General features: G+C 45.7%; 1 protein-coding gene across 4 annotated transcripts; it reads left to right on the top strand.

The window, feature by feature from the left end:
• The first annotated feature begins 692 nt into the window (after window positions 1-692).
• On the top strand, window positions 693-36,921 carry uimc1 (ubiquitin interaction motif containing 1). Of its 4 annotated transcripts, none has more exons than XM_055642548.1 (9): window positions 693-1,114; window positions 3,894-3,946; window positions 10,073-10,164; window positions 13,968-14,027; window positions 20,081-20,157; window positions 20,959-21,133; window positions 29,054-29,124; window positions 29,231-29,318; window positions 36,752-36,921. In XM_055642548.1, exons 1-9 carry the CDS (start codon window positions 737-739, stop codon window positions 36,892-36,894), a joined length of 1,137 nt encoding a protein of 378 aa, XP_055498523.1. In that variant the 5' UTR covers window positions 693-736; the 3' UTR covers window positions 36,895-36,921. The 4 variants fall into 4 exon arrangements, with proteins under 4 accessions (XP_055498523.1, XP_055498524.1, XP_055498525.1 ...); XM_055642549.1 differs by having other exon boundaries at window positions 695-1,114; window positions 29,049-29,124; XM_055642550.1 differs by lacking the exon at window positions 29,231-29,318 and having other exon boundaries at window positions 695-1,114.
• The last annotated feature ends 24,027 nt before the right edge of the window (window positions 36,922-60,948 follow it).

The raw sequence follows: 60,948 nt of genomic DNA, 5'->3' as shown, positions 1-60,948 counted from the left end.
TGGCAGTTCTGGCTCGAAGGGGCCGAATGGCCTACTCTTTCACCTTTTGTTTATTGACCCCAACATCGGGAGAAACACTGTTCAATCGCCGTGCCAATAAGCGAGTTCGGTATTCCGACTGCGCATGCCCATTATGTATAAACTACCCTGGAAAGCAGTGGAGCAGTGAACCTTCATTTATTCCGTTGTTTCCAGCTTTGATTCTTCTAGGTAAGAAAATACTGCTTTCAAACTATGACATAGTTGTATTTATTGTTCCTTTGTTAAAAGCTAAGATTATTTTGTAGTTTTTATTGCTTTATGCTTTGGTGAGTGAGCGAGATCGTGCTCGTCCGTGGTCGGTGTCGGGCCCGGGTCTGTTGAGTTGCTGCTGGGCCGTCCCCGTCCCCGTCCCCTCTCGGGTGTTGTGTCCCAGGCCGGGGATGGCCGGAGGTGTCGGGCTGGGCTTGCAGCCGGCACTGGGAGGAGTCTCTGGCGGTGCGCGCGCGTGGCCGTGACGCTGCCCCGGCGGTGCGCGCGCGTGGCCGTGACGTTGCCCTGGCGGTGCGTGCGCGCGACCGTGACGCTGCCCTGCCGGTGCTCGTGGCCGTGACGTTGCCCGGGCGGTGCGTGCTCGTGACCGTGACGTTGCCCTGGCGGTGCGTGCTCGTGGCCGTGACGCTGCCCTGCCGGTGCTCGTGACCGTGACGGTGACGCTGCCCCAGCGGTGTGTGCGCGCGGCCGCGGCTCCCCGGCGATGGGTTCACCGTCCACTCGCTGGGCCGCTGCCACCGGGAGCCCGGGCCGAGCGGTGCCGCCGCCGCCAGCCGGCGAGAGCCGCGACCAGCCGGTGAACTATTTCTGGGGCATTCCCTTCTGCCCCGCTGGGCTGGATCCCGACCAGTACACCCGCGTCCTGCTGTGCCAGCTACAGGCGTATGAACGCTGCCTGAAGCGGGCGCAGAGCCGCTCCCTGACCAAGGCCCACTTCGGGCCGCCGTTGCTGCCCGGGCCCGGGCCCGGCTCGGCCCTGTCTCGCCACGGCCACGGAGCGCAGCTGGACAAGGCCGACTTGGCCGCGGGGGACAAGGAAGTGATGAAAACTCGCCCGGACGCCGGCGGTGGTCGGACACAGGTGCATTGGAATAAAGCGAGAGACGCGGTGTGGGCGGCCTCGGCTTGTGGTTGTTTATAAGGTCAAAAGTGGCAGGAGCAGAATCAGGCTATTCGGCTCATCAAGTCTACTCCACCATTCAATCATGGCTGATCTATCTCTCCCTCCTAACCCCATTCTCCTGCCTTCTCCCCATAATGCCTGACACCTGTACTAATGAAGAATCTATCTATCTCTTGCCTTAAAAATATCCACTGACTTGGCCTCCATAGTCTTCTGTGGCAAAGAATTCCACAGGTTCACCACCTTCTGATCAAATAAATTCCTTCTCATCTCCTTCCTAAATGAACGTCCTTTTATTCTGAGGTTATGATCTCCGGTCCCTGGTGGAAACATCTCGCTCACTGGTGGAAACATCTCGCTCACTGGTGGAAACATCCTCTCCACATCCACTCCATCCAGGCCCTTCACCAGGAGGAGAGAAAAGAAATCAGATCATAAGGAAGGGGCTTGGGGAAGAAAAGGAGGCACTGGGTGCACAGGTGCTGAGGAAGGAAGGTGAGGGAAGGAGGGTTGACAGCACTCGGCCTGTACTTGCTGGAGTTTAGAAGGATGAGGGGGCCCTTATTGAATCTTACCGAATATTAAAAGGCCTGGATGTGGAAAGGATGTTTCCACTAGCGAGAGAGTCCAGGAGTAGAGGCCATAACCTCAAAATAAAAGGATGTTCCTTCAGGAAGGAGATGTGGAGGAATTTCTTTAGTCTGAGGGTGGTGAATCAGTGCAATCCGTTGTCACAGAAGGTGTTGCAACTAAGCAAAGGGGACTACAGAGGCATGAGGGAGTAGCTGGCCAAAGTTGACTGGAAAGGGGCCCTAGTAGGGAGGATGGTGGAACAATATAGAAACATAGAAAATAGTTGCAGGAGGAGGCCATTCAGCCCTTCGAGCCAGCACCACCATTTATTGTGATCATGGCTGATCGTCCCCAATCATTAACCCGTGCCTGCCTTTTCCCCATATCCCTTGATTCCACTAGCCCCTAGAGCTCTATCTAACTCCCTCTTAAATCCATCCAGTGATTTGGCCCTGGAAGGGAAGAATTGACAAGGGAGTTACGGAGGGTGCGGTCTTTGCGGAAGGCAGACATGGGGGAGATGGGAAGATGTGGCGAGTGGTGTGGTCACGTTGGAGGTGGTGAAACTGACGGAGGATTACTTGTTGTATGTGACGGCTGGTGGGGTGAAAGGTGAGGACTAGGGGGACTGTGTCCTTGTTGCGAGTGGGGGGATGGGGAGAGAGAGCAGTGTTGCGGGGTATGGAAGAGACCCTGGTGCAAGCCTCATCTATGGTGGAGGAGGGGAACCCGCGCTCCCTGAAGAATGAGGACATTTCAGATGCCCTGGTGTGGAATGTCTCATCCTGGGAGAAGATGCGGCGTAGATGGAGGAATTGGGAGTAGGGGATGGAGCCCTTACAGGAAGCAGGGTGGGAAGAAGTGTAATCCAGATAGCCATGGGAGTCAGTAGGTTTATAGTGGATGTCGGTCAGAAGTCTATCACCCACAATGGAGATAGTGAGGTCAAGGAATGGTAGGGAAGTGTCGGAAATGGTCCAGGTGTATTTGAGTGCCGGATGGAAGTTGGTGATGAAGTGGATAAAGTCAGTCAGTTGTGTGTGGGTGCAGGAGGTGGCACCAAAGCAGCCGTCGATGTAGCAGAGGTCGGGGATGGGGCCCTGATACGTATTGAACAAGGATTGTTCGACGTACCCGACAAAGAGGCAGGCGTAGCTGGGGCCCCATGCGTGTGCCCATAGCTACGCCTTGTATTTGGAGGAAATGGGAGGAGTCAAACGAGAAGTTATTGAGGGCAAGGACCAGCTCTGCTAGGCGGAGGAGAGTGTCAGTGGCTGGGTATAGGTTGCTTCTCTGGTCGAGGAAGAACCGGAGGGCTTTGAGACCATCCTGGTGGGGGATGGAGGTGTAGAGTGACTGGACGTCCATGGTGAAGATGAGGGGGTGCGGGCCTAGAGAATGGAATGCGCGGCGACGACGGAGAGTGTCCGCAATAACCAACCTGATCTCCCGGTGGCTCAGCAACTCCCCCTCCTACTCCGTATCCGACCTCTCTGTCCTGGGTCTCCTCCATGGCCAGAGCGAGCAACACCGGAAATTAGAGGACTAGCACCTCATTTTCCGCTTGGGGAGTCTGCATCCTGGGGGCATGAACATTGAATTCTCCCAATTTTGATAGCCCTTGCTGTCTTCTCCCCTTCCTATCTCTCCCGCAGCCCTCGGGCTGTCTCTTCCTATCCCTCAGCCTTCGGGCTCCTCCTCCCCCCCCCCCCTTCCTTCTCCCCACCCCCCCATCAGTCTGAAGAAGGGATTCGGCCCGAAACGTTGCCTATTTCCTTCGCTCCATAGATGCTGCTGCACCCGCTGAGTTTCTCCAGCATTATTGCGTACCTTCGATTTTCCAGCATCTGCAGTTCCTACTTAAAATGTATGGTTGGGATCACTATCTCCAAACTTTTCTTTCACCGTAATACCAGTCACCTGGTCAGGCTAGTTTCCCAAAACAAGGTCGAGCATGGTCTCTCCTTTAGTTGGACTATCCATATACTCTTTTAAGGAAACCTGCTTGGATATACTTAACACATTTTGCTTCATCTAATTGATGGCGATGAGGTCAATTGTGGGAGCACAAGGTATTTAGAGAGAGTCCCCTTGTCGGTCATTCTGTCGGAAGGTTTACCACTATGCACATCTTTCTTCATTGCTCTTCTTCTTTTGTTTTCAGTCATTAAATGTTTGTGCTGAAGAAATCCTGAAGGATGGTGGAGAAGAGAACAGGTACAAGGAGAAAACTACTTGTTGATTGTGGGGATTGGCTCCAGGAATCATTATTGCCCTGATATAATTGCTACTGCTAATATTCCATGTGAACCTATTCAGAGCACTGTGATTGCAAGGACTGCGGCCTATCGATGCACATTCTGGTGTGCTTTTTACAGAATACCAGTTGTAACTGATGGGACTGTGAAGGAAAGTGTTGATTATCCGCGTGCCACAATTAGATGGGTTGCCTGGTGTGTGGAGCAGAGAGATGTTACTGAGTTAGTTGCAATTCTTGGTGGGTTAGGATGATGTGACCTAAATCTGCAGAGGAAGAAGAGTGTTGTGTGGAGTGTATGTGTAAAGATGCTGCTGGGTAGTATGAATGCAGGGAGTCGTTAGATTTCCATGGTGGGTGGTTGGAGTGTTGGGTTTGCATGTGCAAGCTGAGTAATTGGTGGTCATAGATGTATGTGCTCCATAGGAAAGAGTTTGTGCAAGTGTGTATGCTTGCTGAGGGAAGTGGACAGAGTTAGGAAAGGAGATTTCCCAGAATGAAGATTTAATCGTGGGGTATTAACTACAGGAACGGTTGGACAGAAAAAAACACAAAGTGCTGGAGTAACCTAGTGGATCAAGCAGCATTTTTGGTGAAGACGGATAGGTAACGTTTCGGGTCAGTACACTTCTTCGGACTGATCGTCGGGGGAAGAAGAAAGCTGGAAGAGACGAGAAGCAAGACAAAACCTGGAGAGTGATGGGATGGAGTTGGAGTGGGGTTGGTCACCACTAACATTGGAGAATTCAATGTTCATACCATTGGGTTATAGGCTACCCAAGCGGTATACGAACTGCTGTTCCTCCAGTTTGCATGTGGCCTCGCTCTACATTGGAGGAGGCAGGGAAATGAAAGGTCAGTATGGGAATGGGAAGGGTAGTGGCTAGTCACCAGGAGATCCAGTAGGCCTTAGGCAGACTGAGGACAAGTGTATAGCGAAACTCTCCCTTCTCTTCTCGCTCGCCCCCCTCCACTTCCTTCCCCCCTGTGGCCCCTCCCCCCCTGGATTCGCTATCATTTCTACCCACCCCTCCCACATGCATTCCTTTCCTCTGGCTTCACAATTCACACTTTTCTATCTTTATCTCACCTTTTGTCTGTTCAACACTGGTCTTTGTTCAACCATCTGCCCATCCAAAAAAAAAAACCCTTCCATGTATCCACCTGTCACTTACCCCTTCTCTCTTCCAACTTTCTTTCTCCCTACTACCGCAACAGTCTGAAGAAGAGTCACGACCCGAAACGTCACCAAGCGGCCATATATGTATAGAGCTGAAGGAGATAGGTAAGGCCCTTAATTAGTATTTCTCCTCTGTGGTTACTATGGAGAAAAATGTGAAGATTGGTGAACTGCCAAGTGTCTTCAGGACAGTCAGCATTACAATCAAGGAGGTGTTGAATGTTTCAGGGGATATGATGGTGGATAAATCTCCCAGGCCAGATCAGATATATCTGAGGACACTGGGAAACTAGAGAAGAAATGACAGGCGTCCTGGCTGAGGCATGCAAATCATTGTTAGATACAGGTGAGGTGGATGGCTAATAATGTGCCTTAATTTAAAAAGAGTTGATGGAAAAGCATGGGAACTATAGACCAGTGATCCTAACACGTGATAGGCAAGTTACTGGAGAGTGTTCTTAGGGATACGCTATATATGCATTTGGATAGACAAGGGGTGATTAGGATCGTGCCTCAGAATCTTTTTGAGGAAGTAACTAAAAAGGTTGATGAGAGCAAAGCCGTAGGCGATATCTAAATGTAATTCTGCAAGGCATTTGATAAGGTTCTGCATCTTAGATTAGATCGCATGGGATCCAGGGAGAGCTAGCGGACTGGTAGCGAATTGGCTTCATGGAAGGAAGCAGGAGGTGATGGTGGAAGGTTGTTTTTCAGACAGGAGTCCTGTAAATAATGGTGTGCCTCAGGGCCCTTTGCTTATTGTGGTTTATATCAACGATTTAGATGAGACTCTACAAATTACCTAGTTTGCAGATTACATGAATGTAGATGGCATTATAGATGGCAAAGATGATTATCAAAAATGGTTATTAAAAATTGCAGAAGGATCTTGATCGGTTTGGTAGCTTGGCTGCGGGATCATTAATGGAGTTTAATACAGTTAAGTGTGACTGTTGAATTTGGGAAGTCAAACCAGGGCAGGACCTAACCTGTGAGTGGTAGAGCTCTGGGGAGTGTTGTGGGGCAGAGGGATTTAGGAATGCAGGTGCATAGTTCCTTGAAAGTGGTGTCACAGGTAGATAGGGTGGTCAAGAAGGCTTTTGACATTATTGCATTCATCAGTTAGAGTATTGAGTTTAGAAGTTGTGATGTTTAAGAGGAACTGCAGATGCTGGAAAATTGAAGGTAGACAAAAATGCTGGAGAAACTCAGCGGGTGAGGCAGCATCTACGGAGCGAAGGAAATGGGCAACGTTTCGGGTCGAGACCTTTCTTCAGACTGATGTGGGGGTGGGGGGCGGGAAGAACAAAGGAAGAGGCGGAGACAGTGGGCTGAGGGAGAGCTGAGAAGGGGAGGAGAAAGCAGGGACTACCTGAGATTAGAGAAGTCAATATTCATACCGCTGGGGTGCAAACTGCCCAAGCGAAATATGAGGTGCTGCTCCTCCAATTTACGGTGGTCCTCACTCTGGCCATGGAGGAGGCCCAGGACAGAAAGGTCGGATTAGGAATGGGAGGGGGAGTTGAAGTGCTGAGCCACTGGGGGATCAGGTAGGTTATTGTGAACCTAGCATAGGTGTTGGGCAAAGCGATCGCCAAGCCTACGCTTGGTCTCACCGATGTAGAGCGGCTGACATCTAGAGCAGCGCATGCAATAGATGAGGTTGGAGGAGGTGCAGGTGAACCTCTGCCGCACTTGGAAAGACTGCTTGGGTCCTTGAATGGAGACACGTGTAGCATTTCCTGCGGTTGCAAGGGAAAGTGCCAGGAGAGGGGGTGGTTTGGGTGGGAAGGGACAAATTGACCAGGGAGTTACGGTGGGAGCGGTCTCTGTGGAAAGCAGACAGGGTAGGAGATGGGAAGATGTGGCCAATGGTGGGATCCAGCTGGAGGTGGCGAAAATGTCGGAGGATTAATTGTTGTATGCGACGGCTGGTAGGGTGGAAGGTGAGGACAAGGGGGGGCTGCCTTTGTTACGAGTGGGGGGGTGGGGAGTGAGAGCAGAGTTACGGGGTATAGAAGAGACCCTGGTGAGAGCCTCATCTATAGTCGAAGAGGGGAACCCCCGTTCCCTGAAGAATGAGGACATCTCTGATGCCCTGGTGTGGAACACCTCATCCTGGGAGCAGATGCGGCGTAGACGGAGGAATTGGGAGTAGGGAATGGAGTCCCTGCAGGAAGCAGGGTGGGAAAGAAGTGTAGTCCAGATACTCCTGGGAGTCAGTGGGTTTGTCATTGAAAGCTACTGGATAATGGAAGGCCTAGATAGAGTGGATGTGGAAAGGATGTTTCCAGTAATGGGAGAGTCTAACACCAGAGTGCACGGCCTCAGAATAAAAGGACATACCTTCAAAATGGAGATCAGGAGGAATTTATTTAGCCAGAAGGTGGTGAATCTGTAGAATTGATTGCCACGGATGCCTGTGGAGGCTAAGACATTGGGTATTTTTATGGCAGAGATTGATAGGTTCTTGATTAGGAAGGGTGTCACAGGTTGCAGGAGAAGCCAGGAGAATGGGGTTATGAGGGGAAAATATGGCCTATTTCTGCTCCTAGGATTTATGGTCTTATGAACACTGGAAAGCTAAAGAATAAATTTCAGATGCCCTGGCCGAGATATATAAATCATTAGACTCCCATAACTATCTTGACTACAAACCTACTGACTCCCATAGCTATCTTGACTGCACTTCTTCCCTGCTTCCCATAAAGACTATCCCCTACTCCTAATTCCTCCATCTATGCAGCATCTGTGCCCAGGATGAGGTGTTCCATACCAGGAACTCATTCGTTTGGGAACAGAGGTTCCCCTCTTCCATTGTAGATGAGGCTTTCACTAGGGTCTACTCGATATCCCGCAGCTCCACTCTTACTCCCCCTCCCCCCATTTATAACAAGGCCAGAGTCCCCCTAGAACTTGCCTTCCACCTCATCATCCGTCGCATCCAGCATATAATCCTCCATCATTTTCACCACCTCCAATGGGATCCCGCTACTGGACACATCTTCTCATCTCCTCCCCTTTCTGCTTTCCGCAGAGACCTTTCCCTCCGAAACTCCCTGGTCAATTCGTCCCTTCCCACCCAACCCACCCCCTCCCCGGTACTTCCCCCTGCAACCGCAGGAGATGCAACACCTGTCCCTTTACCTCCACCCGACTCCATCCATGAACCCAAACCGGGTATGTTTCGCTGAACACCTCCGCTCAGTCCGTCGTAACCTTCCCGATCTCCCGGTGGCTCTGCACTTCAACTCCCCCTCCCATTTCCAATCTGACCTTTCTGTCCTGGGCCTCCTCCATTGTCAGAGTGAGGCCCGGCGCAAAATTGGAGGAACATCACCTTGTGTAGTTTACACCCCAGCGGTATGACCATTGACTTTTCTAACTTCAATTAGCCCTTGATTTCTCTCTCCATCCCCTTCCCAGTTCTCCCACCAGTCTTACTGCCTCCGCCTGCATTCTATCTTTGTCCCGTCCTCTCCCCGACATCAGTCTGAAGAATGGTCTCCACCCGAAATGTCGCCCATTCCTTATCTCCAGAGATGCTGCCTCACCTGCTGAGTTACTCCAGCATTTTGGGTCTACCTTCGATTTAAACCAGCATCTGCAATTCTTTCTTACACATATAAATCATAAAATACAGGTGAGGAGTCAGGAATTCAGTTCAGTTTAGTTTATTGTCACATGTACCGAGGTACAGTGAAAAGCTTTTGTTGCATGCTAACCAGTCAGCAGAAATAGAAAACATGATTACAGTCGAGCCCTTTACAGTGTACAGATACATGATAAGGGAATACTGTTTAGTGCAAGGTAAAGCCAGCAGATTCCGATCAAGGATAGTCCGAGGGCCACCAATGAGGTAGATAGTAGTTCAGCACTGCTCTCTGGTTGTGGTAGGATGATTCAATAGACAATAGGTGCAGGAGTAGGCCATTCGGCCCTTCGAGCAAGCACCGCCATTCAATGTGATCATGGCTGATCATCTCTTTCAGTACCCCATTCTCTAAGAGCCCTATCTAGCTCTCTCTTGAAAGCATCCAGAGAACCGGCCTCCACCGCCCTCTGAGGCAGAGAATTTCACAGACTCACAACTCTCTGTGAGAAAAAGTGTTTCCTCGTCTCCGTTCTAAATGGCTTACTCCTTATTCTTAAACTGTGGCCCCTGGTTCTGGACTCCCCCAACATCGGAACATGTTTCCTGCCTCTAACGTGTCCAAGCCCTTAATAATCTTATATGTTTCAATGTTGCAAGAAAATACCTGGGAACTATAGACCAATGAGCCTAGCATCTGTTGTATACAAGTTACAGGAGAGTATTCTGACGTATAAGATATATAGGCATTTGGATAAATGGGTGGATTAGGAATAGTCAGCACACTTTTTTGTACATGGGAAATCGGGTTCTCATGATTGAATTTTTTTTTTAAGTAACCAAAAAGGTTGATGGCAGCAAAGCCGTAGAAGTTGTCTATATGGATCTCTGTAAGACATTTGATAAGATTCCACATGGTAGGCTGCTCTGAAAGGTTAGCTCTAACGGATTGCAGGGGAAACCATCCGACTGGATAGGCTGCAAGACAGAGGACATAGGTTTAAGGTGAGGGGTAACATTTACAAACTTTATGGATAGCGTTTTCACACAGAAGGTGGTGGGTATACGGAACAAACTGCCAGAAGATGTATTTGATGCAAGGACTATAACAACATTTAAAAGACACTTGGACAGGTTCATGGATAGGAAAGGTTTAGAGGGATATGGGCCAAATGCGGGCTATTGGGACCAGTGTAGATGGGCCATCTTGGTCGGCAAGGGTAGGTTGGGCCAAATAGCCTGTTTCCACGCTTATGGAAATGTATGACTACGTATTTTCCATAATTTGCGAATGCTTCCTTCCATTTGCCACAGTGAACAAGGAGAGTGTGATGACACCAGACGGTTTGGTTCCTCTGCCAACCATGATCATCACCTGGAAGATGATGTGCTGTTTATTGATACAGGTGAGCAAAGCTTGGTTAGTGGGCTCTGTCCTGATATTTATGTAGGCTGATTAGTTGTTTTAATACTACCTCCTATGTGACAAGGCTGCTCTCAGTTACCTGGGTAGAAACCAAAGATCCTATAGCGGAGCAAGATAGTCCACTCGACGAAAACGCCGTAGTAGGGTCATGGGTAATCTTCAGCACCATTTCTGTAACCGGCTTCCGTCTCTGCACGAAAGATCCTATAGCAGAGCAAAGATACTAGTGCAGAGACGGAAGCCGGTTATGGAAACATCCTCGTAAAAATCTTCTCCTCAAGAGCATTTTCTTTCTGCCTCTGCCTCAATAAAAAGCAAAAAGATGCCTATGTTCCTTCCACAGCGTGTGGGGAGTCTGGCTCGGATCAGCACTGCTTGGATGCCAGGGGTAAAGTTGCGGGGAGGTTTGCAATTGTCCCTTGTCTGGGCCTTGAGTCCGAAATAAAGTTTATCATTATATATATAAAAATCTGGAGAAATATGATTATATACATCTATATCACATTCGTATATGTGTATCTAATCAGTTGTATGGTTGCTAAATAAAATCATCCTTAAGTTATACATACATCTTGCTCAAAACAAATGTTACTTTGTTCAATACTTAATTTAGATAACCCCACTATTACAGACCAGACCAATGTTATTGTTGAAAAACAATTTCATAGACACAAAAAAACATTAAGTAACATTCCAAGAGTAGAGCAACTGGAATCTTCATATTGCTATTATTTTACCAAATACCGCAGTTGTGAACAGTGTGATTAGATGTATTACAGAGAGCAAGTGTGATACAAAAATCAACTCAAACACAGCACATGAGCCACTTAAAAAGAAAATTTAAAAAAACATTAAAAAAGAAAATTAACAAAATTATAATTTATTAACATATTAATCATTAACAAAAAATAACAGAATTATGAATTAACAGAATTATGAATCTAACCCTATATCACACACACAAACTGTTCCCCCACAACGCTGATTACACTGCGAGAGGGATAACCAAAGTCGGGTCGAGGTTACTGAAATGGCCGACGTTCCACTCCGTTGCGTACTACACGTCAGCCCATTGGATTTTGCAGGAATGGACTATCTTGCTCCACTATAGGATCTTTGGGAGAAGCATCTTGAAATAAAGCATCAACTTTTAGCAGACCCCATCCACCGTGCAGCATGGGTTCGTAGCCAATGCAGATCATGACACTATCAGCACCAAGTCAACTGATCATTATGCTCCCAACGTAGACCCACCTATTTATAAGCTACCATTGTGTAAATTGTAAAAACCGTGTCAACTGTATGATTGAAAATGTGGAAAATTGATCGGGTGCATGCTGTCTACACAGAGCAGCACAAATCATTTTTGTCAATTGTTCCAGACCATTAGAATCATACAGCACGGAAGAAGGCCCATGGTCCAACTTGCCTATACCGACCAAGTTGCCATTCCAGCCCATTAGCCTGCTTCTGGCCCATACCCTTTGAAACCTTTCCGATCCATCTGCTCTCATTCATCAGTACTGTAATGGAAGGTTTAATGAGCAGAGTAGCAATTCACCCAGGCACATGCTGCCAGGGTAGGCAAGGTAGGCACTGCCCACCCTGAATAATATAATAAAATGGTAATTATTAAATATAAAAATAGTAAAGGCATGGGAGAATAATGCCTACCTCAGAGATCGATCTCTCAGGTAGGCATAATTCTCTGTGTCTTTCATCCGCCATACATGTAACACGCGAAGGTCTGTGCAGCTGACGTGCCGTCGACGCTGCTTCTAGCCGTCAAATTCCAGGGTACTGGGGGCAGCTGAAATTCTGCCTTTGCAGTACTGCGCATGCGCAGCGCTAGTTTCTTGGCGGATTTTTCAAACATGGATTGCCATCATCTTAAGAGTATCTTATGAAACAAAGAGAGAAGAATGGAGTTTGTGTACAAATGATGTGGCAAGTACATTTCTTGGTGCTATATGTTTTTAAATACCGTATTTCCTGGCAATAAAGACGCTATTTTTTACCCAAAAATAAGGTACAAAAATTTACATGTGTCTTGGAAGCCGAAGTAGATTGTTAGCCAAGAAAGATAGACTTGGCTATCCCTCAGTACAGCAACATCAAGAATGATAGCCAAGTCTATCCCTCATTGCTGAAAACTGATGGGAAGCGGCTGTAAAAGGACAGCGCCGCTGAGGAGGGGAGAGTTCCTTTAACAGCGTGTGGGCAGTCTGGCCCAGGGTAAAGTTGCAGGGAGGGCAGGAGTGTTGAGAAGGAGGGGGTCGGGGATCATGCCAGCAGCTCACTCGCCGCGACGCTCCTGATGCGGAGCAACAGCATTGTGCCTGGGGGGAGAAGTAGCTCAGGTGGCTGCGAGCGGCCACTGGGACCGGACAGTGGAACCGGCCGCCACCTCAGCTCCTTCTGCCGGCCCCCGCTCACCTCTGGCAGTGCTCTCCGTCTGAAAACCTCTCTCCTGCTGCTCGCCGGCCTCACTCATGTCAGCCGCTTCTCGCAAATCATGTTCAGTTCGTCCTCGCTCATCCAGTTCAGCTGTCCAGTCCCGAGGTCGCTCGCAGCCACCCGAGCTGCTTGCCTCCCACGGGCCACAATGCGGGGGCTCCACGCCCGCGAGGGCTCCACGCCCGGAACGCGGGGGCAGTGGTGAGTGAGTGAGTTACTGGCAAGATCCCCGATCCCCTCCTTCTCAATGCTCCTGCCTTCCCCACAACTTTACCCCTGGCCAGACTGACCACCACAGGGTGAAAGGAACTCTCCCCCTAATTGGTCCCTTGAACAAGTATTGTCATTCAATATCACAACTGATTCAACTTGTCCCGGTGTGCTCCTGTTTTTCCCACCATCTCTCCACTGCCGTCACCCTCCACTCCCCACCCATTCAGTAATTCAGAATGAAGGAGATTTGGAAGCCTTGGGCAAATTGCTTTCTTTCTTTATTTTTTTTTGAGCGTGAGAAATTCTATGTCCCACCAGCATTCTTTCAAAATTTAGCAACTCAAAATGGGGGTGCGTTTTCATTGCCGGGAAATACGGTACTTTATTAAGAGATTTGGCTTTTGAAGACTTTATAAAAGTTGACTGACAGCTTACGGAGGGAACAATCTGCGCATGCACGGTTTAAGAATTTTTAAAAGCCAACTGACTGCCTACCCTGAGTAATTACTCACGGCATGTGCCTGAATTCACCATACAGGTTGAGTGCTGGCTTCATAACGAGAGGTTTCGAGTGTAGGAGCAGCGATGTTCATCTACAATTGAACGGGGCTTGGTGAGACTGCAGAGTGTTGCTTGCAGCTTTGGTCTCTAATCTTTCACTCAAGGAGTGTATGGAACAAGATGCTAGAGGAGGTAGTTGAGGCAGGGACTATCCCAATATTTAAGAAACAGACAGGTACATGGATAGGACATGTTTGGAGGGATGTGGACCAAACACGGGCAGGTGGGACTAGTGTAGTGGGGACATGATGGCCGGTGTGGGCAAGTTGTGCCGAAGGGCCTGTTTCCTTGCTGCCTTACTCTACAACAACTTACTCGGTCATAACGGACAATCGGCAATAACAAACACCGTCCCCTTGCCCCATGGACCCTTATAACGGGGGGTTAATGTACATCCATGGTGTTTGGGTCACAAAATGCCCATTGCACTCAGAACATATGTTGCTTGTAACATAGTACAGCAAAGGAACAGGCGCTTTGCTCCATGATATTCGTGCTGAATATGACACCTACTTTAACTATTCCCTTCTCTCCTGACCGTCACCATCGTAGCTGCATCTGCCACCACCCGAAGAGGTCAAAGAGATCCTGAAGCTCCTGACATGCATGAAGGTAAATATCTCCCGAGCCGGATCAGATATATTCGCGGACATTGTGGGAAACTAAAGAGGAAATTGTGGAAGGTGGACACAAAATGCTGGAGTCAAGCAGCATCTCTGGAGGGAAGGAATGGGTGATGTTTCGGGTCGCGACCCTTCCTCAGACTGATGTGAGGGGGCGGGTCAGAGATAGAATGTAGGCAGAGGCAGTGAGACTGGTGGGAGAACTGGGAAGCGGGAGGGGATGGAGAGAGAAAGCAAAGGCTATCTGACGTTAGAGAAGTCAGCGTTCATACCGCTGGGATGTAAACTACCCAGGCGAAATATGGAGGCTAACTTCAGATAGTAGCAATGTTACAAAATTTTGAGATTTAAAAAAATCAAGTCTGCAATTTATCCCATCAGATAAAGCATAACAATAAGTTTAATTTGACACCAAATTCACTTTCATATCTCAAGTATTAAAAAAGTTATGACCATTTTCATACTCGGAAATTAGCATCTTGTTCCCTATTGATTTTCAATGGACATTACAAAAAAGCTGTGATCTTGGATAATCAAAAGCCCATTTCTTAAGGAAAGATTAACATTTTTAAATAGCCTAAGTGTCCAAAGATTATTCACAAATAATTCACAATATAACATGATTTTTATATCTAATTTACATTAATTTATAGGCCAAATGGAAGGAATTTAGTGTTCAATTGCTGTAAATAAATGCCCATTTAAATCGGCTTTCTAGTGGGTTCATGTGGAACGCGCTGGTTTAGAACGTTGACATAGCGCTGGATTAGTGCCCTCAAATGCCGAGAAAAATACTGCGGGATATAAAAAGCCCAAAATGAACTATTCGTTATAGATAACTTGATATATAGGGTTATATATATGCCCCATTTAATGTAAAAATAAGGTACATACCTTTAATTGTTTGCTTTATAAAACCCTGGGGCTGCGAGAGGTTGCGGAATGAAACAGTAATTTAAAAACTATTAGAACTATATTATCGAGGCCTATAAAACTAATAATACCTTTTGCGACCGGGTCTTGCAGCGATTTTTCGTTAATGATTTACTAGGCTGAACATGTGCGATTAGTACAGCCTAGTAAAAATCGCGTTTTAAACCCGCCCCCTCCAAACAGCGCCAAAATCGCGGCCATGGCTGAGGGCAGATTCCCAATGACGATTCAGGTAGGTTTTGTAACATACCTACAGATAGCCCTTGCTTTCCCTCTCTCTCCGACCCCTCCCCCTTCCCAGTTCTCCCACCAGGTCTACTGTCTCCACCTACATTCTATCTCTGTCCCGCCCCCTCCCCTCACATCAATCTGAAAAAGGGTCTTGACCCGAAATGTCACCCATTCTTTCTCTCCAGAGACGCTTGACCCGCTGAGTTACTCCAGCATTTTGTGTCTACCTTTGATTTTACCAGCATCTGCAGTTCTTTCTTGCTAGGAAATTGTGGAAGTCTGTCTTGAGATTTATGAGTCGACATTAGGTACAGGAGAGGTGCCGGAGGATTGGAGGGTGGCGAATGTTGTGTCTCCTTTCAAGAAGGTCTGCAGGGAAAAGACTGGGAACCATAAGCCAGTGACCTCAACATCTGTAGTTGGAAAGATTCTAGAGCAAGTATCCTGAAGGATAGGAAAGATGTGCATTTGGATGGACAAAGGCTGATTAGAGGTAGTCAGCATGTTTTTTGTACGTGGGACAACGCTGTAGTGCACAATGTCTCACGAATCTGATGGAGTTTTTAGAAGATGTGACCAAAAAGGTTGAATGTTGCATGTATAGACTTCAGGAAAGCATTTGACAACGTTCCACATGGTAGGCTGCTCTGGAAGGTTCGATCGCATGGGATCTAAAGAGAGATAGCTGAAGGGATAGAAAATTGGCTTAGTGGAAGGAAGCAGAGGGTGATGGTGGAAGGTTGCTTGTTGGACTGGAGGCCTGTGACGAGTGGTGTGTCTCAGGGTTTGATGCTGGGCCCATTACCATTTGTCATCTATATCAATGATTTAGATGAGAACATACATAGCAAGATTGGCAAGTTTGCAGATGATACAAAAGTGGGTGGTATTGCAAATAGTGCAGATGGTTGTCAAAAATTACAGCAGGATCTTGATCGATTTGCCAGGTGGGCTGAGGAACAGTTAATTTTAATTTAATACAGAGAAATGATAGGTATTGCATTTTGGAAAGTCGAACAAACCTGCAGGACCTACAGTGAATGATAGAGCAGAGGGATCTAGGAGTGCGGGTACATAGTTCCTTGAAGGTGGCATCACAGATAGATTCGGTGGTCAAAAAGGCTATTGGCACATCAGTCAGAGTATTGTATAGAAGTTGGGAGGTGCAATTGCATAAGACATTGGTGAGGCCGCATTTAAAGTATTGTGTTCAGTTCAGGGAATATTGCAACGTTTAAGAAGCAATTAGACAGATACATGGATAGGACCGTTTAGAGGGATATGGGCCAAACGCAGGCAGAACTAATGCAGATGGGACATGTTGGTCGGTGTGGGCAAGTCGGGCCGAAGATCCTGTTTCCATGCTGTATGACCCTACGACTCTGACCTATGTCACCTTTGCCGGCCGTATCCAGGCATTTAATACTCTCTATGTAAAAGATCTGTAAAAGATTATGAAAGAAAACTGGCAGGGAACATAAAAACTGACTGCAAAAGTTTTTATAGATATGTGAAAAGAAAGAGATTAGTTAAAACAAATGTAGGTCCCTTGCAGTCAGAAACAGGTGAGTTGATCATGGGGAACCAGGATATGGCGGACCAATTGAATAACTACTTTGGTTCCGTCTTCACTAAGGAAGACATAAATGATCTGCCGGAAATAGCAGGGGCCTGCGGGTCAAAGGAGGTGGAGGAATTGAGTGAAATCCAGGTTAGTCGGGAAGTGGTGTTGGGTAAATTGAATGGATTAAAGGCCGATAAATCCCCAGGGCCAGATAGGCTGCATCCCAGAGTACTTAAGGAAGTGGCTCCAGAAATAGTGGATGCATTAGTAATAATCTTTCAAAACTCTTTAGATTCTGGAGTAGTTCCAGAGGATTGGCGGGTAGCAAACGTAACCCCACTTTTTAAGAAGGGAGGGAGAGTGAAAACGGGGAATTACAGACCAGTTAGTCTAACATTGGTAGTGGGGAAACTGCTAGAGTTAGTTATTAAAGATGGTATAGCAGCACATTTGGAAAGTGGTGAAATCATTGGACAAAGTCAGCATGGATTTACGAAAGGTAAATCATGTCTGACGAATCTTATAGAATTTTTCGAGGATGTAACTAGTAGCGTGGATAGGGGAGAACCAGTGGATGTGGTGTATCTGGACTTCCGGAAGGCTTTCGACAAGGTCCCACATAAGAGATTAGTATACAAACTTAAAGCACATGGCATTGGGGGTTCAGTATTAATGTGGATAGAGAACTGGCTGGCAAACAGGAAGCAAAGAGTAGGAGTAAACGGGTCCTTTTCACAATGGCAGGCAGTGACTAGTGGGGTACCGCAAGGCTCAGTACTGGGACCCCAGCTATTTACAATATATATTAATGATCTGGATGAGGGAATTGAAGGCAATATCTCCAAGTTTGCGGATGACACTAAGCTGGGGGGCAGTGTTAGGTGTGAGGAGGATGCTAGGAGACTGCAAGGTGACTTGGATAGGCTGGGTGAGTGGGCAAATGTTTGGCAGATGCAGTATAATGTGGATAAATGTGAGGTTATCCATTTTGGTGGCAAAAACGGGAAAGCAGATTATTATCTAAATGGTGGCCGTTTGGGAAAGGGGGAGATGCAGCGAGACCTGGGTGTCATGGTACACCAGTCATTGAAGGTAGGCATGCAGGTGCAGCAGGCAGTAAAGAAAGCGAATGGTATGTTGGCTTTCATAGCAAGAGGATTTGAGTATAGGAGCAGGGAGGTTCTACTGCAGTTGTACAGGGTCTTGGTGAGACCACACCTGGAGTATTGCGTGCAGTTTTGGTCTCCAAATCTGAGGAAGGACATTATTGCCATAGAGGGAGTGCAGAGAAGGTTCACCAGACTGATTCCTGGGATGTCAGGACTGTCTTATGAAGAACGACTGGATAGACTTGGTTTATACGCTCTAGAATTTAGGAGATTGAGAGGGGATCTTATAGAAACTTACAAAATTCTTAAGGGGTTGGACAGGCTAGATGCAGGAAGATTGTTCCCGATGTTGGGGAAGTCCAGGACAAGGGGTCACAGCTTAAGGATAAGGGGGAAATCCTTTAAAACCGAGATGAGGAGAACTTTTTTCACACAGAGAGTGGTGAATCTCTGGAACTCTCTGCCACAGAGGGTAGTTGAGGCCAGTTCATTGGCTATATTTAAGAGGGAGTTAGATGTGGCCCTTGTGGCTAAAGGGATCAGAGGGTATGGAGAGAAGGCAGGTACGGGATACTGAGTTGGATAATCAGCCATGATCATATTGAATGGCGGTGCAGGCTCGAAGGGCCGAATGGCCTACTCCTGCACCTAATTTCTATGTTTCTATCTCTTTAAACATTATTCCTCTGCCTCTAATCTTTAATTTTTAAATCTTGGAGAAAGAGGTTCGGACTGCCTATATTATCTGAGCTTCGCACAATTTATCAACTTTAACCAGGTTAGACCAACCTGCCTTTCGGGCTAATTCCAGGCAGCACTCTGGTAACCCTCTTCCGCATCCTCTCCAAAGCCTCCACATCCTTTCTGTATTGGGCCGATCAGAACTGCACCCAATATGGAAATGCAGCTTAACCAAAATCCTATGAAGCTGCAACATCATTTCCTAACTCTTGTACTGGATGTCCCAACCAATGAAGGCAAGCGTACCTTATGCTTTCTCTACTTTGAAGAAGCAGCAGTAGAGTTGCCAGGTTTCATCCTGACTGCGGGTCCTGTCTGTACAAAGTTTGTACCTTCTCCCCCTGACCGTGTGGGTTTCCTCCGAGATCTTCAGTTTCCTCCCACACTCCAAAGACGTACATGTTTGTAGGTTAATTGGCTTGGTGTAAATGTAAAATTGACCCAGGGTAGTGTTAATGTTGGGTTGGTGCGGATGGTGGGCCGAAGGGCCAGTTTCCGCGCTGCACTAAACTAAACTTGAATCCCCAAATACCTCTATATCAATGCTGTTGAGGATCCTGCCATTAACTGTGCACTTTCACATTACATTTGACCTCCCAACACCTGATACTCAATAGATTAAACTCTACCTGCCATTTTTCCATCCATGCCTGTATTTGATCTATATCTTGCTGTATCCTTTGGCAGCCTTCTTTACTGTCTGTTGTGTTGTCTGTAAATTATTAACCAACCTATCTACAGTTTAAGCCTGAAGAAGCGCCTCGACCCAAAACGTCACCCATTCCTTCTCTCCAGAGATGCTGCCTGACCCGCTGACTCCAGCATTTTGTGTCTATCTACAGTTTCATACAGTCATTTATATATATGCATTCTTAGTTGTATATATATACAACTAAGAATGCAGAACTGATCTCTGCGGACCTGCACTAGTTCAGCAAGAATAACACCCTTCCACCACTACTTTGTTTTCCATGGTCAAACCAGTCCAGTGACAACTACTAAATCACATTGCATTCCATTCATCTTAATTTTCTGGAGCTTGTCCAATGCCTTACTAAAGTCCATGGAGGTAACATCTGCTGCCAACCCTCATCAAGTATTCTCATCACCTCCTGAAAGAACTCAATCAAATGTGTAAGACATGATCTGCTTGCACAAAACCATGCTGACTATCCCCAAATGGCCCATTCTTTTCCAAATAAGATTAAATCCTGTCCCTAAGAATTCTCTTCAATAGTTTCCCTACCAATGGTGAGATGGTCTATAATTTCCCGGATTGTTTATTGTCTCCCTTCTTAAATGAATACATGAACAACACTGGCTTTGCAGTCCTCGGGACCTCACCTGTGGCGAAAGCCACCCCTTTATCCTTGCATTGTTTCTGTTGGAACAGTATGACTCGGTGTCTTGTCTGGAGATAAATAGTGAACATTGTGATGCGTAACAAAAATGTTTGTTCTGCAGAGACGCAACAAAGCTTATCTGAAGAGATACATCCGGAGGGTGAACGTCCTCAAGGATCTGACAATGACTCGACTCCGGTGAGACGGGCAAGAGGGCTTGGGGTTGTGAATGGCAATTTGCTGTATCTTCACATAACCACTAACAAATCAAATAAAACAATGTATTTGCACAGAAAGGTGAGAATTAGGAATCTGAGCAAATACCCAACTGCTGAATGAACTCAACAGGTTCGACAACTTCAATGGAGGGAAATGTACAGATTGCATTATGAATCACAACTCTTCTTTAGACTGATCATTGTCCACATTCCTCCTCCTCCCCCACAGATGCTGCCTGACCTGCTGAGTTCTTCCAACCGTTTGTTTCTCGCTCCATTTCCAGCACCTGCGATCTCTTTTGTGCCTGAAGATAGACACAAAAAAACAGGAGTAACTCAGCAGGTCAAACAGCATCTCTGGAGAAAAGGAGTGGTTGAGACCCGAAACATCACCAATTCCTTCTCTCCAGAGATGCTGTCTGAACCGCTGAGTTACTCCAGCTTTTTGTGTGTTTGTGCGGTTTAAACCAGCATCTGTAGTTCCTTCCCACACATTTCTTGTGCCCCTTGGGTATTCAAGTATGTGCGGAAGTCTTAAAAAAGAAATGGAAATAGAAGGACAAGATGGAAGTTGTTAGGGTGGGTAAACTATGAATATCAGTGTTGGTCTGTTCGAGGCAAACCGTCATTCTAGGATGTTCTCGATAGGTGCGGCCACACACTGGTATATGTCAATGTGAAAATATCCCATGGTTCATGAATGCATTTGGTAGGCTCAGTGCACTCTTCCCTCTCTCATCATCTCTTCTCCATGTTCTCCTCTTTCCCTGCTGCACCATAGGAGCCTGAGGACCTACTGTTGATAGAAGATGAAGCTGAGGAATTTGCCACCATCTCGCCATCCAAGAAACCTGCTGTTGAGTGTCCGATTTGTGGTCAGCCGTTCCCGTTAGAGAAGATAGAGGTGCATGCGGCTGATTGTAACGGTGCCTGTGATGGAGGAAGTGAGCTGCAAGGTACCGTTTTCACAATCTTGTGGAAGTCAAGTAATGCATCGGCAGAAACAAAGAAAACAGCAACAACTGATGACAATATACACAATAGAAACAATAAATCTGTTAATTTCAAATATGTTACATTAGCTGGGGAGTCAAAGTCGGCACATAAAAAAATCATTCTCCCATGTCTATGTGGGACATGGTGTCTGGGTGCTGTTGGCCCCAATGTCATTGCTAGCACCAAGTATAATCCAAGGAAATACAAGTAAATCACGGCTTCTGCTGGAGGGGATGGATGGTGGGATAGGATAGAGGGCAGGTAGAGAGTGGCCCAACTCGTCCATGCTGATCAAGTTGCCTAACCAAGCTAGTCCCACTTTATGGCACCTGGCACATATCTCCAAACCTTTTCTATCCATGTCCTTGTCCAAATGTCTTTTCGCCAAGGAAAGGGAAGTGTAGGAGAATGAGATAAATAGGTAGAACATTAATATGCAAGGGTAGTTTGAGATTTAAAAGGTGTTGGAGCTCTGGAGGACCATTCAGGTAGATAAATCCGCAGGACACAGACTATTTAGTGAGAAAAAAAGGGGAGACTGTGGGAGTCTGGCCAAGATCCTTGTCTTCACTAACCAGAGGCGAGGTCCCCGGAGGGCAGAGAGTAATTGCTGCTGCTCCTTTATTTAAGAAGGAAAATAGAGACAATCCAGGGAATTATAGATCGGTGAGCATCATATTAGTGGTAGGGAAGTCGTTGGGAGAGGATACTTTGGGATAATTTTACTCCCATTTGGAGGAAATTTTGTTAATTAGGAACTGTCAGGATGGCAGGTCGAGTCTTACCAACTTGATTTGAGTTTTTTAAGTTACAAGTGTTTTATAGTTAAATGTCATGAAACGGAACAATGCTGTGAGGAGGTCACAAAGGTGATGGATGAGGGTAGGACGGTGGACGTTGTCAACATGGATAAAGCATTTGTTAAAATCTCCACGGTATCCAAACAATTCAGATGCACGGGATTAGCAGTCACTTGGTCGTATGGGTTTGGAACAGGCTTACTGATGGAAGACAGAGGGTTGTGGTGGAAGGACAATATTTTGTATGTAAACGTAAACGGTTTGGTCAGTAAATGTGCAGCTTACAGCAAGATTGCTGACTGAGGAAGGCTGTCGAGGTATACAGTGCGATATAGATCAGATACAGAAATGGGCAGAAAACTGGCAGATGGAGTTTAATCGAAGCAAGAGCAAGATGTTGCCCTTTGTTAGGTCAAATAAAAGGGGGAAATATACAATTAATGGCATGATTCTCAACAGCATTGATGCACAGAAGAATCTGTATAGAGGGAGTCAAGTCTACAGCTCCCTGAAATTGACAACACAAGTAGACAGCATGGTAAAGAAAGCACAGGGTATGTTTGCCTTCATATGTCGGGGCATTAACTATAATGTCAGGATGTCATGATGCAGCTTTATAGGATTTTGGTTATGCTACATTTGTAATATGGTATGCAGCTCTGTTTGCCCTACGGCTGGAAGGATCTGGAGACTTTGGAAAGCGTGCAGAAGAGGATTACCGGAATGTTGCCTGGCTTAGGGGGTATTAGCTCCAGGGAGAGGTTGAACAGACTTGAATGGATGCTCTAGGGAGACCTGATAGAAGACCTGAAAACATTAAGAGAGGCATAAAGACAGTCAGACCCTTCTTCCCAAGATGGAAAATTCAAATCCGAGAGGGAAAAGCTTTAAGTTGAGTGGGCAAAAGGAGATGTGCAAGGCATCTATTTTATTTACACAGCGGGCGGCACAGAGGCGCAGTGGTAGAGTTGCTGCCTTACAGCGCCAGAGACCCGAGTTCGATCCTGGCTACGGGTGCTGTCTGTACCGAGTCCACACGTTCTCCCCGTGACCTGCATGGGTTTTCCCCAAGAACTTCGGTTTCTCCCACACTCTAGAGACGTACAGGTTTGTAGGTTAATTGGCTTGGTATAAAAATATATATAAAATTGTCCATAGTGTAGGATGGTGTTAATGTGCGGGATCATTGGTTGGTGCGAACGCAGTGGGCCAAAGGGCCTGTTTCCGCACCGCATTTCTAAACTAAACAAAATAAAGAGGGCGGTAGGTGTCTGGATCACGCTGCAACAGTTAGTGATTGAGGCATATTCAATAGTGGCATTTATATATACCTATACATATATATGCTGGGAATGGAGGGATATGGATTATGCGCAGGTTGATAACATAGTTTTGACATCATGCTCTCACAAATATTGTGGACCGAAGGGCCTGTTCTTGTGCTGTATGTTCTTAGTTAAATTTGGCTATCACGTCCTCTGGTAGTTCGCTCAAACTGTTGCTCCTCAGGTCCCTTTTAAATCTTTACCCTCTTATCTTAAAGCTGTGCCCTCCACTTTTAGACTCCCATGACCTGGACAAATAACCGGCTATTCAACTTACCGTATTTCCCAGCAATGAAGACACAAGACACAACCCCAATTTAAATTGCTAAATTTTGAAAAAAGGATGGTGGGACAGGATCAAGGGTTTAGTTTAGTCTAGAGGTCGGCAACATCGCCTGCGTGCCCCGTGACTGGCTGCAGTTCCCAGATCCCTCGCATGCCCAGGTCTGGCTGCAGCTCCCAGGTTGCTTGCCCCAGGTCTGGCAGTGACACCCAGGTTGACTGCGTGCCCCGCGAATGACTGCAGTTCCCAGGTCGGCTCGCCCGCCCCAGGTCTGGCTGTTGCGCCCAGGTCGGCTCACTTGCCCCGGGTCTGGCTGTGATGCCCAGGTCAGCTGCGTGCCCCGCGAATGGCTGCAGTTCCCAGGACGCCTGCCCCGGGACTGGCTGTAACGCCCAGGTCGCTTGCCCTGGGACTAGTAGAGAGAGAGGGGGAGAGAGAGCCAGGGACAGAGCAGCCAGCCTTCCGCCCAGTCGCTACCCGCCAACCACCACCTCCACCTGTTGTGCCTGTGCCGAAGGACACCGTAACTGGGTGGCGGGCAGGCCAGCAGAAGGTGCTGAGGTGGCGGCCAGTTCCGCTGTCCAGTCCCGGCGGCCGCTCGCAACCACCCGAGCTACTTCCCTCCCCGGCCACAATACGGTGGTTCCGCGCCCAGAGCGAGTGAGTGAGTTACTGGCATGATCCCCGACCCCCTCCTACTCAACGCTCCTGCCCGTGCTGACCGGGGCCAGACTCCCACATGCTGTGAAAGGAACTTTCACCCCCCCGCCACGGCACTGTTCTTTCACAGCAGCTTTACAGCTGCTTCCCATCAGCTGCCAGCAATGAGGGATAGACTTGGCTATCCCTCAGTACAGCACCATCGTTCTGGATCTTGCTGTACTGAGGGATAGCAAAGTCTTATCTTTCTTGGCCAACAACCTAACCTTCGGCCTCCAAGACACAGGTACATTTTCCGTGTCTTATTTTTGGGTAAAAAAATAGAGTCTTCATTGCCGGGAAATCCTGTATCCATGCCTCTCACGGTTTTATATCTCCAGGTTTGGTAACATTCTTGTAAATCTTTAGTTCAGCTTAGAGTGCACACCCTTTCCAGTTTAATGACATCTTTCCTGTAGCAGGTTGACCAGAACTGTATACAGTAACTATAATGCGGATGTGCAGACGTCTTTCCAGCTGTAATATGACGTCCTGACTCCGAGATCCAAGCGTCCTTTGTACTTGTATCTTCTCTTTCATGGAACTATGCACCTGTATCCTGGTTCTCTCTGTTCGACAACGATTCACAGGGCCCTACTATTTATTGTCCAATGTAGAGGGGTACAGTGTGGAAACAGGCCCTTCGGTCCAACTTGCCCACACAACGGCCAAAAATGGCCCAGCTCCGCGAGTCGCACCTGCCCACGTGTGATCCATATCACTCCAAACCTGTCCTATCCATGTACCTGTCTAATGGTTTCTTAAATGTTGGGATAGTCCCAGCCTCAACTGCCTCCTCTGGAAGTTTGTTCCATACATCCACCACCATTGTGTGTGAAAAAGCTACCCCGCATTCTTTTCCCCTTTACCTTAAACCTATGTCCTCTGGTCCTCGAGACTCTGTGCATCTACCCAATCTATTCCTCACATGATCTTATATACCTCAATAAGATCACCCCTCGTCCTCAAGCGCTCCAAGGAATAGAGTCCCGGTCTACTCATCCTCTGCCTATTGCTCAATCCCTCTAGTCCTGGCAACATCCTCATTAATCTCTATATTTCCAGCTTGACAACATCTTCCCTATAACATGGTGCCTTGAACTGAACACAATACTTTAAATGTTGCCTCATTAACTTCCATGCTCAATACTCTGACTGGTGAAGGCCAATGTGCCAAAAGCCTTTTTGATCACCATATCTACCTGCGACTCCACCTTCAGGGAACCATGCACCTGCACTCCTAGATCCCTCTGCTCTACAACACTACCCAGAGCCCTACCATTCAATGTGTAGGTTCTGCCCATATTAGACTTCCCAAAATGTAACACCTCACATTTTTTTGCATTAAATTCCATCAACCAATCCTCAGCCCACCTGGCCAATTGATCAAGATCCTGCTGCAATTTTTCACAACCATCTTCACTATCTGCAAAACCACCCACTTTTGTATTATCTGCAAACTTGCTAATCTTGCCATGTATGTTCTCATCCAAATCATTGATGTAGATGACAAACAGTAACGGGCCCAGCACCGAACCCTGAGGCACACCACTAGTCACAGGCCTCTAGTCCGAGAAGCTGTATGTGGGTCCTCTCTGCCCCTATCCATAACTATCTTAAACCTACTGATTAATGTTCCCAAAAGGCACCTGCACGAACACTTCATTCACTTGCCCTTCCCAATTTCCCAAGACTAGATCAAGTTTATCAGTTTAATTCAGTTTAGAGATACAGCACGGAAACAGACCCTTGGGCCCACCGGGCCCGCGCCGACCAGCGATCCCCGCACATTAACACTATCCTACACCCACTTGGAACAATTTTTACATTTACCAAGCCAATTAACCTACAAACCTGTACGTCTTAGGAGTGAGGGAGGAAACTGAAGATCTCGGAGAAAACCCACGCAGGTCACGGGGACAACGTACAAACTCTGTACAGACAGCACCTGTAGTCGGGATCGAACCTGGGTCTCCAGCGCTGCATTCGCTGTAAGGCAGCAACTCTACCGCTGCGCCACCGTGGCCGCCCACGTGTTGCCCTCTCACATTTGTTCTTCTAATTCCCGTTGGCTATTTGGGGGTCTGTAGTACACCCCCAATAAGGTGATCATCCCTTTCTTGTTCCTCAGCTCCACCCATATAGTCTCACCAGACGAACCGTTCATAATGTCACCTCTGAACACTGCCGTGAACACTGCCGTGACATCCTTTTTAACCGATAACACAACGCCCCCTCATCTTTTACCTTCACCCCTGTCTCTCCTGTACCCTGGAATATTGAGCTGCCAGTCCTGCCCTTCTCTTAACCAAGTTTCAGTAATGACTACAGTAATCGCTCGTACCTATCCATGCCCTAAGCTCATCTGCATTACCAGTCCGGCCTCTTGCATTACAATACATGCAGTTTAAACCAACCTTCCTTCCTCGCTCTCCGCCGTCCTCCTGCCAATTCTGTGCTCGAACCTTTCTCTCACCATCCTCCATACCGACCTCTAACCTCTCACCTGCCTCTGTCTTATGTGAGATCCACCCCCCCCTCCCCCACTAATCTAGTTTAAACCCACCCATGCTGCATTAGCAAACCTGCCTGCCAGGATGTTGGTCCCCCTCCAGTTAGGACCTTTTCTACATGTCACCACTGCCCCAGTAAAGATCCCAATGGTCCAGAAATCTATATCCATCTCCCCTGCACCAATTCCTCAGCCACACATTCATCTTCATAATCTTTCTGTTCTTACCCTCATTTGCACGAGGTACTGGAAGCAAACCAACGATAACTATCCTGGAGGTCCTGCTTTTCAACCTTTTACCTAATTGCAAATGTCCGAAATGCAAAGTCCAATAACTATATACTTAAGCAATATTATTCTATTAAATGTGATCTTGAGAGTACATAATATTTTCTGTGGTATTCATAACACAACAATGATAAAAGATCTTTGTTTTGATTGCACCTACCAACATACATACATTATTATATTACAGTTAATATGTACTGAGGGCAACATTTTTGTGCCATTGCGCGCCATTCCTATTTACTTTTACATTGAAGTGATTGAAATCCAAGTGAAGTTTAAATGGCATCAGAAAAATAAAGCCTCCGGAATGGATGATATTCATTACGTGGTTGGTTGGAGTCGGTATCAGCACAATTACGATATTAAACTTTGAATCTTCAGATGACCTGGTTCAAGCTAAAACTAAAGACAAATAATAACTCTTAAACATCACATCTGAATCAGATTCCATCTGATTACACTCCATCTACGTGTTCAATTAATAAAACAACGAGATTGGGAACATTTTGATTCGACCTGTCAAAGGAATTTGGGGGGGGGGGGGGGGGGGGTAGAAAGTAACCTCCGCACAGTTCGCATTAACCAACCTGATCTCCCGGTGGCTCATTCTGAATCCGACCTTTCTGTCCTGGGCCTCCTTGGCCAGAGTGAGTCCCATCGCAAATTGGAGGAGCAGCACCTCGTATTTTGCTTGGGTAGTTTACACCCCAGCGGTATGAATATTGACTTCTTCAATTTCAGGTAGTCCTTGCTTTCTCCCTCCTTCCCCTCCCCTTCCCAGCTCTTCCACAGCCCACTGTCTCTGCCTCTTCCTTTCTTCTTCCCCCCCCCTCCCCAGAGAGGGAGGACAGGAGGGAGGGTGAGAGGGAAGGAGGAGGGGGGAGGGAGAGAGAGGGAGGAGAGAGAGAGAGAGAGAGAGAGAGAGAGGAAGCAGCGAGGGAGGGAGAGATAGGCTTCAAAAATGGCTTCTACATCATCATCTGGTGCTAAAGGCAGGTAGCAGCCATTCAAACAGAAGTATACAAAGAGATGGCAATGAATGCACTGTCAAGTAAGGTGCTTAGAAGACATGTCAATTGGTAGCAAAGTTATGCATTCTAGTACTCTTATGACCGCACTTAGAAAATAACATTTTTTTTTCCAGCAAAATGGCACCATGTAAAAATACCGATTTCCTCAGCAAAATACTGATTTTCAGCTACTAGAATACTGAAATGCTCTGTGAAAACTTGGCAGCTCTCGGTATGTGTCCAGCACGGGCAGGTGGGACCAGTGTAGACAGGGTATATTGGCTGGTGTAGGTTAGTTGGGCTGAACGGCCTGTTTCTATGCTATATCACTCTTTATGCACTGACATATCCTCCACAGCCCTCTTTGGGCAGATAATTCCAGAGATTCATTGCTGGGTCTGGACAATACAGCACCAGCCATGTCCCACAGAAAGTTTGCATGTTACAGAGTCATGTTTTAAAGTGTTTACCAATATCCTAAGAGTCAGGCTATGAACCCTCGCTGCAATCCGTCTGCTGTAAATGCATCCATCCACAGTTGCTGTAACTTGCTCGCTTGCAGCGCCGGAGATCCGGGTTCGATCCCGAATACGGGTGCTGTCTGTACGGAGTTTGTGCGTTCTCCCCGTGACCGCGTGGGTTTTCTCCAAGATCTTCAGTTTCCTCCCACACTCCAAAGACGTACAGGTTAATTGGCTTGGTGAATGTGTAAATTGTCCTTGGTGTGCGTAGGATAGTGTTAATGTGCGGGGATCGCTGGTCAGTGCGGGCTCGGTGGGCCAAAGGGCCTGTTTCCATGCTGTATCTCTAAACTAAACACATGGGAAAACCACAAAACAGCACACTGTGGACTAGATATCTTTGCAAATGATTCTGAATAACTCCATGCAAAATGATGTTCTCACTGAACCAGTCAATTTGATGTTATTCACCCTGATGTAACGCTTGTTTCCCATAGTGCAGACACGCAGCCACACACGCAAAGTGGCGAGAAAGAACTGCACAGCAGGATCCAATCTATCAACACTGAGACTGTGAGTATTGGGGTGCACAACAAACTGTGCAAATGTCTCCTGTATTCATGTGCGAAATAGTGCAAATGGGAGCCTGTCCTCTCTCACATCCTCTGTATTTACCAAGGAGAAAGGCAGGAGGACGGAGGAACTTGGGGCAGTCAATGGAAGCGTCTTTGAGACCAGTCAGTGCTACAGTCGAAGAGGTGCTGAAGGTACTATCATGTATGAAGGTAGACAAATCTCCAGGGTCTGATCAGATATATCCTTGGCTTCATGGAAGCAGAGGGTGATGGTGGAAGGTTGCTTTTCGGAATGGAGGCCTGTGACTAGTGGTGTGCCTCAGGGTTCTATGCTGGGCCCGTTACTGTTAGTCATTTATATCAATGATTTGGATGAGAACATATACGGCAAGATTAGCAAGTTTGCAGATGATACAAAAGTTGCTGGTTTTGCAGATAGTGGAGATGGTTGTGAAAAATTGCAACAGGATCTCGATCGATTGGCCAGGTGGATTGAGGAATGGTTGATGGAATTTAATACAAAGAAATGTGAGGTGTTGCATTTTGGGACGTCTAACATGGGCAGGACAGTGAATGGTAGGGCTCTGAGGAGTGGTGTAGAGAAGAGGAATCTAGGAGTGCAGGTGCATGGCTCCTTGGAGGTCGAGTCACAGGTAGATCGGGTGGTCCAAAAGGCATTTGGCACATTGGCCTTCATCAGTCAGAGTATTGAGCATAGAAGTTGGATGGTCATTTTCAAGATACAAGATACAAATAATTTATTAGCCAATTATGTAAGAACATGCAAGGACTTTGATTAGCCATACAGTCATACCAAAACAGCAGCAAGACACACGACTACATAAACATCTACCACAGCGCACTGTGATGGAAGGCAATAAAAATTCTTATCTTCTTCCCTCCTTTTCTCCCGCGGACAGGGCAGTTGAACCATCCGCAATCGGGGCGGTCGATTCTCCCACGTCGGGGCGATCGAAGCTCCCGTGATCGGGGCGGTTGGAGCTCCCGAAGTCGGTCCCTAACCCAGGGACTGCAAGCTCCATGATGTTCAGTCCCCAGGCTCCTGAAGTCGATCCCTGACAAAGGGACCGCCAGCTCCGCAGCCTCCCAAAGTCGATCCCCATCAAGACGCTGCAAGCTGCACGATGTTCGACCGCAGTGTGGACGGAGATACAATACAGAAAAGTCGCATCTCCGTCGAGGAAAGAGATTTTAAAAAGTTCCCCTCCGCATAATACAAAATTAAAGATACACTAAAACATACATTTAACAACAAACTAAAAACCACAAAAGAAGGAAAGGATGAGACAGACGCTAGTGAGGCTGCCATTGTACGGTGCCACCCGGTATTGCAGTTGTATAAGACGTTGGTGAGGCCGCATTTAGAGTATTGTGTTCAGTTCTGGGCACTGTGTTATAGGAAAGATGTTGGTACAAAGCTGGAAATGGTACATAGAAGATTTACGAGGATGTTGCCTGGACTTGAGGGTCTGAGCTACAGAAAGACGTTGAGTAGGCTGGGACTCTAATCCTTCAAGCCCAGGAGGATGAGGGGTTGTCTTATAGAGGTGTATTAATCAAGGAATAGATTGGGTAGATGCACAGTCTCCTGCCAGACTAGATGAATCGAGGACCAGAGGATATAGGTTTATGGTGAAGGGGAAAAGAGTTTAAGAGAATCTGAGGGGTAACTGTCTCACACAAAGGGTGGTGGGTGTATGGAACAAGCTGCCAGAGGAAGTCGTTGAGACAGGAACTATCCCAACATTTAAGAAACAGACAGGTACATGGATAGGACTGGTTTGGAGGGCTGTGGACCAAATGCAGGCAGGTGGGACTAGTGCAGCTGGGATTTGTGGGCTAGTTAGGCCGAAGGGCTTGTTTCCATACAAGTGTGTTTGTGTGTAAGAATGCCAGCACCAGTGTGTCTATGTGTGTCAAAGAACAGTGTAACTGTCTGTATATATCAAAGGACAGTATAATTGTGTCTGCGTGTGTGCTAGAGCCCTTGTACAAGTGTGTATGTATGGGTTAGAGCCCCAGTACAAATGAATCTGTGTGTCGGAGCCCAGGCTTAGGCGTACCTGTTTAGATTGGACCCAGTGTGATGCGCCGATCTGTGTGGGTGCCCTGGCACGGGCACCAGTCTGCTTTGGAGCCCCGATACGGGCATGTCTGTGTGTGCGGGAGTCCCTGTACGGGCATGTCTTGTCTGTGTGGGCGTCCCAGTACGGACATGTCTCTCTGTGTGGGAGCCCCGGTACAAGTTCCCACGCCAGCGTCAGAGCTTTGACATCGGAACCCCAGTACAGGTGCACCCGTGGCATCAAAGGCCCAGCCTGACGAATACATTTTTTCCCTGAAGCCCAGGAGGTTGTGGAGTGGCCTCATAGATGTATGTAACGTCATGTGGAGCATAGATAAAGTGAATGTTTTCAGTCACAGACAGACAGACAGTCTTTTCTCCACTTCAGTCTAAAACTAAAGGGTCTCGTTTTAAGACGTTTTAAGACAGGTAAAATGTGAAAAGTTCATGAGGGGCGACATGTTCACACAGTTGCTGGTGGGTATATACTACAAGCTGCCAGAAGAAGCTATAGAGTCAGATTCAATTACAATCTTTAAACATTTTGTATAGGTAAATGGATAGTGAAGATATAATGGAATATTGGCCCAACAAAGCCAAATAACACTAGCTCAGGTAGACATCTTGGTCGGCATGGAAATATTGTGCCGAGAAGCCGCTTTGCATGCTGGATGACTCAACGCAATCCACAGTCAGGGAAGATATTAAAAGCAGATATGACAGTAACATTCAAAGAGGCATTCACACAGGCACACAACCAAGCATGAATGGAGGGATATAGACCATGTGGAGGCAGATGAGATGAGTTTAATTTGACATTGTGGTTAATGCAGGCATGACAGACTAAGGACGTGTTCCTGTGCTGTGTTTTTATTGACTCGTAGAGTAATACCACACCAAAACAGGCTCTTCAGCACAGCCTGCCCTCGCCGACCAAGTTGGTAGTCCCATTTCCTTTGTTTGACCCATGGGTCTCCAAACCTTTCCTATGATCCATCGTGATCTTGTACACCTCAGTCTTATAACCATATAACAATTACAGCACGGAAACAGGCTATCTCGGCCCTTGTAGTCCGTGCCGAACACTTACCTAGTCCCATCTATAATATAACCATATAATCTCTACCTGCACTCAGACCATAACCCTCCATTCCTTTCCCGTCCATATACCTATCCAATTTATTTTTAAATGATAAAATCGAACCTGCCTCCACCACTTCCACTGAGAGGTTATTCCACACAGCTACCACTCTCTGAGTAAAGAAGTTCCCCCTCATGTTACCCATAAACTTCTGTCCCTTAAAAGCCTTCTGTGCTCCAAAGAAAAAGTTCCCAGCCTCTCTATAACTGTATGGTGGTACAACAGTAGAGTTGCAGCCTTACAGTGCCAGAGACCTGGGTTTGATCCTGACTACGGAGTTTGTACATTCTCTTCATGACCACGTGGGTTTTTCTCGGGTGCTCCGTTTTCCTGCCACACACCAACGACGTACAGGTTTGTAAGTTAATTGGCTTTGGTAAAAATTGTAAATTGTCCCTAGTGTGTAGGATAGTGGTTTACGGGATCGCTGGTCAGCATGGACTCGGTGCAACGAATGGCCTTTATCCACGCTGTATCTCTAAACTAAACTAAACTAGGGTGAGGTAACAACGAGGCATGCAATCAGATAGACAGTCCTGATTCCTTTGTGATTCCTCCTGCTCTCCAGCTCTACTACCACATTTTAACCTAGACTCGCTGCCACAGCCACGTGTGTTTTCTCAATGCTGGCCTCTAGCTTCTGCCTCGGGGCTTTCAACTCTGGTTCCAGTCCTCCCAATTTGGACCCAACCCAGATTACAGGTACTGACAGTTGATCCACCGTTCCGACCAGTCTGACTGTCCTGATTAAATTCAGTTGGGCCGAAAGGTCTGTTTCCACACTGTATCACTCTTTGACTCCACGAGTGGCCAGGGTGCGACTCGTCCATGATTATGCTGCTGGCTTTTCCGAGGCAGCGCGAGGTATAATGGAGTTAATGGAAGGGAGTTGGTTTGTGTGATGGTCTGGGCTGCGTCCACAATTGCCTGCAATTTCTTGTGGTCTTGGATGGAGCTGTTCCTAAACCATGCTGTGATGCGTCCTGATCAGCACCCTCCGTGGGGAATGGTGGGGGAGGTAATTAGAAGCGACAATGCCTAGCAAGTGACAGCAAGTAGGTATTCGTCGAGGTGAACACAGTAATCAGCCCTGCTGTATCCAAATGAATATATATCTTGCTCCTCAGAATACTCTCCAGTAATTACCTACTACATATAGGTTCACTAGTCTAAAGTTCTCAGGCTTTTCCTTGAAGCCCTTAAATAAAGGCACAACATCAGCCACTCTCCAGTCATCTGGCACCTCGCCTGTGAATCAAAGACGATTCATATATCTCAGGCTCCCGCAACTTCTCTGGTTTCCGATAGCGTTGTTAGATGTATCTGATCTGGCCCAGGAGATGTGTCCAACTCCTCTTTGACCATAATAAGGATTGTCCTTAAGGCTGCATTTAGAGTATTGAGTATAGAAGTTGGAAGGTCTCTATTAACTGTCCCAAGTTCCCCAGTATTCTTGTCTTTCTCCATGGTAAAAACAGACGAGAAATATACATTAAGGACCTTATCCACCTCCTGCAGCTCCACGAGGTGATCACTTTTTCGAGAGTCGTTGAGTCATACAGATTAGAAATGAGCCCTTTGGCCAACTTGCCCACTCCAAACAACGCATCTACACTAGTTTCCCCTCCCCACACTTGGTCCATAATCCTGTAAATCGTTCCTATCCATGTACATGTTCAATTGTCTCTTAAATAGTATGATAGTACCTGCCTCAACTGCCTCCTCGGGCAGCTTGTTCCATATACTCGCCACCCTTTGTGTGTTAAAAAAAAAAGTGACTCCTCGGGTTCTTATTAAAAAAATGTCCCCTCTTACATTACACCTATGTCCTTACTTAGGGCAAAAGACTCTGCATTTAAAAACTCCAAGAATGCACATGGTCCGAGCTGCCTATTGCCAATCTCATGCCTCTTTTTGTGAACAAAGTCTCAATTTCTCTCATTATCCACGCTTCCTACCTGTTGCCTTCCTGGCTTTTCACCCTAACTACATGCATGCCCTGAACTCTTGTCATCTCGGGTTGCCACCAGACCGCTAACCAAAATAACATTCTCCCACTGCACACCCCTTCTATGAATAAGCCAGTTCTCAATCCATCATCTTCTGGAATCTTCACGAGGGACTTCATCAAATGTCTTAGTAAAATCCACAGAGACAACATCCACTGCCTCCACTTCCTCAAGAAACTTGATCAAGTTAGTGAGGCATCTAATCGCTCCAGCTTTTTAGCACTGAAATGAAGTGTGTGTGTCAGAACCCTCACAGGAATGTGCATGTGGGTGTGAGCCTCCATGCAAGCATATCTCAGTCTCAGACCCCTAGTACATGCATGTGTGTTTGTCAGAGCCTCAAGACTACTAAGTCATTGTGTGCGTCAAACCCCTAGTATAAGTGTGTGTGATAAAAGCCGAGTAATTTGTATGTGAGACCCCTAGCTCAAGTGGGTGTGTGTGATAACCTTCGCACAAGTGGCCTGTGTGTCAGAGCTCCAGTATGTGTTGGCGTTCCCCTGTGTGAATGGGTCTGTGCCTGGAGAGGGGGGTAGGGGTTGGTTTGAGTGGCTCTGTGTGTTCAGCACGCTGCTAAATATCTTTGCCCAAGTGGAAACGGGGTCAGTATGCGTGTTTGTGCAGTCATGTGTGGGTAGTTGGTTCTTGCATTTGTGTATCCATGCCCGTGTGTGGGTTGTAGGTGGGATATCTGAGTGTGTTGTACCGCGGTAGATGTAGAGTCATCAACATGCTGCAGATGTTCTACCAATCGGTGGTGGCCAGTGCCATCTTCTTTGCTGCCATGTGCTGGGGTTGGATTCATAGGAGGTGGTCTTGGAGGGGAGGATGCTCCTCAAACTGCGGAGCATCCTGGACAATACAGCTCACCCCCTCCATGACACACTGGTCAACCTGAGGAGAACCTTCAGCAACAGACTGGTTCCACCAAGATGCAGGACAGAACGTCACAGGAGATCCTTCTTCCCTGTGGCTATCAAACTGTAAAACTCCTCGTGGGGTAGACTGACTACCCTCCTCTCCCCAAATCTTTGCACATTCCCAATCCTTTCCCCTAGTCACTTTAATTTCATGTATTTTGTGTTTTATGAATGTTGGCAGATCAATTTCCCTCCTGGGATAAATACAGTTCAATCGTATACCAACCATGATCTATTGGCTCGTGTTTGGTCCATATTCCTGTAAACCTTTCCACTCCCTGTACCTGTCTGTTATATGGAACAACCTGCCAGAGAAGGTAGTTGACACCTGTTATAGTACCTGCTCCAACTACCTCCTCAGGCAGCTTGTTCCATGTTGTGAAAATGTTGCCCCTCAGTTTTCCTAATAAATCTTTCCCATTTCACCGTAAACCAATGTCCTCCCCTTCTCTGGGTAAAAAAAAACTCTGCATTCACCCTATCTATTGCCCTCATGATCTTATACACCTCTATAAGACCATCCCTAAGCCCGCTGCGCTCCAAGGAATTAAGTCCTAGCCCACCCAGCTCAGGGCCTCATGTCCTGGCAACATCCTCATAAATATTCTTTGCACTCTTTCAAGCTCAATAACATTCTTCCTATAGCAGGATGACCAAACCTAAATGCAATACTCCAAAGGTGGCCACACCAACGTCTTGTACAGCTGTAACATAACGTCTCAACTTCTATACTCAATACCCTGAAGATGAAGGCCAATGTACTGAAAGCCTTCTTTACTACCCTACGTACTGGTAACACCACTTTGTACGAGCACTCCTAGATCCCACTGCTCGACAACACTCCCCAGGGCCTGACATTCACTTTGAAGGTTCTGCCCTGGTTTGACTTTCCAAATTGCAACTCCTGGCACTTCTCCGCATGAAACACCATTAACCAATCCTCAACCGACTTGCCAAAATGATCAAGATCCTGCTGTAATTTTTGATAACCATTTACGCCCACTTTAGTGTCACCTGCAAACTTACTAATTCTGTCTTCCCCTTCTCATCTAAATTGTTGAAATAAACCACAAACAGCAATGGGCCCAACACCGATTCCTGAGGCACACTGTTAGTCACATGCCCCCAGTTTGAAAACCAGCTTTGCACCATCACACTCTGCTTCCTTCTATGAAGCCAATTCTCTATCCAGTCAGCTAGCTTTCCCTGGATCCCATGTCTAACCTTCCAGAATAGCTTCCCATGCTGAATTGCCTGCCATGTCGAACCTCATCAAATGCCTTGTGTGTGTGTGTGTGTCTGCCCTGGAGCAGGTGTGACAGTGGCTCAGAATCCAGGCCTGTGTATGCGAGTATGTCCAGGGTGAGGAAGCTAGCCTGATCTATGCCTGACCTGTGTTTCAGTGTGGACACTGCCCAGCTGTTGATCAGCTTCTTTGATCTTTTTGTTATTTCTTTCCACTTCCCCAGATGAAAACTGCAGGCTGAGTGGAAGGAATGTGCTGGGTTCCTTGTCTCGGAATTGTTTCTGCTCCAGCCCAACCCAGAGGCCGAGTGAGTACGCCTCTGCTCCCCAGGATTCGGGCACCGCATTTGCTATGGGCCCAATGTAAATAATTTCATTAAAAGTCACTTTCATATTTTGGTCCATTTATTTTACTGTATTTGGAAAGGACAAGTGCATTGCCTATCACAGAGTCTGTGCTCGTGTCAGTGCCCAAGTTTCCTGCCCGGGATACCACATGGGACACGAGCACCTTCCTGGGTTTCCTGCCATGAACACGGTGTACGCTCGAGCCTGTGCCTGGGATCCCTGCTACGTGTGAGCACTGAGCTTAAGTTTGCTATCCCAGTGCTTGTGTGCAAGCCCATGCTTCGGTATCAGGGCCCCAGACCCTGTGCATGAGCCAGCGCTGTATTTTGGACTGGACACATGTCTGCACTCATGGCAGAGGGTCCGATGTGCAGCGTACTGTGCTCAAAATCCATGCATGGGCTCTTGCAAAGAGTACAGGAGCTAGCACAAAGTGGAACACAGAGTCTAATACTGGAAGCACGGGGTAGGAAACCTGGCTAGTGTCCTTGCCCAAGGTCCCGTGTCCTGTGCTAGTGTTTCCTATCTTGGATCCCAATCACTTGTGTGAGTGTGATTCAGGGCCGGAACAGGTAATGTTAAAGAAAGCTTTAAAACGCACCACAATGATTGTGTGAGGCAATGAAATACAATGGTAGACACAGGAATATAGAGGAAATCAGCAGATCAGGCAGCATCTCTGGATCAAATACAATGATCACTGGGAACAAAGATTTGTGTGATCTTTATATACTGTACCTCCCTTTGATGTGTTGCATCCGGTGTAGGCACTCAAGCATTTTCCTCTTCTTCAGAATGGTCTTAACAGTTATAAATCATGCACATCAGACAGATACAGATCAACAAACACAGCTCAATCCAACCTCCCTGGCAGCTAAATAGATGTCCTGTTACCCTTTGACCTCATTTTATTTTTACGATTGCCATTTGTTCCACTACAATTTCCCTCTTTCGTACTCTGCAACAAAGTATAAATATTACTACCAATAGTTAATTGCGCTCCTCCCACTGGTTGTAAGGCCACGCGCATATCCTTTACAAATATTTAGTGGCTGCTCAATAATACACCTGATCACAAGATTATTTGGAGAGTGGTTAGGACCTAAATATAGGTATGTTACAAAACTTACCTTCAGCGGTTTCTGCAGTTCTGTCACTGGTCGTGTGCACAACTTTGGCGCCTTTGAGGGGGGGCGGGGTTAAAATGCGTTTTTTTCTCTTGCCTGACCTGGATATATTTTCTCGGGCTGCTAGCTAATGCTGAAGAATTGTTCCGACTGCCGTCTGTGAATTTTTTTTTTAAATCGCGGGACAATTTCAGCGCTGGAGTAAAATAAAAATCCGCATCTAATGCCGTCAACGCCGATAACCGGGCGTTTCACGTACGGGACAGCTAAAGGTAAGCCGTTTATTTTACATATAAACGTACTTCTTAGGATTTCATTAATCCAGATTTTACGTTGCGAAAAGGTGATTTAGGCCCCATACGAACCGGCTGTGTTTTTCCTGCCGATATGGGGTTTTAAATTCACCGCAACCGCAACATTCCAATTCAACAAAAAAAACACACTCGCATGATGATTTAAATGGCCATTAATGTACGGGAATTAAACACTAAATTCCTTCCATTTGGCCTATAAATTCAGGACAATGAGATTTAAAAATCCTGTTATGTTGTGAATTCTTGTGTGAATGTTCTTTGGACACTTAAGCTATTTAAATATGTTAATCTTTTCTTAAGAAATGGATAGATGTTTAGATCTAGTAATTGAATTTTGTAATTAGCTACAATTGGGTAACTAACTAATTAAATGCTTTAATTTCAGCTCATCCAAGTAAGATTGTTTCATATTTGTTTCAGAATGCTTCAATCCATAATAACTGATAATTTATTTCAGTTCTCTTAATTTTTAAGAAAGTTATGGGCTTTTGACTGTCTTCGATCACTTCGAGGAATAGGGAACAAGAAGCTAATTTCCGAGTATGAAAATGGCCATAACGTTTTTAATACTGAAGATATGAAAGTGAATTAGGTGTCAAACTAAACTTATTTTTATGCTTTATCTGATGGGATAAATTGCAGACTTGATTTTTTAAATCTCAAAATTTTGTAACATTGCTACTAAATATATGTATCCCAAAGCCTTCTTGGTGCTCGAGGCCCCGTACGTTTGTGTAAATAGATACGTTATTCGATCATCCTTACATATTCAAAGGTTTAACGGTGAGTTTATTCTCAACTCCCACCGCTGTACAATGATTTTGCAAAATGGGAGCGTCAGGTAATTTAAACTGATGAATGGTGGAAACTAATGCCCCTGTATCAACTAAGAACTGAGGTCCTTTCCCATTACAGTGGTGGTGACATGTGGTCCTGCATTATCTACTGGTATCCTCCCACTGTCCCCCTGTCATTGCTGGTGTGGTGGGGGAAAGGGCAGGTATACTGCTCTGGTGTTTCCAGGATCATCATCATCTATCCTGGGATAACCTCCTGGTTTATTACTCTGAGGATATTCCCTTGTCGGTTATCTTGACTTGATAGAGGGGGGACGATAGAGGTCTTTAAAATGATGAGAGGGATAGACAGAGTTGATGTGGATCAGCTTTTCCCTTTGAGAATAGGGAAGATTCAAACAAGAGGACATGACTTCAGAATTAAGGGACAGAAGTTTAGGGGTAACATGAGGGGGAACGTCTTTACTCAGAGAGTGGTAGCGGTGTGGAATGAGCTTCCAGTGGAAGTGGTGGAGGCAGGTTCGTTGGTATCATTTAAAAATAAATTGGATAGGCATATGGATGAGAAGGGAATGGAGGGTTATGGTATGAGTGCAGGCAGGTGGGACTAAGGGAAAAAGTTGTTCGGCACGGACTTGTAGGGCTGAGATGGCCTGTTTCCGTGCTGTAATTGTTATATGGTTATATGGCCAGGAGGTTGATAGGAAGGAACTGCAGATGATGGTCATTGGGGTGGAAGATTGCAACCTTCACGTGGTCCACCCTGTTTCGACTAATGCAATCAACTCGACGTGCACAAACGGAAGATCAAATAGACCAAGTTGTCCAACAACTTTAGGCTGTGCACGTCACATGAAAGAAGAAGATGATGGTTTAAACCGAAGGCAGACAAAAAGTTGGAGTAACTCAAGTAATTCTTGCATCCCCTCTCTCTCCGTCCCTCCCCCACCCAGGTCGTTGTACTAATTTCCAAGTCATCTTGTTGAGTCTCATTGTCAGTAACTATCAAATATTTGTAAAGGATCTGCGCAGGCCTTACAACCAGTTGGAGGAGTGAATGCAATTAACGTATTGGTAGTAACATTTATACTTTGTGAGCAGTCAGTGTTACCTTTGAAGAAGTACTGAAGACACTGTCGTGTATGAAGGAAGACAATTCTTAAGGGCCTGATCAGATATATCTGAGGATATTGCGGGAAACTAGAGAGCGAATTGCGGAGGCCCTGGTTTCAATTTATGAGTCATCCTTAAATACAGGAGAGTTGCTGGAAGACAGGAGGGTGGCAAATGTTGTACATCTTTTCAAGAGGGGCTGGAGTATAAATGCTGGGAACTTTAGGCCATTGAGCTTAACATCTGCAGTTGGAAAGTTACCAGAGAGTATTCTGAGGGATAGGTTATACAGGCATTCGGGTGGGCAAGGGCTGATTAGGGATAGCCAGCATGGCTTTTTTTATGTGGAAGGTCGTGTCTCACAAATCTAATCAATTTTTTTGAAGATGTGTCCAAAAAGGTTGATAAGGGCAGAGTTGTAGATGTTGTGTACATGGATTTCAGTAATGCATTCGACAAGGTTCCGCATGGTAGGCTGCTCTGGAAGGTTAGATCGCATGGAATCCAAAGAGAGATAGGTGAATTGACAGCAAATTGGCTCCATGCAAGGAAGCAGAAGGTGATGATGGAAGGTTGCTTCTCAGACTAGGCCTGTCTAGTGAGGCACACTAGTGGTGTGCCTCAGGGTTCGATGTTGGGCCCGTTACTGTTTGTCATCTACATCAATGATTTGGATAAGAACATACAGGGCAAGATTAGCAAGTTTCTGATGATACAAAAGTGACAGTAAATGGTAATGCTCCGAGTAGTGTTGTAGAGCAGAGGGATCTAGGAGTACAGGTACATGGTTCCTTGAAGGTTGAGTCGCAGGTGGATAAGGTGGTCAAAAAGGCTTTTGGTACTTTGGCCTTCATCAGTCAAGGTATTGAGTATAGAAGTTGGGAGGTCATGTTGCTGTTGAATAAGACGTTGGTGAGGCTGCATTTAGAATATTGTGTTCAGTTCTGGGCACCATGTTATAGGAAAGATATTGTCAAGCTTGAAAGGGGTTCAGAAAAGATTTACGAGGATGTTGCCAGGACTAGAGGGTGTGAGCTATAGGGAGAGGTTGAGTAGGCTGGGTCTCTATTCCATGGAGCCCAGGAGGATGAGGGGTGATCTTATAGAGGTGTACACTCATGAAAATAATAGATTGGTTGGATGCACAGTCTCTTGCCCAGAGTAGGGGAATCGAGGACCAGAGGACATAGGTTCAAGGTAAAGGGGAAAAGATTTCATAGGAATCCGAGGGGTACGTTTTTCACACAAAGGGTGGTGGGTGTATGGAACAAGCTGCCAGAGAAGGGAGTTGAGGCTGGGACTATCCCATCATTTATGAAATAGGCAGGTACATGGATAGGACAGGTTTGAAGGGATATGGACCAAGCGCAGGCAAGTGGGTCCAGTGTAACTGGGACATTGTTGGCCGGTTGGTGTGGGCGAGTTGGGCCGAAGGACCTGTTTACACACTGTCACCCTATGACTCGTTTTCAATGAAGGCCACAGCAAACAATGGCCTATTTCCTTTATCATCGCTACTTTGTTGCATATCATTCATTCATTTGTTCTACATCTCTATATCTCTTGTTTCCCTTTTGTAAACATGAACCATCAATCTACACCTTTCCCTTGAATATCTGTCTGGAGAAGGGTCTCAACCCAAAATGTCACTTATTCCTTTTCTCCCGAGATGCTGTCTCACCCACTGAGTTACTCCAGCTTTTTCTGTTTCTCTTCCAGTGTCCCGGTTTCCTTCAACGGATGCAAACTCCTCTCTTCCCACCCCCTGCTCCACCTCTATTGCTCGGTCCCCTCGGTGGAGGCAGCCATTTAGTTTCTAACTGCCTAATCTGCAGTGCCACTTACTTGATTCATTTCCTCATTTCTCCCATCCTCTGAATTATAGCTAAAAATTCATCCTATCCGAGAATCCATCTCATGGTCAAAGAGTGATATAGTGTGGAAACAGGGCAACTTGTTTAATTTCCCAGGTACACAACTAACAAAAGTTTCACATTAGATTCACCTTGTCACTTAATTCACAAACAAATTAACACCACATTTAAAATGTCCATAAACAGACTCATGATTTAAAAGAGCAATCTGTTGAGGGAAAGGCATTGAAGAGTACTGTAGTTGAAAAGGTAGCCACACTGTTTTCCTGCCGTTTGATTTGTTACTCTCCCAGTGTATACACAGCCATGCTGAGGCGCCCCCATGTGGAACAGATTGGTAATCATGTCACCAAGCTTCTTGATGGCCTTGACCTGCTCATGCAAATAATGAGTCACCAGGAAGTCCCTGCACCTTAGGGTGCTGCCCGTTTACAAATGCTACTGCTTGCGGTGCATTGCCACTGGGATTTTGTATTCCCGATTGCCTGAACTAATTCCTGCAATCTCTCTGGAAAGTCAGCTGGATTGCCCCCTTTGCTGTTTTGCCCCTATCAGGTTTCACTGGGCAGACCTTGGGGACAGCGTCTATCAGATGCTGAACTATCTCCTTTTATATCTGTCCTTTCGGGATCCTGAATTAGCTACTGGCTTCTGCCTTTAGCCTTCCACGGGAACGATTAATCTAGGCAATTGATTACAATCTGCCCAATTTGGGTTACAACACGATTGGCAACAGATTTGCAAACGCTTCAGGGTCCTCTCGTACTTTGGGGTGTTTTAATCCTAGAACACAAATCTCCTGGCGTCAATGGAGCATGGTACTACCTTCGTGGCCAGGAACTGGTGTCACAGTGGAGTATTTATCTGAGTGGTAGAATTGTTTCTCTCTGGTCCTTGAGACTGTGCTTGGGTTTTGGGTGCATCACCCTGCGCACAAGACTGAAGCTGTGTTTGTGCCATATACTATGAACACAAGCATGTGCCCGGCTTGCTGGCTCTGGCCCCTGCTCATGGCTCACAGTCCCTGCCGGGGTTTCCTGCACCGGCCCATGTGCACGTGAACCTCTGCTGCTTTCCTGCCATTTTTCTTTTTTTTTGTGTGTATCACTGCCCTGCATGGCCAGAAATCTCGGGGGGGGGGGGGAGACACACACGTCCCCCTCATGTTTTGAGAGGTGGGGGACAATCCCCCCATGTTTTGTAATCCGGATTTTGAAATTTGGTGAAATCAAATCTCCACTTTCCGCGAGACAGTGGGAGTGTCACTGTTAAGCGCTTGTTAAATGTCTATTAACATCGTATTAACACGATGTGTCACCAATTGTGTTTTGACTTTCAAGTATTACTGAAGGTATTCACAGAGAATTTCTTAAAGCTGTCTGATGTGGGTACAATTACCATTTTTGGATGTATTGGTGGATGGGAAAGATTTAAACTGGTATCGGATTTAAACGGGTCGGGTTACTAAGGGCTCCGGTCGAACAGGTTTCCCGGCTGGCTTGCAGATAAGTCCCTCATTCACGTCACTCACATTATTTACAATATTTTTATCATATCTCTCTCTCCCTCTCTTCCCTCCAGGGTTGGTTCTTCTGTTTGCCTTTATTTGCTTCAGTTTTATTTGTTCGTGTTATTTATCATATTGTAGCTTTTGAAAGATTCAAGCAGGTATCAAACGCATTCTAAGGGCTGAATAGGCCCGTTCGCAGGGCCTTTCATCGCCTGGCGCGGCTTAAAATCAAACTGCTGCATCGAGGCGATCAAGACTTCCGATGATGAAACCCCGCCGGTCGATTTTATGGCACGCCGGTTGATAAAAGGCCCCGTGAACTTGCTGATTGAAGCCCCACGATTCGGGGTGGACGAAGCTGCTGTTGCTGGAGTTTGGAATCGGTCACCAACCAGGTCAGCTGCCTATGTTACCGGCCACAGGGCCCACGGCTGAAGCCTGGTGTGTGTGTGGGGGGGGGGGGTCACTGCCCTGGTGTGTGTGTGTGTGTGTGTGGGTCACTGCCCTGGTGTGTGTGTGTGTGTGTCACTGCCCTGGTGTGTGTGTGTGTGTGTGTGTCACTGCCCTGCTGTGTGTGTGTGTGTGTGTGTGTGTGTGTCACTGCCCTGGTGTGTGTGGGGGGGGGGGGGGGGGGGGTCACTGCCCTGCTGTGTGTGTGTGTGTGTGTGGGTCACTGCTACTGGTGTGTGGGGGTCACTGCCCTGGTGTGTGTGTGTGTGTGTGTGTCACTGCCCTGCTGTGTGTGTGTGGGTCACTGCCTGGTGGTGTGTGTGTGTGTGTGTGTGTCACTGCCCTGGTGTGTGTGTGTGTGTGTGTCACTGCCCTGGTGCGTGTGTGTTTGTGCGTCTCTACCACTGGTGTGCTTGGGTCACCTTCCATGGCCTCTTGAGTGTGGGGGAAGGATAAAGCCGGCCAAAATAGATGGATACAAGACTTGCACTCATTTCACTCTCCCCTTCCACCAAGATTCCTTCCTCTGGATTCAGAATTTGCTCCTCTCCTACCCTCTCACACCTTTTGCCTTCATCTCTGGCCCTTGTCCACTCATCCGCCGATCAAACAAAAACCCTTCACCTGTATTCACCAATCACTTGCCAGGCTTTCCTCCTCCCTACCACTGCAGTCAGCCTGAAGAATGGTTCTGAACCAAAACGTCACCTACATAGAAACATAGAAATTAGGTGCAGGAGTAGGCCATTCGGCCCTTTGAGCCTGCACCGCCATTCAATATGATCATGGCTGATCATCCAACTCAGTATCCCGTACCTGCCTTCTCTCCATACCCTCCGATCCCCTTGGCCACAAGGGCCACATCTAACTCCCTCTTAAATATAGCCAATGAACTGGCCTCAACTACCCTCTGCGGCAGAGAGTTCCAGAGATTCACCACTCTCTGTGTGAAAAAAGTTCTCCTCATCTCGGTTTTAAAGGATTTCCCCCTTATCCTTAAGCTGTGACCCCTTTGTCCTGGACTTCCCTAACATCGGGAACAATCTTCCTGCATCTAGCCTGTCCAACCCCTTAAGAATTTTGTAAGTTTCTATAAGATCCCCTCTCAATCTCCTAAATTCTAGAGAGTATAAACCAAGTTTATCCAGTCTTTCTTCATAAGACAGTCCTGACATCCCAGGAATCAGTCTGGTGAACCTTCTCTGCACTCCCTCTATGGCAATAATGTCCTTCCTCAGATTTGGAGACCAAAACTGCACGCAATACTCCAGGTGTGGTCTCACCAAGACCCTGTACAACTGCAGTAGAACCTCCCTGCTCCTATACTCAAATCCTCTTGCTATGAAAGCCAACATACCATTCGCTTTCTTTACTGCCTGCTGCACCTGCATGCCTACCTTCAATGACTGGTGTACCATGACACCCAGGTCTCGCTGCATCTCCCCCTTTCCCAATCGGCCACCATTTAGATAATAATCTGCTTTCCCGTTTTTGCCACCAAAATGGATAACCTCACATTTATCCACATTATACTGCATCTGCCAAACATTTGCCCACTCACCCAGCCTATCCAAGTCACCTTGCATTCTCCTATCATCCTCCTCACACCTAACACTGCCCCCAGCTTAGTGTAATCCGCAAACTTGGAGATATTGCCTTCAATTCCCTCATCCAGATCATTAATATATATTGTAAATAGCTGGGATCCCAGTACTGAGCCTTGCAGTACCCCACTAGTCACTGCCTGCCATTGTGAAAAGGACCCGTTTACTCCTACTCTTTGCTTCCTGTTTGCCAGCCAGTTCTCTATCCACATCAATGCTGAACCCCCAATGCCATGTGCTTTAAGTTTGTATACTAATCTCTTATGTGGGACCTTGTCGAAAGCCTTCTGGAAGTCCAGATACACCACATCCACTGGTTCTCCCCTATCCACGCTACTAGTTACATCCTCGAAAAATTCTATAAGATTCGTCAGACATGATTTACCTTTTGTAAATCCATGCTGACTTTGTCCAATGATTTCACCACTTTCCAAATGTGTTGCTATCCCATCTTTAATAACTGACTCTAGCAGTTTCCCCACTACCGATGTTAGACTAACTGGTCTGTAATTCCCCGTTTTCTCTCTCCCTCCCTTCTTAAAAAGTGGGGTTACGTTTGCTACCCGCCAATCCTCTGGAACTACTCCAGAATCTAAAGAGTTTTGAAAGATTATTACTAATGCATCCACTATTTCTGGAGCTACTTCCTTAAGTACTCTGGGATGCAGCCTATCTGGCCCTGGGGATTTATCGGCCTTTAATCCATTCAATTTACCCAACACCACTTCCCGACTAACCTGGATTTCACTCAATTCCTCCACCTCCTTTGACCCGCGGGCCCCTGCTATTTCCGGCAGATCATTTATGTCTTCCTTAGTGAAGACGGAACCAAAGTAGTTATTCAATTGGTCCGCCATATCCTGGTTCCCCATGATCAACTCACCTGTTTCTGACTGCAAGGGACCTACATTTGTTTTAACTAATCTCTTTCTTTTCACATATCTATAAAAACTTTTGCAGTCAGTTTTTATGTTCCCTGCCAGTTTTCTTTCATAATCCATTTTTCCTTTCCTAATTAAGCCCTTCGTCCTCCTCTGCTGGTCTCTGAATTTCTCCCAGTCCTCTGGTATGCTGCTTTTTCTGGCTAGTTTGTACGCATCATCCTTCACTTTGATACTATCCCTGATTTCCCTTGTTATCCATGGATGCACTACCTTCCCTGATTTATTCTTTTGCCAAACTGGGATGAACAATTTTTGTAGTTCATCCATGCAGTCTTTAAATGCCTTCCATTGCATATCCACCGTCAACCCTTTTAGAATTAATTGCCAGTCAATCTTGGCCAATTCACGTCTCATACCCTCAAAGTTACTTTTCTTTAAGTTCAAAACCATTGTTTCTGAATTAACAATGTCACTCTCCAACCTAATGAAGAACTCAACCATATTATGGTCACTCTTGCCCAAGGGGCCACGCACTACAAGATTGCTAACTAACCCTTCCTCATTACTCAATACCCAGTCTAAAATAGCCAGCTCTCTCATTGGTTCCTCTACATGTTGATTTAGATAACTATCCCGCATACATTCCAAGAAATCCTCTTCCTCAGCACCCCTGCCAATTTGATTCACCCAATCTATATGTAGATTGAAGTCACCCATTATAACTGCTTTGCCTTTGTCGCAAGCATTTCTAATTTCCTGTTTGATACCATCTCCAACTTCACTACTACTGTTAGGTGGCCTGTACACAACACCCACTAGCGTTTTCTGCCCCTTATTGTTTCGCAGCTCTACCCATACCGATTCCACATCCTCCAAACTAATGTCCTTCCTTTCCATTGCGCTACAGTATCTGTATTCCAGAGAAGCTGCCTGACCCACTGAGTTACTTCAGCACAGTGTGTCTTTTTAGCTGTAAGATTAGTTGTAAGCTTTGCCAAGTCAGAGGGTGCTTCTAATATAGACAGAGCCCCACATACCGCAAGACTGGAAGACGGTAGTGGAACTGTCTCTGTATCCAAAGCAGTTGGTGATATTGGAAAGTGGGTAAGAGACTCGGTCTGAAGAAGGGTCTAGACCCGAATCATCACCTATCCTTCTCTCCAGTGATGCTGCCTCTCCCGCTGAGTTACTCCAGCATTTTGTGTCTATCTTCGGTTTAAACCAGCATCTGCACTTCCATCCTACACAAGAGACTACTAGACTAAGTGGGACCCATTGGGTCCCATGTTCACACTGGAGGCCTGGTCTCCCGGGGGGGGGGGGAGGGGGGGGGGGCTTTCTGGAGCACTATTATGGGTGTTGTGGGCCAAAGGAACTGGTTTCCAGAGGGCTGGTAGCTCAGGTACTCAGGGCTGGAGGGCTGGCAGCTCAGTCACTCAGGGCTGGTGGGCTGGCAGCTCAGAAACTGCCAAAATTCTGCCCAAAACAGGTGAGAGACTCTGTGAGAGAGAAGGGGGAGAGGGTGGAGAATCAATTGTAGGCATTTTTCATCTATTTCTGCAGATCACTGCAATGAAGGAGGAAAGTCTATCCTGGCCTGGATCTCACTGGGAGCCAATGAAGGGAGGGATAAAAATACTGGGGTGAGGTTTAATACGTGCAAGGGGAATACTTAGTGATGGGCAGAAGGGATTCCTCCTGGGCTAGTACAGGCCTGATGGCTGAAGGGACACTTAAAAAAAAAATCTCAGTGAAAGGCACTTTTTCTGGACTTTTGCTGTCCTAGCATGGGCCTTTGGGGCCAAAATACTCTTCCTGGGCTAATATGGGCATTTTGGACAAAAGGGACTGGTTTCTTGGCTAATAGGGGCTTTTTGGGCCAAAATGAGTGATTTCAGGTAGGCCAAACAACTCATTTCATTTCATTTCCATTACCATTTCAGTTTCAAGCACAGGGCAGGCCAAATAACTCATCTCATTTTCATTTCATTTCATTTCCATTGCCATTTCAGTTTCAAGCACAGGGCAGGCCAAACAACTCATCTCATTTTCATTTCTTTTCATTTCCATTGCCATTTCAGTTTCAAGCACAGGGCAGGCCAAACAGCTCATTTCATTTCATTTCCATTTCCACTTCAGTTTCAAGCACAGGGCAGGCCAAATAACTCATCTCATTTTCATTTCATTTCATTTCCATTACCATTTCAGTTTCAAGCACAGGGCAGGCCAAATAACTCATCTCATTTTCATTTCTTTTCATTTCCATTGCCATTTCAGTTTCAAGCACAGGGCAGGCCAAACAACTCATTTCATTTCATTTCCATTACCACTTCAGTTTCAAGCACAGGGCAGGCCAAATAACTCATCTCATTTTCATTTCATTTCATTTCCATTGCCATTTCAGTTTCAAGCACAGCAGGCCAAACAACTCATTTTATTTTCATTAAGGGCTAACAAATCATTTATTGCAAGTACATTGCAGGCTCACAGCTCAGTAGACGCACAGTTCAGTTGACTCACAGCAGAATCAGAGTTGTGGCCTCTCCCTCGTGATCTTCCAGAGTGACTGACTCACGTCCAGGCATCTGGGGTTTTACAGTCCTGAGCCCCCCCTCCCCACCCCCGGAAGGGGCGTTACCTTCAACATGGTGATTGACAGGCAAGAGGACCAATCAGCTGATCAAGATTTTTTAAACAATCATAACTTTTTTCTTTTTCATCGGGCTGCCTCAGCGGAGGAGGAAGAGTAAGATGGCCAACAATCATAGCGATATGAGGTAGCATTTTTTTCTAAAATCAATATACAGAGCAGACAGGAAATGGTCAAGATGAGACTTTTACTTATATAGATACCAGCTGTCATTGGAATTTGGAGAAAAGGATGGCATGGCACAGGATTTACAACATCAACCTCTGCTCATGGTCTGGGAGTGTTTGATTCTTTGGTCCAGTCAGTTGTCGACAGAGTCTTGAAGTGAGGTGAATAATGAGCCTGCACTGAACATGCTGTGTGTGACGTATGGATGGTTGAAGTTGGGAATAAGAAATATTTGGTGGAAGGAGTTTAGCCAGCAGAAGAAAAGCCTGCCATGAGTTCCGTGAGCAAGTTCAACTGTATCACACATCCAGTGGCACCACAACAACCAGATGCTGCGCAGAAAGGAAGAAACAACTGAACTACCCTGTTGCAACCGTGCTCCCAAGGTTAAGAGAATTTAAGAGCAAGAGAATTTATTGGCACACACTTTGAGCTCATTCATTTATTACACTCACCACCAAAGCTCATCAATATTTATCAGCATCAAACTCCACATCATAAACCACCTGCATATCAATATCATTATCAATTTTCTCAGTTTAGTTTATTATCACGTGTACTGAGGTACAGTGAAAAGCTTTTGTTGCGTGCTAACCAGTCAGTGGAAAGATAATACATGATTACCATCGAGCCATTCACAGTACAGGTATATAGATACATGATAAGTGAATAATGTTTAGTGCAAGGTAAAACCAGTAAAGTTCAATCAAAGATAGTCCGAAGGTCACCAATGAGGTAGATAGTAGTTCAGGACTGCTCTCTAGTTGCGGTGAGATGGTCTAGAAGACTATGCATATAATAAGCAAGACAAGTCAACTATGTGACAGTGCTGTTGTCAACGGCTGTGACCTCTCCAACATTATGCAATCGGTTGAATACAGTGGAATAGCATACAATAGTAATGCATCAGGGTGCATGCAGAGCAGGTGCGTGCAGAGCACTGAAGGAGTGCTGCATTGATGCAGGCAGAACAGTAAATAAGTGATACACAGGTGCATGGAGGGCACTGAATGAGTACCATGCCTGTACACGGAGCAAAGTGTGGTGCACTGGTACCAAGATAAACTCCTGTTGCAGGGAATGAAATGAATTTGTGCCACAAATTGCAAGGAGTGAATTGAAGGAGAGTTGTGATATATGGGCCATGATGACAGGGCACCACATCACTTCAGGTAAAGCATCAATGGAGTAATGCAATGCTGCAGGCAGTGTACTTAGGAATGGCTTCAGTAAGGCCTTGGATAATGTTCTGCATGGTGCGCTGCTCTGGAATGTTAGATCACATGGGAACCAGGGAGAGCCAGCCCACCGTATATAAAATTGGCTTCATGGAAGGAAATAGGGTGACATTGGAATTGTTTTTTTAGACTTGAGGCCTATGACTTGTGTACCTCAGGGATCGGTGTTGTTGGGCCCATAGTTGTTTGAGGTTTATATCAACAATTTGAATGCGAATATACAAGGCATAATTAGTAATCGTATAGATGATAGAAAAGTAGGTTGTATTGTAGATAGTGAAGATTCCAAATCAGGAAATAGAGGGAGTGCAGAGACGGTTCACCAGACTGATTCCTGGGATATCAGGACTGTCTTATGAAGAAAGACTGGATAGACTTGGTTTATACTCTCTTGAATTTAGAAGATTGAGAGGGGATCTTATAGAAACTTACAAAATTCTTAAGGGGTTGGGACAGGCTAGCAGGAAAGATTGTTCCCGATGGGCTTAAGGATAAGGGGGAAATCCTTTAAAACCGAGATGCTCTGCCACAGAGGGTAGTTGAGGCCAGTTCATTGGATATATTTAAGAGGGAGGTAGATGTGGCCCTTGTGGCTAAGGGGATCAGGGGGTATGGAGAGAAGCGGTACGGGATACTGAGTTGGATGCCATGATCATATTGGCGGTGCAAGCTCGAAGGGCCGAGGGCCTACTCCTGCACCTAATTTCTATGATGTACGTAGTAGAAAAGTAGGTTGTATTGTATAGGCAAAGATGAGCAGGGTGGAGAATAGTTGGTGAGAGCAGGAGGGAATGGAGTTTAGCGGATGTGTGATGTATTCCATTTTGGAAGTCAAACCAGGGCAGGACCTGAACAGTGAATGTTATGGCCCTGGAGAATGTTGTAGAGCAGAGGGATCTAGGAGGACAGCTCCACAGTTGCCTGAAAGTGGCATCACACGCAGATATGGTGGGGGATCAAGGAGGCTTTCGGCAAATTGGCCTCCACCAGTCAGGATATTGAGTATAATAATTTGGACGTTATGTTACAACACGTTGGTGATGCACACCTTTGGAGTATTGTGTTCAGTTCTGGTCACCCCACTATAGGAAGTGTGTCATTAATCTGGAAAGAGTGCAGAGAAGACTTATGCAGACGTTACCAGGGATCGAGGACCTGAGCTATACGGAGATGTTTAGCAGGCTAGGACTGTATTCCTTATAGCACAGGAGGCAGAGAGGTAATCTTATAGAGACACATAAAACCATGAGGGGAATAGATAGGATTAGTCTTTTACCTAGAATAGGTGAAATAAGAACCAGAGGACATAGGTTTAAGATTGGGGGGAAGATTTAATAGGAACCCGAGGGACAACCTTTTCACACAGAGGGTGGTAGATATATGGACCAAGCTGCCTCATGAGGTAATTGATGCAGGTACTTTAATAACTTTTAGAACATAGAACAATACAGCACAGGAACAAGCCCTTCAGCCCACGATGTTTGTGCCGAAGATTTAAAAGACAAATGGACAGGTTCAAGGATAGAGAAGGTTTAGAGGAATACCGGCCAAACATGCAAATGAGACTAGTATAGATGGGGCTACTTGGTTGGCATGGACCAGTTGGGCCAAAGGGCCTGTTGCCATGCTGCATGACTCTATAACAGCTGCACTTGTGCAGGAGGGTGCGACCTGCTGGAGTCAGTGCACTGAGGAAGGGCATGGAATTACACCCCAATAGGGGCCTTGGAATCACACACAGTTGAGGCTCTGAGATTTAACCCACACTCGTGGATCTATATCCTTCCAAACCATGTACCAGGTACCAGGGGAAATGCCATTTAAATATCAAATACCTGGCACTACCATTTCCTCAGGTAGATCATTCCATGTACCCACCATCCGCTGTATGGAAACATCTGCCCCATAGGTCCTCTTTCAAACTTTCCGTCTGACCTTACCTATGCCCTCTAATTTTAGACTCCCTTTTAATTGACAGCCACCAATCTACTCTTGGCAGTGTCCCGGTCGCTGATGGATACGGCGATAGGATTATTCACCCGTGGCCGTGGGGATGGATGTTTTCTCCATATGCGCAATTGCCATGATTAAACTAGCATCTGCAATTCCTTCCTTCAAACTTTTAGAGCAGTTTGTTTCAAGAAACAATCCTTCCAAAAATGCTCAAACCTGTTGCATTTGCCTCTTTAACTTGAGATGAACCATATTAAGATTGCATCTGCGAAAGGCTTAACTCCCTTTGCAAAGAAAACCAGGATAGCTCAATGAAGCTGCATCAACTCAACATTGTCCTGCATTGAATGTTTGGTTTGATTGAGCTGCATCACTTAAACTGATCCGTGCCCTTCCTTTGTAGTTAGTAATACTAAAAGCCATGCTGTGCTAAGGCAACGGGTTTCCATTTGAACTGCATTTCTACAGGTGCACAGTAGAGAGCATGCTGACCGGTTGCATCGTGGCTTGGTTCGGCAAATTGAGCGCCCTGGAGAGGAAAAGACTACAAAAAGTAGTAAACCCTGCCCAGTCCATCATCAGCTCTGACCTTCCTTCCATCGAGGGGATTTATCGCAGTCGCTGCCTCAAAAAGGCTGGCAATATCATCAAAGACCCACACCATCCTGGCCACACACTCATCTTCCTGCTACCTTCAGGTAGAAGGTACAGGAGCCTGAAGGCTGCAACGACCAGGTTCAGGAATAGCTACTTCCCCACAGCCATCAGCCTATTAAACCTGGCTCGGACAAAACTCTGATTATTAATAACCCATTTTCTTTATCAATTTATTTATTCATGTGTGTATATATTTATATTATGGTATATGGACACACTTATCTGTTTTGTAGTAAATGCCTACTATTTTCTGTGTGCTTAAGAAAAGCAAGAATTTCATTGTGCTATACAGGGACATATGACAATAAACTCATGAACTTGAACTTGATTTGTTCAAGGTCTGGCATCAAACATTGAAAGGCATTACTCACTGAAAATGAATTGTTAGATCACTGTAAAATTTTCCATTAAGATCTGACTAATCTTCAACATTTCACTTCTGGCACTCAGGCCAAACCCATGAGTTACTCACGAGTCACTACGGTAAACTCACGGGCTACTACGGTATTACAACAAGTTTAAAAGTATCACCATTTTCTTTCAAGAGTATATTTAACTCGTGGAAATCTTTCAATATGTTGAAAATTTTTCACGAGTTAACACGTTTCCCGAGTACCTGCCGTTAGTGTTATGAGTCGCTAAGTTACGTCCACGAGCTCCGGCGTTCCCCCCACGTTCATTCTACGTGATTACCACGAGTTTGATTTGTTTTTAACTCTGGATAACCCGTGGGAGGACTCGCACTGTGGGACAGGGGTTTAACTCAATTCCTCAGCCAATCCTTTCCTAGGAGGGTTGGTTTATTTCTGTAGCTGGCCACTATGATGGGGAGTGTTACTGACTGACCATTAAGCTGAACTTTACAGTTCATTTGTCCGCATGTCTCCAAAACTTTGCCCGAGTGGGTTCTCAACTTGACCTTACTCTCAGACAATGGTATCTGTGGGAACTTTGTTTCGTACAGGTCTTTGCTCATGACTGAACAATCTGCTGCCGTGTCAATACACATATCGATTAACTGGTCATTTATTAATAGTTTAGTTCGAAAGTCCTTGCCTTGGCTAGTTGTAGGCTTATTGATGTTGCTTGCATAAATGGTGTACAACCCAAATGCATTTCCATCTGGATTCACCTTTCTGGTGTTGTTGCTTGATTCCCGCAGATTGTTGGTTTCCTGTTTTAAGCTTGGCCCGACATGCTGAGGCGATATGGCCTTTCTTCTGGGTGTTATAGCACTTGGCCATTTTGAACTGACAAAATTGGGATGAGTGATTACCGTTGCAACGATAACAACTGGTTGAACTCGGCTCCCCACCACACCATAGCGCCTCTTGGTTTGACCATAGGCACTGCCTTGTGACTGTAAACGCCCACTGCAGTCTGTGGTGGGCGAAACTCGCGAGCATTCTTTGATGCCATCTCCATTGTGGCAGCAATCTTGCATGCTTTCTCGAATGTAAGATCTGGAGTGTTCATGAGTTTGGACTGAATTTGTTCATCCACTGGACCACAAACAAATCTGTCGCATAGTGCTCGTCCGAGAAAGGTTCCAAAGTTACAGTGCAAAGTTACGTTTTTCAAGGCAACAATGTACTTATTGATTGTCTCATTCTGCTTCTGGTTTCTAGTGCCGAATTTATAGCTTTCTGCAATTTCCAGAGGCTTTAGCTTGAAGTGCTCCTCCAACTTCTTCATAATGTCATTGAATGGCACATCTTTTGCCTTTATGGGCGCAAGGAGATTCACGAGTGTGCCATACACTTCAGGACCCATCTCCGTGAGCAGAATAGCTTTCATGTATTCGCAAACGGCGAACATTTCACATTTAAGAAACATTTGTACAGGTAAATGCATAGGATACGTTTAGAGAGAAATTGGCCAAACAGGCAGGTGGGAGTAGTGTATATGTAACGTGTTAGTCAGTGTGTGCAAGTTGGACTGAAGGGCCTGTTTCCATTGTGTATCTCTATAAGGAGAACAACTGACATCAACTGACAGCAAGATCAGGTTTATGGGAAAGATTGTAGATAAAGCAAGGATAGCCCATGAAGAGCAAAGTTTCTTTAATTTTTGTTCAAAATAGAAGGAACAGTTTAGGAATTGAGCCCACAGTATACATATTAGAATAGAAAATGAGATTCAAATGATTACAAGTTTTTCTGTAACAGTTGCTGGAAATGCTAAGCTTTGGAAATCAATATGAATCGACCATTTATTTTAGATAAAGTGAGAAAATGAGAAAGATACTGTAAACACAAGCTCCATATATCAGCCACATACCTCTGCAGATATGTTGTAATTGCAGACAAAGGCGGATCCACGGTGAAACTAATGAAGCTTCAGCTTCAGGGCCCCTAATCCCGGAGGGGCCCCAGAAGCGACTTTAGTCCACATTGCTTAAAAATGTTGGGTCTACTGTATGCAAAGGGTTTTTTTTTAAATAATAATATTAACAATATAGTGTAATACAATATAAAATAATAGTTAAAATAAAAATGTAAAGGTTATTAAAGGATCATGTAGGCTAGCCGTAAACGAAAAAAAGTCCAATTTAATGATAAATAATTTAAAGCACTATTAACATTTATGACAGAAATTAAAACTTGTGTTAAATTTTTTTATCTTAGGCTAACCGTAATCGAAAGAATGAAAGCATATTTTGTTGCTTGCTGTCATTGTAAAGGACAACATTTCGGTAACATTTTATTTACATGAATAATCTTATAAAACCAAGTTCAAGGTCAACTAAAGTGAGTTTATTGTCGTGTATCCCTGTATAGGACAATGAAATTCTTGCTTTGCTTCAGCACACAGAACATAGTAGGCATTTACTACAAAACAGATAAATGTGTCCATATACCATGATATAAATATATACACACATGAATAAATAAACTGGTAAAGTGCAAATGGCAGAGAGTGGTTATTAATAATCAGAGTTTTGTCCGAGCCAGGTTTAATAGCCTGATGGCTGAGGGGAAGTAGCTATTCCTGAACCTGGTTGTTGCAATCTTCAGGCTCCTGTACCTTCTACCTGAAGGTAGCAGGGAGATGAGTATGTGGCCAGGATGGTGTGGGTCCTTCATGATACTGCCAGCCTTTTTGAGGCAGCGACTGCGATAAATCCCCTCGATGGAAGGAAGGTCAGAGCCGATGATGGACAGGGCAGTGTTTACTACTTTTTGTAGTCTTTTTCTCTCCAGGGCGCTCAAATTGCCGAACCAAGCCATGATGCAACCGGTCAGCATGCTCTCGACTGTGCACCTGTAGAAGTTAGAGAGAGTCTTCCTTGACAAACCGACTCTCCGTAATCTTCTCAGGACGTAGAGGCGCTGATGAGCTTTTTTGATAATTGCGTTAGTGTTTTCGGACCAGGAAAGATCTTCAGAGATGTGCACGCCTAATCATACTCAACACCTTAAAATATACTAAACATATAATACTATTACAATAAATAATTAAAAAAATTACCTATGTACAATTAAAATATAGTAAAAATTAATAGGTAATGAAAATATATTTTGTGGATACAAACAGTAGATGACGTGTGGTAACAAAAAAGGGAACAATTGAAAAGAAGTCACAATGCTAATGTGATTCATGTGATTACATGTGACACTGATCTAGACAATACATTTTTTCAATAATATGTTCATAAGGATACAATATTTTAATTACCCCTTCTCAAAAATAAATGTTATATTTAGAAAAGTAAGGTGAGTGATAAAGGTGAAATAGTGTTAGATTAGCCTGCCTATTGTTTTTATGAAGAGGTGAATGGAAGGTAGGCTGTGACCACACAGCCTAGGCTAATACTAAATTATAAGTATTTATGAAAAAGTAATAAAACGGTGAATTTGTGTTAAATTACAGGTTTACAATGAAAAGTGTTCAAACAATAGTAAAATTGTGTCACATTGCCATAGCCTATGAGTTTTGGTGGCTGAGTCTTGCCTAACTTAGTCTAGCCTAGCGTAGGCTATCTTGAACATAGCATAGTTTAGCCTATTTAGCTTATTTATTATAAATCTTTTTAAAAAAGCGCTCTACCTTCTCAGAAAAAACCCTTTCTCAGAAAATAGACCTAAACGTTGTTGACTAATTTGGCATTTTGCAGGAGCTGTATGGTTTATTTCTTGACCCCCCCGAAGATGGGTGATGTTAAACACACTGGGCTATCTACATTTTTCTCCAAAGAGCTTAAGTGTAACTAGATGGTCTGCAAACTATGAAGCAGTCTGGGCAATTAAAAATGGATATATGGGTATTTTACAAACTCTCAAACATATTTTTGAAGACTATGAAGAGAAGCTTGAATGTAAACGAAATGCAAAGAATTGATGCCACAAGTTGGGAAAGCTGGATTATGCTATTTTAACACTCGTTTGAGAAGAAATGTTGGAGCGTTTCAACAAAACAAGTAAAGACTCCAAACCTCTGGTTTGATGTATTTGATGGTTATCTTCTGCTATCATCTTTACTTTTGTTTGTTAAAGAACTCAGAGAAAATTCAGCCGATAGGATTGCACACTATGAATCAGAAGCAAACGGTTTGTGTGAAGATATCACCTCAAGTTATTCTGATGCTTCCAAACGCATTGTTACAAGGACATTTTTAGATGGAACAAGTGGTATTGCTTCTTTGAGAGGAACTGGCAAATTTAGGATAGAAGTTCTCTATCAATTCTATGACTGCTTATTAATCCAGTTACGCAAGAGGATTGACCCATATGGGCAGATTGCGAATAGGTTCAAGTTCCTCTCAGAATTGGTGAACAATTCTGAAATTGATGAGAACAGTATGAAACTTATAATATCGTATTACAAAGATGATATTGACCACAAATCAGTAAACAGTGTTATCAGTTCAAAGAACATTTGCATCTTAGGAAATCCCAGAACACAGAATAAAAAATGCCATCTAAAATGCAATGCACAGAGGTTCTTCAGCTTATTTGTGAACAACACCTAATTGACGTGTCCCCCAATATTACAACTGGCCTTAAGCTGTACTTGGCAATGCCTATCACAAGCTGTGAAGCAGAAAGGAATTTTTCAAAACTATCCTTTATAAAAAACACATTTTGGTCTACCATGACTGAAGAGCACTTACATTCTTTATACATATTGTCTCTGGAAAATGACATTGCAAGGAAGCTTTTCTATGACAAAACTCTATGTGAATATGTTGCTAGAAAAAAACAGAAAAGAGAGTATTCTGTAAAATGTGCTTCATGTGGTATGTATTCTCATCGGTGTCTAAAATAATAGATTATATTGACTGGTCTTTTCTATATTTTATTTCATCATTCTATGATGCATCATGCATGTGTATAACATTACCCTCATTTTCATTCCCCCATAACTTGAAAACGATAAGGCATAGGTTTTTTTATTCACACCAGTGACTGACATGTGAGATAATCCAGTACAGCAATTTAAATCAAAATCTGAGAATTAGTGGTTACATTTTGTTTTAAATGCGTGGTGATCTGTCGTGGGACTATCTCATTGAAGAAGATAACAGGGGTTACCCAGACCTCGTTGGTGGTTGCGAAGGGGCCCCCATAACAGTTCGAGCTTCAGGGCCCCAAAAATGTAGGTCCATCCGCCACTGATTAACACAAGTATGAACGGATACTAACTTCATTTATTGAAAAAATACTTTTAAAATCTGCACTAACGTGTAGTGACCAGAACAGACACTAGATGGAGGTGCTGGTCCCAGACTTGAATGTCAGCCTCATTGACTCCAACAGTCTGCTGCTGGGGACGGTAGATCACATGGGATCCACGGAGCTGGGTAACTGGATCCACAATTGGCTTCGTGAAAGGAAGCAGAGGGTGATGGTGGAAGGTTGTTTTACACTTTAGAGGCCTCTGACTAGTGGTGTGCCTCAGGGAACATCGCCAAACCCATTGCCATTTGTTGTTTAGGTCAATTTGAATGAGCGCTGAAGGCATGACATTAAAGTTGGTGGCATTGTAGACAATGAAAATTGGCATCAAAAGTTGCAGCAAGATCTTGATCTGTTTAAAAAAAATGCATTTAAGTGCAAGGTGTTGTATTTTGGGAAGTTAATAGGGCCGAACCTTCACAGTGAATGACAGGGCGCTGGGGAGTGTTGTAGATCAGAGGACATTCAGAATGTGGCATCACGGGTAGACTGCGTGGTAATGAGGTTTTGCTACATTAGCCTTAAACAGTCAAGATATTGAGTATAGAATAGCAGCTTCAAAGCCGTCTTGTTGAGTCTCTTTGTCTGTAACTGGTTTTCAGCTAGGCCGCACCAAACAATGGCTTGTCCCCTTTATCATTGGTACTTTTTTGCGTATCTTTCATTCATTTGTTCTATAACTCTCTATATCACCGTCTATATCTCTCGTTTCATTTTCCACTGACTCTTAGTCTGCAGAAGGGTCTCAACCCAAAATGTCACCTATCCCTTTTCTCCAGAGATGATGTCCGACCCGCTGAGTTACTCCAGCTTTTTGTGTCTATCTTTGGTTTAATCCAGCATCTGCAGTTCCTTCCTATGTATATTGAGTATAGAAGTTTGAATGTTATGCTACAATCATACAGGACATCGGTGAGACTGCACTTGGTGTATGTGTTCAGTTTTGGTCACCATGGTATAAGAAGGATGGAATTAAGCTGAAAAGAGTGTTGACAAGGATGTTTCCAGGACATGAGAGCTAGAGGAAGATTTTGTGCAGACTCAGTCTTTATTCCTTGGAGCACAAGCAGAACCATCTTCTCGAGTACAAAATCATGAGAATATCACAGTCTGCCCTCTCCTCATTCTCATCCACTTCACCTCCCAGTACTTTTCCACCGGTCCCTCCTTCTCCTCGCCTGCCTGCCTGCCACTCCCCTCTCATCAGCCCAACTCTCCTCACCTGTTGCACTCAGTTGCCTCTGATCACCTATTAACCCGGTATATAGACTCTCCTCACCGTTCACACAGTGCCAGATTGTTCTCAGCATTCATGCAAGACTCTCCAGTGATTTCCCGACTGCCTACACGGATTCGAACCTGCCTGCCCCTGACCATTCCGTCCTGTCGTCTTCCCGGATATCACCTCAGCCTTCTGTCCCCGACCACGGCCTTCGTCCCGTACCTCCTGGTTTCTGTCTGCCTCTCTCCTGGGCTGTTTGGTGTATCCCTACAACGGCTCCTCAACTTCCTGCCTGGCTTCGACTCTCCTTTCGTCTGTCCCTCGCTGGTTTGTTTGCATCGTGTGTTGGATCTCCTGGTTACCGGACCTTCCGCTACCCCGACTACGTCTCCTGCCTGCCCCTCTTCGGAACCCTCGCTCAATCCTGAGCCTCTGTGTGAGTACGGTGTACCCATTCCTGTGTTACTACTCTGTGTTACAGTATCATAATAAAGTTCATGACCAATTATACCTGCCTGATTCTGTGCTGCTATTGGGTCCAAGCTATACCCGTTACAGAGAATAGATGATGAATGCATTATTTCGACAAGTGTGGGAGAAATCAAGAACCAGAAGCTTTTACGCTCGTTTCGAGATGGGCAACACCACCCCAGGTCTGCCAATTATCGACAATACCGCCAGCGGGCTGGCTAACGAAGCTGAAGGGAGGAATGTGCACACATTCTCGCAGTCCGAGCACGATGTGAGGAGGGCTCTGACACGGGTGAACACAAGGAATGGGCACGGTGCCTTACAATGCTATTTACCAATATGTGATCAATAATCTTCCATTCT

Source organism: Leucoraja erinacea, chromosome 11 (genome assembly GCF_028641065.1).
Source record: "Leucoraja erinacea ecotype New England chromosome 11, Leri_hhj_1, whole genome shotgun sequence".
Classification (NCBI taxonomy): domain Eukaryota; kingdom Metazoa; phylum Chordata; class Chondrichthyes; order Rajiformes; family Rajidae; genus Leucoraja; species Leucoraja erinaceus.
The sequence above is the reverse complement of the archived record's forward strand: the minus strand, read 5'-3'. Positions and strand labels throughout refer to the sequence as shown.

Excerpts from the sequence above, each read along its gene's own strand:
- uimc1 (XM_055642548.1), top strand. The coding sequence starts at position 737 with ATGGGTTCACCGTCCACTCGCTGGGCCGCTGCCACCGGGAGCCCGGGC. Across the intron at positions 10,165-13,967 it reads TGTGCTGTTTATTGATACAG|CTGCATCTGCCACCACCCGA; the intron begins GTGAGCAAAGCT and ends TCACCATCGTAG. Across the intron at positions 20,158-20,958 it reads CTGACAATGACTCGACTCCG|GAGCCTGAGGACCTACTGTT; the intron begins GTGAGACGGGCA and ends GCTGCACCATAG.